General features: G+C 36.9%; 1 protein-coding gene across 3 annotated transcripts; it reads right to left on the bottom strand.

Annotated features, from left to right (window-relative positions):
- Positions 1-14,734: 14,734 nt before the first annotated feature.
- SLC36A4 (solute carrier family 36 member 4) lies at positions 14,735-60,656 on the bottom strand. Of its 3 annotated transcripts, XM_029208439.1 has the most exons (11): positions 60,482-60,656; positions 49,667-49,790; positions 48,343-48,433; positions 46,800-46,888; positions 45,681-45,776; positions 43,541-43,625; positions 38,467-38,694; positions 36,428-36,526; positions 33,241-33,410; positions 24,785-24,954; positions 17,764-18,888 (listed from the first exon to the last, which is right to left on the bottom strand). In XM_029208439.1, the coding sequence occupies exons 1-11, from the start codon at positions 60,531-60,533 to the stop codon at positions 18,581-18,583; spliced, it is 1,512 nt and encodes a 503-aa protein (XP_029064272.1). In that variant the 5' UTR covers positions 60,534-60,656; the 3' UTR covers positions 17,764-18,580. The 3 variants fall into 3 exon arrangements, with proteins under 3 accessions (XP_029064273.1, XP_029064274.1, XP_029064272.1); XM_029208440.1 differs by lacking the exon at positions 60,482-60,656 and having other exon boundaries at positions 14,735-18,888; positions 46,829-46,888; XM_029208441.1 differs by lacking the exons at positions 46,800-46,888; positions 49,667-49,790; positions 60,482-60,656 and having other exon boundaries at positions 14,735-18,888; positions 48,343-48,408.
- Positions 60,657-72,089: the final 11,433 nt, after the last annotated feature.

Raw genomic sequence — 72,089 nt, 5'->3', positions numbered from 1 at the left:
ACCAGGGAAGCTCCAAAATTTTTAAATACAATAAAAAATAAAAGAGGAATCTCTTGCTCAAAAAGGTCTAAATTATTATTATCTCCTTCAAATACTCTTGAGTCCCACTCTTCCTCTGCTCCTTCTGGGTCTCTGATTATACAAATGTTAGATCTATTGTTATAGTTTCACAGGTCCCTGGGATTCTGTTCATTTATTTTCTACCCATTTTCTCTCTGTTGTTCAGATTGGGTCATTTCTGTTTTCATATCTTTATGTTTACTGATTCTTTCCTCTGTCACATTCTTTCTGTTATTGAGTCCATCCAGTGAGGACTCATTTTTTATGTCAGTTTATGGAGGACTTTTTAAAATGTCTAATATTGTATTTTTTCCATTCTAAAACTTCTACTTTGTTCTCCTCATATATATCATTTATTTGCTGAGACTTTCTATTTTATCTTTTATTTCAAACATGGTCTTAATTGCTCATTTTATGCTGCTCTAAAATCCTCGCTAGCTAATGCCAACATCTCTGTCATTGCAGCGTCCATGGATTGTGTTTTCTCATTCATGTTGAGATGATTCTTGTTATAAGTGATTTTTTTGGTTGTACCCCACAGTTTGGGTATTATGTTGTGAGATCCTGAGGCAGGAGATAGATGGGCCCCAGGCTGAGCAGCTGGAGTTTGTCCCCTGTGCACAGATTCTCCAAGATGAAGATATTAGCAGGAGCAAGGAGCTGTGCCCTGCCTAGATAAGAGATATTCCTCATTCTCGAAGTCAAGGAGGGCTTTCCGACTACACATGTGCAGAAAGGCCCCTCGGAGGTCAAAAGGGAGGGGGCACCACCCCACAGTTAGTCATGTCAACCTACCCATAGACCTCCTTGCTAGAATCCTTCTTGGCTAAGAGATGCGCATGCACACATGGGAGGACCCTGAGCTAAACCAAATACGGACTCAGAACCAGGCAAAGCAAGATGATTGGCCAAAGGAAACCTGGAAGAAATGTCCCACAGAAGTGATTCAAACTACCACAACGGCATGACTCTCTCTGAGCCCACCCATGTGTCTATCCACACGTAGCATTTTTCCTCCTAATAAGCACTTTACTTGTTTCACTACTTTCACTTTGTCTCTTTGTGGGAATTCATTTCTACAAAGCCAACAGACCTGGGCCTTGTCACTGGCCACTGGTCTAGTGGCTAGGATTCAGCACTCTTATTGCCTTGGCCTGATTTCAATCTCTGGTTGCAGAACTGAAATCTTGCTTCAAGCTGCTGCAGGCCAAGGCCACCCAAGATCAGTCCTGGATCCTATTTCTCTTCATTTTTGCAGGCAGTCACTCAATTTAGGTGTAGGGTACTGGTCTAGGTGAGAGTGGAAGTTCAGCTCCCAGTTTGACCCCATTGATACATCCTGGTGAAACGGGAGCATTTACTCACAGTCTCATTGCCCTGGAGTGAGGGTATAAGTTCTGCTCCGTCTGGGCTTCCTTGATGGGGGCAAGGAACGAGGGATCAAGAGTGCCAACTAGCACCACATCACCCGCCTTGTTCATTTCCCCCCTACACCCCGTAGGCCTACAAGGCCTGTCCTTGCGCAGCTTCAAGACCGAAGAAAGAGCCCAGAGTCAGCCACAGAGACTTCAATGGTTTAATGCAGCGGTCCCCAACCTTTTTGGCACCAGGGACTTGTTTCGTGGAAGACAATTTTTCCACGGACGGGGTTGGGGGGGGATGGTTCAGTCAATAATGCCAGTGACGGGAAGCTTCGCTCACTTGCCCGCCGCTCACCTCTTGCTGTGCGGCCCAGTTCCTAACAGGTCCTCCGCCTGGGGATTGGGGACCCCTGGTTTAATGGATGGAGGAGCTTACATGTCTGAATCAAGGTCCTGGAGTTCAAGTCTCCTTCATTTGTTGACAACTCTCCTGCGATTCTCTTTGCTATAATGCCTTTATTCCCTTTGTATCTCTTCGCTATTATTTCAGAGGGGTCTGATGACAGAGGACAGCCCAACATGTGCTGAGTCCGCCATCATGAGATGAAAATCTTGTACTCAACATAGAGACCAATACTTAGAAGATGCTCCCTCAATGTTCATGAAACTGAATTCAGTTAAATCCATAGTGCTGGGATTTCAGCAGTTATAATGTGTTGTTTATAGCACAGCTTTCAATTTTTTTTTTAAAATTTACAACATTTGGGTGTCAGATGTTTTGCTTTTATATCTCTAAACATGTAACTGAAATAAAAAATATATTTTTTAGAAGTTTTCATTTGATTATATAAATACTTTAGAAGAATTTTAATGACATAGGAGTATACACACATTTATCTACAACACACTTATGTATGGTATATGAGTGTGTGTGTCCAAAATATTTCAGCCATGTTGAAGGTAACATTGCAATTCTCATTGCAAAGCCAACTTTTCTTTGGAGGTCTTAATCGGTAATAAAATCTTAATTGTAACATTAATCCAAATTAATTTACTAAATTCATACCAAAATCTTAATTGTCTGAATAATCCTCAAATTCAGAGAGATTTGAGATTGTTTGGTCTTGCCTTATTATAACCAAAGAGGTTTTAGACATGTTTTCAAGGATCTGAATTTTGGTTCAGAATTTCCTTAATAATGAAAAGACTTTAAAGACTGTAAAGACTTTCTGAATTAATTTAATCAATTCCTCTTGCTCCAAGCTGAAATCTTTAAACCTTTTGCAGACATCTCAAGATAACATACTCCATCTTTCAGTAAAACATTTCCATGCTTATCACACTTTTGGGAACTTCTTTTTCACATCTGACCTGCTCTAATTTGACTTTGTCTCCTTTTTTTATTCTCCTTACATTTTTAAGGAGAGTAAAACTACCTGGCAGCATTCGTATAATCACATAAAGAAGTTACTACTTCATTGTCTGACTTTTGAAAAATGCCAAGAGCCATTAACATTAAAGCTGAATAATGTCAGAGGATGATAATTAATTTGATCCCTTAACTGTTCAGTGTCATTGTCCTCCACAAAGAAGTGATAAAATATAATACATAGAGTTGTCCCTCCTTATCCATGGGGGATTTGTTCCAGGTCTCCCCCAACCCCAATACCAAAATCTGGGGATGCTCAAGTCTCTTACATAAATGGTCTAAGTGCCATTTATGAAGTCAAGTGCCCCTAAGCCTTGCTGAGCCCTATTGTGAAAAATCTTTAGATGAAGTGCTTGGGTGGCAACTCTCAGCTACCACTGGCAAAGCGACTATCAGAAATAGCTGAAATAATTCCTAGGTTATTTTATTCTCTGCATTGGACTTCCATTAACGGAGTCTAATAGAGACACAAAGCAGCAGGTTAGAAGTAAGGAGCAAGATGCCAAACCAAGGGGTTAGACAGCACTATACTCAGGATGCCAAGTGAGGCAGATTCTTGGGGGTGAGAAGCTGGTGGAAAGGGAGCATGAGGACCTCCATCTCTTTCTGATGGGAGCCATTCTGTGCTCCCACATAGATGGACAACTACCAGGCTTGAAGACCTCAGGCTGAAGCTGGAATCCTCCAGAAAGAAGAGAACACAATTGATGTGAACATAAAATGATTACACAATGACTTCTCACATTTGTTGTTTTTAAAGTTGTAAGCAAATAACTATGCTAAAAAAAAAACCTACTAAAAGGTTTTTAGTGGATACAGGCAAGATTATCCTAAAATTTATGTGGAAAAGCAAAAGAACTAGAAGAGCTAAAACAATTTTGAAAATGAAGAATAAAGTCTACCAAACATCAAGACTTATTCTATAGCTACAATAATCAGGACAGTGTGATGTTGGTGGAGGAATAAATTCATAGATTAGTGGAACAGAATAAAAAACCCAGAAATAGACCCACAACCAACCCCAAATGATTTTTAACAAAGGTGTAAAAACAATTCAATGGAGGAACAATAGCCTTTTTATTACATGGTGCTGGAGCAATTGGACATCGACAGGGGAAAATGAATCTTGACCTAAGCGTCATACCTTAAACAAAAATTCACTCAAAATGGATCATGGACTTAAATGTAAAAGGTAAAAATGTAAAACTTGTTTTGAAAGTAAGAGAAAATCCTTAGGATCTAGGTCTAGGCGAAGAGTTCTTAGACTTGAAACCAAAAGCATGAGCTAAAAAATGAAAACTTTATAAATTGGGCTTTATCAAAATTAAAATCTTTGCTTTGCAAAATACCCTGTGAAAAGGATGAAAAGGCAACCTACACTCTGGGAGAAAATATTTGCAAACCACATAGGGTTAATCTGTGATTTGGTAGGGTCTGCACTCATTGTAAAGGTTTGGTTACTTTCATGTTTACCTGTTATCTCCAGATGTATTTATTCTAACTGTATTAAATTATGCTTTTTAAGTAACAACATGAAACTTACAGTAACTACTTGAAGTCATGTAATGATTACATGTTTAATGCTATTGAAATTCCAGGCAATTAATTCTCAAAACAGCAAGTTTAATGATTGACTTTACCTTTTTAATGAAAAATGACCGGGTGCTATACTCAGGAGCTGTCAGTACTGCAATCCAATTCTTTACCTCTGTTCCTTAATTCATCAAATGTTTATTGACACCTTGCAGTGTTCAGAAGGGACTTTTAAATTTGGTTCAGTGGCTGCATTCCTTGTTTGATTCTTGTGCAGTTCTAGCCATTACTTTGAAGAGAAAAATTACATACAAATTTCAGGAGGGAAGCACGTGTGAAACATCATTCCATATTCCTCTCCACTGTGAAGTTTCTCCTCTCCTTTTTTTAAATTGTTAAAAGTCTGAACAGACTGGATTCCTCCACCCCTTTTATAACAGCAATTAATCTTCAATCACCTCCTCCTTTTAGGTTCCCATGTTGAGGTCTCTTTGTTCAGATCACAGTGTTAATAAGATCAGCACCTCAGCTGTTTCCATCTTTCACGAGTCGGTTTTGTCCATTAATGGAATCATGGGAGGGAATGTGTGAGAGGAAGCTTTGTGCTAAGTGTACAGATCATGTACCTGATCCTGACTCTCTGATGTTGATTGATCACCAAGATGAAGATGAAAACATGTGGCTTGCTAAGTCTGAGGACATTGCTAGCAACTTCTCAAACTTCATTACTGAGATATCTCTTCAAACATCAGTGTGCGAATGTGTTTTCTCAGGGGTCCATAGTTTAACTCCATCGAAACCCTTAAGCTCAAAATTTCTTTAAATTATTGTGCTTTATTTTAAAAATTTACGTGATTTTTGGATCTTAATAGTATAATTGTTTTTTGGTGTAAAATAGTATTTTTATTACCATCTCTAGCTGAGACTTACTACATGATTGCCAACCCCATTCCCTCTTCCTGGGCAGACAGAAAGACTCTCTTAGTCCCTCTTTGAATTAGTAACACAGGCCATGTGATGAGGTTCTAGGCAATAGGACGTGGGTAGAAGCGATGTACCCCTCTTCTAGGTCTGGCCACAAAGCTCCACTAAAGGTTGTCCATGCTTTCTCTTTCTCTTCCTTGGTGACCTTGGAGGCCATGAGTTTAATGTGGCAGTGACACAAGATGCAAAGAACTTATTATCACTGTATCCCCACATGGGAGAGGCGGGTCCAACGTACAGCACATTGTGATATGAGCAAGAAGTAAAATTTTATAATGAGTAAGAAGTAGTAATTTTATAATGTTTACAGCTCCTAGGAGCACATTTTCCCTCTGCCTAAGACTACAGGGGTGATTTGTTAGAGCGGCTATATTACTTGTCCTGACTAACATACCATTAGAACAATTTTTTCCTACCAGCTATACCCATCATGATGCAGTTTCATTGAGTTAATCAATTTTGAAAATGAGGTTGAATTGAAGGGTGATAATATTATGAGATTTAGTATCTAGGGAGTTTCTCTCTTTCTTGCTGTGACAATATCTCTAGACCTAAGACTAACAAAATATGTGGATACCAAAAATATTTGTTCTTTCACCTGTTTCTTTTTTCCCAAAGCCCAATGAGCTTTTTCACGGTAATCGTTGAGAGAAGATGCCCCGAATACCGTACAAAAAGCAATATTGCATTTTGAAATTTTGGCAAGTGAATCTTCTTGTCAGAGGAAAAATTGTTTGCATCGTTTGGCAGATTTAAAGGGTTTCTGATCTATTGTCATTCCGTCAGCGTCTCAATTTTTATTGAAAAATGGTGACTAATGATGCAATTTATTTTACAAAAATGTGATCATTTCCATCACTTATATTTTAAGTCTCAAAAGATTCAGTCATCCCCATATTCATTGTCGTCACCAACGGCAAATGCCGACATTTGCACCCGTTTTCAGCACTGATTCCCAATTTCCCATGTCCACAACCAGGAAACACCACCTGGGGGCGCTCTTTCATTACTGTCAGGTCTTCTGTAGCCTAGCCAATTCCCTTAGCCATTCCTTCCACCAACAATTTCTCACCAGCATTTCTCAAATTTTTGTTATCCCCAAACCACCGAATGGTTTACTCAGTGTGCTCGTGGACCATTAATTTTAATTGACTAGAAAGAGACATGATAAATATTTAAATTATAAAAATGGAACATAATACTAATGGTAAGATTAATTATTTCATGTCAGTGGAAGAGGGATGATCTCATTGCTAACCTTTTTCACTTTGAGCTCAATAATTCAAGCATTAGGTTCTACTCTACGTGCATTATGTTTCTTTCCTGCCTCTTTTACTGCTGGTAAATTAGAGGATTAAAATGACAATTATAGGTGATTGGGGATGTAAATGTTTGATGGCGCCATCTGATAAATCTGGATATTCAAGTCAAACATGGACCCAGAATTAATGGAGAGATTTAATGAGTAGTGCCTTGAAAACTCTAAGTCCACAATCAAATCGAAAGCTGACAGTTTATTTGGGGTAGCGACAAACAAATTCTTAATCTACTCTGGTTGCATTGTCTCTGTCAAGCACTTGTTTATATTGTATTGCTGCATCTTGATGTGGCTTTTAAACATACCCACGGTTTCATTGTTTTGTTTTCTCTAATGGGAAAGAAAATCACCAAATATTGGGAATGAGTCAAATTCCTAGTGACTGAGGCATTTGTACCCTAGCTTGTTTTGTCTTGTTTTTTTTCGATGAACTGAAATATTTATTGAAGAAACAAGTCACAGGTAGATAGAAGATTAATTTTTAAATACTAAATTGTTGCCCAAAACTCTTTGCCGCAAATGCGGGCACTCCAATCTAGGAGAGAACATCCCAGGCTGTGATGCTGAGGAAAACTTTCATTAAAGAAGTGGGGTTTGAACTGTCTTCTTTGAAGAAATTACTGACCTATGTGTTCTCACTGCTTCCATTTAATTATACATTTGGGGTTAATCAGAAATCAGCCCAGAATAGTAAGTCCTTCTGTTGCTTCCTATGTCTCTCAGATCACAAAATTAAGCAGAAACATAGAAGATAATCCAGAAGTAGATTTACAGGACAGCTAGAATTTAGAAAGATAACTTGATGGGGGAAGGACAGAATTGTTTATTGACAACCCGTATCTTCATGTCTTGTTTTGTTTTAATCCTGACACATCCTCACCATGAAAAATTGGCAATAGTTCATCTTTGCAGTGATGAGTTCAGGATTGTCAAGATAATTGAAGACATCACTGAGATGCACCGTGCATTTGAAATGATAGAAATGGTCTTTATTGACATTATTAATGTCATGAAGGAATGTCCCCATCCCTGATCTCACAGCTCCTAGAAGCACATTTCTCTCTGCCAACCAGCATTCCTCAGTCAGGAAAAGCACTGTTTTATAGTCACTGACCATTTCTTGGCAGAAAGTCCTGAAAAGGTGTACACGCAATAGCTGCAAGTTGATGGCAGTTATAATTTTCACTATTACTTCATTAAACATAAAGTTGCAATCAGGAGGCACTATTACCAGAGACTGCTAATTAATCTCTGTAAAACCAAGCAGTACATGGATTTGCATTTAGGGGCTACTTTTCTAATCTTGTAAGAATCTGGGCCTTTGTCAGAATTGAGCACAACACATCACCAGTCTGTATAATAGCTCCAAAATAAACTTTTAATTAAAACATCTCTTCTCCTGCGGTATGGGTTTTCTGTTTTACAATAACCCTAAGTCATCAAACACTTCCTTCATATACATACTATACTGCAGTGGTTGAAAAGTGAACCATTGAAGGCATGCTCATTTAATGAGCATCTTCTGCCACTGATATTATGCAATTGCGGCAGTGGTCTTTTAAATTTTTTTTATTGACATATAGTTGACGTGCAATATTATATGTTACACGTGTACAATACAGTGATTCACAATTTTTAAAGGTTATACTCTATTTATAGTTATTATAAAATATTGGCTACATTCCCCATGTTGTACAACATATTGTTGTAGCTTTTTTTTTTTTTTTTTTTTTTTTAGTACGCGGGTCTCTCACTGTTGTGGCCTCTCCCGTTGCGGAGCACAGGCTCCGGACGCGCAGGCTCAGCAGCCATGGCTCATGGGCTCAGCCTCTCCGCGGCATGTGGGATCTTCCCGGACCGGGGCACGAACCCGTGTCCCCTGCATTGGCAGGCGGACTCTCAACCACTGCGTCACCAGGGAAGCTCCACATGTGTCTTTTTGAATTCTGGTTTTCTCTGGGTATATGCCCAGTAGTGAGATTGCTGGATCATATGGTAGTTCTATTTTTAGTCCTTTAAGGAACCTCCATACTGTTCACCATAGTGGCTGTATCAATTTACATTCCCACCAACAGTGCAAGAGGGTTCCCTTTTCTCCACACCCTCTCCAGCATTGATTATTTGTAGATTTTTTGATGATGGCCATTCTGACAGGTGCAAGGTGATACCTCATGGTAGTTTTGATTTGCGTTTCTCTAATGATTAGTGATGTTGAACATCCTTTCATGTGTTTGTTGGCAATCTGTATACCTTCTTTAGAGAAATGTCTATTTAGGTCTTCTGCCCATTTTTAAATTGGGTGGCTTGTTTTTTAAATACTGGGCTGCATGAGTTTATATATTTTGGAGATTAATCCTTTGTCCGATGATTCATTTGCAAATATTTTCTCCCATTCTGAGGGTTGTATTTTCGTCTTGTTTATCATTTCCTTTGCTATGCAAAAGCTTTCAAGTTTTATTAGGTCCCATTTGTTTGTTGGTTGGAAGATTTTTAAACACAGTTTCAATTTCATTACTTGTGATTGGTCTGTTCATATTTTCTGTTTCTTCCTGGTTCAATCTTGGAAGGTTATACCTTTCTAAGAATTTGTCCATTTCTTACAGGTTGTCCATTTTAGTGGCATAGAGTTGCTTGTAGTAGTCTCTTAGGATGCTTTGTATTTCTGTGGTGTCTGTTGTCACTACTCCTTTTTCATTTCTAAGTTTATTGATTTGAGTCCTCTCCCTCTTTTTCTTGATGAGCCTGGCTAAAGGTTTATTAATTTTGTTTATCTTCTCAAAGAACCAGTTTTAGTTTTATTGATCTTTGCTATTGTTTTCTTTGTTTCTATTTCATTTATTTCTGCTCTGATCTTCATGATTTCTTTCCTTCTACTAGCACTGGGTTTTGTTTGTTCTTCTTTCTCTAGTCCTTTAAGTCTAAGGTTAGATTGTTTATTTGATATTTTTCTTGTTTCTTGAGTTAGGCTTATATTGCTATAAACTTCCCTCTTAGAACTGCTTTTGCTGCATCCCATAGGTTTTGGATCATCGTGTTTTCATTGTCATTTGTCTCTAGGTACTTTTTGATTTCCTGTTTGAGTTCTTCAGTGATCTCTAGGTTATTTAGTAACGTATTGTTTAGCCATCATGTGTTTGTGTTTTTTACATTTTTTTTCCCTGTAATTCATTTCTAATCTCATAGTGTTGTGGTCGGAAAAGATGCTTGGTGTGATTTCAATTTTCTTAACTTTACAGAGGCTTGATTTGTGACACAAGATGTGAACTATCCTGGAGAATGTTCTGTGTTCATTTGAGAAGAAAGTGTAACCTGCTGTTTTTGGATGGAATGTCCTATAAATATCAGTTAAATCTATCTGGTCTATTGTGGCATTTAAGCCTTGTGTTTCCTTATTAATTTTCTGTCTGGATGACCTGTCCATTAGTGTAAGTGAGTTGTTAAAATTCTCCACTATTATTGTGTTACTGTCGATTTCCTCTTTTATAGCTCTTAGTAGTTGCCTTATGTATTGAGGTGCTCCTATGTTGGGTGCATATATATTTATAATTGTTTTATCTTCTTCTTGGATTGATCCCTTGATCATTATGTAGTGTCCTTCCTTGTCTCTTATAACAGTCTTTATTTTAAAGTCTATTTTATCTGATATGAGTATTGCTACTCCAGCTTTCTTTTGATTTCCATTTGCATGGAATATCTTTTTCCATCACCTCACTTTCAGTCTGTATGTGCCCCTAGGTCTAAAGTGGGTCTCTTGTAGACAACATATATATGGATCTTGCTTTTGTATCCATTCAGTGAGTTTGTGTCTTTTGGTGGGTGCATTTAATCCATTCACGTTTAAGGTAATTATTGATATGTATGTTCCTATGACCATTTTCTTAATTGTTTTGTGTTTGTTTTTGTAGGTCCTTTTCTTCTCTTGTGTTTCCCACTTAGAGAAGTTTCTTTAGCATTTGTTGTAGAGCTGGTTTGGTGGTGCTGAATTCTCTTAGCTTTTGCTTGTCTGTAAAGCTTTTGATTTCTCTGTTGAATCTGAATTAGATCCTTGCCTGGTAGAGTAACCTTGGTTGTACGTTCTTCCCTTTCATCACTTCAAATATGTCATGCCACTCCCTTCTGGCTTGTAGAGTTTCTGCTGAGGAATCAGCTGTTAACGTTATGGGAATTCCTTGCATGTTATTTGTCATTTTTCCCTTGTTGTTTCAAAAATTTTTCTTTGTCTTTAAGTTTTGCAAATTTGATTGCTATGTGTCTTGGCATGTTTCTCCTTGGGTTTATCCTGCCTGGGACTCTCTGCACTTCCTGAACGTTGGTGGCTATTTCCTTTCCCATGTTAGGGAAATTTTTGACTATAATCTCTTCAAATATTTTCTCAGGTCCTTTCTCTCTCTCTTCTCCTTCTGGGACCCCTATAATGCGAATGTTGGTACGTTTAATCTTGTCCCAGAATTCCCTTAAGCTGTCTTCATTTCTTTTTCTTTATTCTGTTCCATGGCAGTGAATTCCACCATTCTGCCTTCCAGGTCACTTATCTGTTCTTCTGCCTCAGTTATTCTGCTATTGATTCCTTCTAGTGTATTTTCCATTTCAGTTATTGTATTGTTCATCTCTGCTTGTTTGTTCTTTAATTCTTCTAGGTGTTTTTTCTTTAATTCTTCCAGGTCTTTGTTAAACATTTCTTGCATCTTCTCTACCTTTGCCTCCATTCTTTTTCTGAGGTCCTGGATCATCTTCACTATCATTATTCTGAATTCTTTTTCTGGAAGGTTGCCTATCTGCACTTCATTTAGTTGCTTTACTGGGTTTTATCTTGTTCCTTCATCTGGTACATAGTCCTCTGCCTTTTCATTTTGTGTATCTTTCTGTGAATGTGGTTTTCCTTCCACAGCCTGAAGAATTGTAGTTCTTCTTCCTTCTGCTGTCTGCCCTCTCTGATATTCTTCTTAATTTCACTTTCCATTTTTAGGTATTTCTACAAAATGATCACCTTGGCAATCACTTTTCCCAACAGTGATAGCTTCTCATTCTTGATTTGCACTGGGGTCCCTCTCTGGCATATACTGTGATGCACTTTGACAAGAGGTAGCTTCTCGGAACAGCCAGAGAATACTCTCCTGCGTGAGAAGATTCCAAGAAACTGAATGTATGAGTCTTAGCATCAAGGATCCATTAGGCATCAAAAATTCAGGAAAATACCCTCAGATATCAGTACTAGATATTATATTTTAGACAGATACTTTTTTAGGCAGAAATTGTCCACTTGCATTCTAAGTCAGATGTAATCTTTTGTACAATAGGCAGAAAGTGTAACCTCATTTTTTTTCCTACAGAACGATCTGCTTGTATAAAACATGAAGACATAAAGGCTTGCGAAGAAGGATTTTCAATCTTTTCCTACTTATAGACTTCACATCCAGTCCCAGAATTTCCTGAATATGTTTTTAAGGCTTGACTATTTCATAGGATTTTCTATAAGAGACTCAGACTTGAGTGCTTTATAGTTCTGTAGCTGGCTAAGCTCACATACAAAGTGGGAAAAGAGTGTCATCGGCCACAGTCATTCAATAAATAGACACGGGGTTGGAGAGGCCAGTACAAAAAGCTTGACTTGGCCCCTGCACCTGAAGATTTTATTAAGTGCCAGAACTCTAATATGGGTTTTTCCTTGTTATTTTTGTCATTTCATTCATTCATCCCACAAATATTTTTTGAGCTTCTCCAATGTGACTGACACTCTTCTAGGCACTGGATATTCAGTAGGGAACACAAATGACAAAATTGCCTCCTTCAAGGAACTTATATTCTCTAGGGGAGGACAGACAGAGAGGGAACCAAAAAATGAATATATGTATCTATACACACACACACACACACACACACATACACCCACACACACACACAGTATGCTTGTAGAACTCCCAATTTAATAGAGATGGACACAGAAAATGAATTATCACAGTGTAGAAAGTGGGTTAATGAACCCAAGGTCATTTGCTAGTGTGACGGAAGGAGTACACAACTCGTTCTGGGTGGGGGAGAGGATAGATGGGAAGGCTTCCTGGTAGAAGACATGCCTAAACTGAATCTTAACAATAACCAAGGATTAGCCAGGAAACAATGGGGAAGGGAGTAGAAGGAAGTAGTTTCAGCACGAAGACCTGATGAAGTCATGCAGATGAAAACCAGATGGTGTGTGGTGTGTTTGTGGTGCAACCGGCAATTTGGTGTAATTTGGAGGCTGAGGCAGGGAGTGAGTGAGGCCCTTGATATTTGCACAGCTGAGGTTGGGGAAGGAGAGAAGATTTACGGCAGGGGAGTCTGTAGCACCTAGTCTGTGCCCTCGTGGAGTATTGTTAGGTACTGGAGCTACAAAAGTATGTAAGGCACTGTAGGTCCATGATCTGAAGGCGCTTGCTTCTGCACTGCCCATCTTTTGTTCACTTTCTTGTTCTACTGAAGACCTGCTCAGCCTTGACCCACACCCAGCATACCTTTCCTCTCCACTCAGTGCAGGCTGGGTGGTCAGTGTCCAGCCCTCGTCCTGTAGCCCAGATCTAGATCCAGGATGGAGGATGGGGAAGTTATTCCCTAATTCCTTGGCAAGATGAATGTATTAACTTTCATTTGAGAAGCATTCTATTATCTCGTACAGGTGGTCCTGTGCTTCATGGCACCAGGTTGACAATGATGATCAAAGACCTTCATACCATTTAAGCCTTCAAACAAATCCGTCTCCATAGGGAAACTCTGAACCAAACCTGTTCTTCAAAAACTGATGTACATTTTCTAAGAATTCTTTCCCCTGGGGTCTGTGGACCCCTTGAAATATGAACCCCATAAACCTATATGCAAAATTTTGAGAGAATGTGCATATCTGTTAAGAACAAACACTAAACTTTTTACATTAAAAAAAAACAACTAATTTTATAAGGTGGCCATATTTTTCTCCTCCAGCAAGTATTCCACAGGGTATTTCATTGCATTTATACCTGTATGTTATGTACCCAGCCCTATCCCCACTCTGTATTTTTTTGTTTGGCTGTTTTTTGTTGGTTTTTTTTTTTTTTTGGTCTTTATGTTCCTTCCGTTGCTTGACAAGAACATGTACTACTACTACTAAAGCTTTATAAACTCCTTGTTTCTCTCTCAAAATCTTATTTTTCTCTCACAGCCTTCCTTTAACTACTCACTTAAAAACAGTAAAACCCATCTCTTTCTCCTAGCATTATGGTTCCACTTTCTGCCGATCCTCCTTTCTTGGTCCAAAAGCATATTTTTACACAGCTGCAGTTAAAGATTAATTGTATTTATTCTTTACCAAATTACTAATCTTCAATATAACATTAGTATAATTAATATGATCCCCATTGTATGCTAGGCTAAGATATCAGAATTTATGATTTCCTTATTGTTGAACATTTAGGTTGTTTTCAGTTTTTCACTATTAAACATAATGTTGCCAATGCACCTTTAGGTATAGGGTCTTTCTCTTCTGATGAACTATAGTATGTCTTTTTATTAAGTTCAAAGAGCAGAATTATTTATGTAAAAGTATAAATACCTTTATGGTCTCTGATTTGGGGTTGGCATAATGCAAGCAAAATGTATTAGTGGGACTGGTACATATTCTTGACCTTAAGAGAGTGGTAAACGACCTCATGGGTGAGGCATCTGCAGACTGCCCTCCCTGCATTCACTCTGAAGGAAGTCCTGGTCATGGTTTTGAGTACGACATTTCATTTTTAGTCAACTTCTGCTCTTAAATCCCAGAGGTGCATAATATCAGCTTCCAAGATTGAGGGTCACATGACAAGGAATTAACCGCAAAGACTTATTAAAATGTTATTATGAGAATATACTAGTGCCCTTTCCAGCTTATGACCTTTTTCAATGTCATTTAACCTTATAAAAGAAAAATTTATTTTAAAAGGTATTTGCAAGCAAAATAATATTTTATTGAAAATTCAGAAGTTACAGTACTTTAAGACATTTTTTCATATTATAAAGAAAAATAAGTTAAAAGAGAAAGAATTAACTCAAGTGCACTGATATTTAGTTTTCATTCAAACAAACATCATTTTGAAAAACCAAAATCCATAGCTTCATTTATTCACGGTATAAGCACATATTTTCCTATTTCTCATCAAGAAAACTAATGGAATAATCTTCAGAGTAATCTTTCAACACATCACCTTCCTGGATCCAATTTAAATGGAAAATTAGCATCTAACTCCACAGACTACTGGAGTGTGCGTATGTGTATACATAAGAACTAGGTAACCTTGATATAAAATTTTAAGAATGAGAGTGATTTGTCACTTCATTTTATCATAGGGCAATAAACAGCATTTCTAAAGCATGTTTTCTTATCCCCTAGGTCAAAACCAACCACTTTCAGAAACGTGTTTAGCCTAGTGAGCACTAGTGGCATAAATAAGATTAATTATGGTTAATCATACTGCCAAAGTGTTAACTATTACAGTCAGCCATTTAGTATTAAGAAGTATCTTGTTATGACTTTTAGATCAAAGTCTCTCAAATTTTCTTACGAAGGGGAGCTAGTTGAGCCAAAAAGATTAAAAGACTCATTTTTAAAAAACTCATTTTATAGTATCAATGGTCTATATTTTTACCAAATTATTTTCTCAACAGAACATATTCATTGAGCCACTGGTATCACTTACATAATTTTATTTGTTATTTCCATTAGCTCTATTATGTATCCTCTCCCTTTCAAATGAAGAAAGGAGTGGGTACATACTTTCAGTAAACAAATGCAGTACTAAGCTGCTGTACTGCCATCTCTGGCATGTCAGTCCCAGAAGATGCCACGGGGAAGCTACAGTAAGAATGTCCACAGCTGGACATGGCACTAATGTAGGACGTCAATTAATATTTGTACAGTACTTTACAGTTAGAGAGCTTTTCTGTAACTACTATGAAAACAGTGAATGAAATCACCCCACGTTAGGACATTTACAACATGCACGTTGCATAAAATGCTTACAAAAATGTTAATTGCATTACATAGGCAAAAGGCAGAAATTGTTTTAATAGAGGAGAATCCAGAGAGGACAGAATTAAAACATAATGTAGCACTTGCTAACACAGTGCTTTTTTTCGTTTGGTAACACCACACAAATTTGTCTTTAACTAAGAAAAAACTAGGTCTTACTTCAGTTGTGGGGAAATCTGGCCACGGCGGGACAAGAAAATACTCTGATAAAAAATAAAAAAGGTCTGAAAGCCACTGTTTTGACAAGTTGACTCTGAAACTGGTGAAAGCCTTTTGGCTGTAAGGGAACAGTGATGACTGACTTAGCTCAGAGGTCATCAGAGGTGAATAAAGCTTTCCTTTCCCCCCGCCACTCCACTAGCAGCAAAGGCTCGTAGGCACCTGATTAGCTTTCAGAGAAGAGGGTGCTTTACTGTGGTGGCAGATGAAATGCTGAAGTCATTTAAGCAATAATGTAATGGACCAAAGATACTGGATACAAAATTTGACAGGTGCAATCACTCTCATTTTTCCAGGTCCCAAAGTAAAATCAACAGCTGGTTTAATCAAAATATCTTCTCCAATCATCTTAGAAAATGTTATGACTCATTAAAACTAAATTTTCAGAGGAAAAATACTGCTTGATTTTTTGCAAATAAAACACATCATTAAAAATCCTTAAGTAAGAGTGCGTTTATACATCTAAATAGTATTTCTTGTTAAGAATTAAAACTGCTCTCTCCCTTCTTAGCCCCTCTTCCTTTCTGCATTTCAACTTTTCTCTTGTGTTTAAAGTACTGATAATTTAGTGAATTGAGTACTGTATGTCGAGTCAGCACTCATTGCTTAAGGAAGCCTGGTTGATAATGTACTCAACATTTGTTCATTGAATTAAAAATTTATATATTACTATTATCAGCTACTTGAAATTTCATTAAATGTGATAAATTCCATAAGGAAAATAAACAAAGGCGAAAGTATAAAAATAAAATATCACACATAGACTAGAAATACTATCTGAAGACAGCTGACAAAAACCTAATAGTGCTTTCTATTAAATAATAGTTTTCAAGTCATATTATACCAAGTTATACGTTAAAAAACACCTAATTTACTCTTAGATTCAAGATTATATAACATTAGTTTCAATGACAATTACTTTGCCTATAACTCCTTCCGCATTCTCCCGTGACTAAAGGTTCAACATAACAGATTTGACATAAAAGTGTCACAATTATTGGTGATTCTCAATGCAAATGTTTTTTAAAAAGTTTTGATTCTTAAGAATTTGTACCAAAATAAAGCTTCTGATATATCTTTGGATTATACTTGATGACTCAATGATGTAAGCAAAAAAATACTTGAGCTAACATTTACATATAAAAATATAGAATATATACACTACTGTGATCTTGGTGATATCTTACAGTATTACAAATTAGAGTATCACCAACCTGACTAAAAAGTTCGATGAGTTTTAAAGTATGAATTAAAAAAAAAAAATCAAGATTCTTAGTTTTAAACTTAACCATTTTCATATTCCATGCCCACTGAGATTCTTTGTTTTGGTTAATAACTGGGCTTGAAGAATATGGAGGAATAAAAGGTATTTCTCTGGAAGAAGCCTGGAGTGTCTCAGTATCTAGCAGAGAGTTTATTATTGTCTTGATTTTTTCCTAGGCCTGAATCTTTCTCTTATTCTGCCCATTCAGATCAATGGAAGGCTATGATAAGGAAAGCCATGAGGCCGAAAAGAGTACACAAGTCCTGTATTGTGTCAGATCTCTATTTTTTGCCATTAGGAAAGATAGTGCCTACAAACCTAGAAAGAAAGAAACAATAAGGAGAGCTGAATCCACACACAGGACAGCTGGGCACCTTCTACCATCCAGCAGTTAAACCAGCAAGGCATTTCTATTCTGTTTAAAAAGCATTGCTTCTTTCCCATGTTGAGGCTTACATGGCCATAGTGCAGGCTTTTTAGAGTTCCCTGACTTTCTGCTCAGGTCACATATACTTGTCAAAGATCATGACTTACAAAATACTGAAATATAATTAAACAGACTTAATACTAAAGTTAAACAACATAATTGATTCTTTTTCTAGGATGTGAAGTGAAAGATAAAAAATCCTGGACTGGGAATCAAAAGATCAGGTTCTCTTCATCTCAAGGCTGAGTGGTCTTGATCAAGTTACTTAACCATCCTGGCTATTCATTTCCTCAGGTAAAAAAAACAAGGGAATATGTATTGGATAACTTTTAAAGTCTCTCAAATTTGGTTGAAACACTAAGTCAGAATCTTGCACAGTGCCTTTAGGTTTTCAATATGAAGATCAGCTACCATTAAAGAATAGTGTAAAAATAATTCTGGTTTGGGGGATTTTCTGATTCTTACATTATGGCTAATGAGAGTTTTCTAACTTCCACGGGGAAACATAAGTATTTGGCTCTCTAATAAAAACATAATCGAGATATTTCTACATTATATACAAAGTATACTTTAAAATTCATTGGGATGGTCAGATTTTAGTCACCTATACTTCTTTTATTCTCTTATTGTTGAAACCCTGTTCTCTCCTCAACTGGGTGGCAATAGAGTAGCATGGAGGTAAAAGAGAGAATCCTGGTTAAAGTATTTGATTGAGAGAAGAATAACAGAAGCATTTTCATTCTTTAATTTTTTTAACATTTTAATTTTCAGAACTAAAATTTTTGAAATTGCTGCTAATACGTAAAACCACAAATCTGTCATAGTTTATCAGTATTGGTAAAGAATTATAATTTATTGCCAAAATATCAATGTTGTGCCGAAAGAAAATGGTTTTTAAGTGTATGGCAATGTGTTGCAATGTTCTTATTTTCATCATTTTCAGACTTGAGACTCATAATTCTGCTTCTACTATTTCAAACCAGATGTAATGCATGTCGAATTCAAATTTAAAGAGGAACTTTGTGGAGTGCCAGCGAAAACTTTGACAGTAGGATAAATAATTTCTTCAACAGTCACATATGCACCTAACAAGAAACCAACAACTCCAGTGAACGCGATAGAAATATTTTTCAGGATCATCCATATACTGTAGTGCTCCTTAGAAAATGTAAGAATTTCAACCAGAGGCGGTAGGATCAAGGCCAATGTGCTGCTGCTCACAGCTCCGACGAAGGAAATCACAATGTCTAAACGAGGAATCAGAATCGCTCCAGCACCTAGAAAATTGAAAATACAAATTTTTCTTATGTAAATTTTTAATACTTATATGAATACTAACTGTAGATACATTCACTACATTAAAATTAATTGATGCAAGTAGGCACTACTAAACTATTGCTTGTGGGAGAATCTGTCACATTCTGTTCTGAGCTAAAAAAAGAAAACAAAGAAAGAAACCAAAACAGTGAGTGATATTTCTCGGACTTTGACTTATCAACAGAGTTTCTTACATAAACGACTTTTAATTTTTGCTATAAAGTTCTGGGTGAAGAATGTATTTTCATTACTCTGCCATATAGCTCATTCTATAAAGCACAAAACCTGGGGTGGTGTGATATAAATAAATCATTAAATAAATGAGAGAGAAGAGATAGCTATTCCTTACATTAGAATTCCAATTAACCAAAATAGAAGAAACAATGGAAATAGAAAATCATTATTAAGCAAACACCACGGTAATAACCGTTGCAGGAAAAGTCGCTGAAGGATGCTAAAATTAGTGGGCAAAAACTGTATGAGAACAGGATATCTCTCTACAAGATATTTATCAATTATAAAGGGAAAAAGAGTACCTTTACAGTGGAGGCATCTGACAGACACCACCTTAACCAAGTGATCAACGTTAACATCACCAGTAATAAGAAATATTGATGCCACGATGTGATGTACTGAGAAGTGCAAAGCATCACCTGTGGCACTCTTGTTAAAAATGCTTAACTTCAACCTAATCATAAGAAAGCATCACACAAATCTACACTGAAGGAAATTCTGCAAAATTACTGACACTTCAAAGACATCAAGGTAAATAAAGAAAGATAAAAAAAGATAACTGTCAAGACTGGAGGAGACTAAGTAGACATGACAACTAAATTCACGTGGGACCTTGGATTGGCTCCTTGATCAGAAAAAGGGTATCAGTGGGAAAACTAGCAAAATCAAAATAAGGTCGATTAGTTAACAGCAGTGTATTAATGTTAATTTCCTTAACTATACTGTGGTATGTAAGCTGATAACATTAGAGGAAATTGAGTAAAGGGCTTATGGTAATTCTACTTTCTTTTACAACTTTTCTAAGTGATTTCAAAATGAAAAGTTAAAAAAAAATAATGTACCATTATTGGCAACAGGATTTTAGTCCAAGTTACCATCAAGTCTTCTGCAAGTTTTGATCTGGAACTTTCTTGATCTTTATCTTTATCTTACCAAATACCGACAGAAGGTTTGCAAAAATCAAGACTTATATTCGGGACTTCCCTGGTGGCTCAGTGGTTAAGAATCCGCTTGCCAATGCAGGGGACATGGGGTCCAGCCCTGGTCCGGGAAGATCCCACATGCCGCGGAGCAACTAAGCCCGTGCGCCACAACTACTGACCCTGTGCTCTAGAGCCCGCGTGCCACAACTACTGAAGCCCGCGTGCCACAACTTCTGAAGCCCACGTGCCTAGAGCCTGTGCTCCACAACAAGAGAAACCACCACAATGAGAAGCCCGCGCACTGCAACGAAGAGTAGCCCCTGCTCGCCGCAACTAGAGAAAGCCCGCGCACAGCAACGAAGACCCAACGCAGCCAAAAATAAATAAATAAATTAAATAAGTTGTTTTAAAAAGACTCATATTCTTTCTCCAAATTGTCTTTAGATGGTTCATTGAATGATCTGTTGAGGGTTGGAGCTGCCATCAGAAATAACAGCTGAGTTTGCTCACACGAAAGCTGTGACAACTATATCACCACTGCCACCAAAGGTGACCATGTAACCACAGTTCCAGCTGTGAGGACTCTAATTATGTATGTGTTGGCTTTCTTTACTTGTCTTCAAAAGGTATCAGTTTTCTCTCCAATCTTTGTTATCCCTCTTTTATTTCTAAGTTTACCTCCTTTTGCTTTTCTTTTTTCTCTGTCTTTGTCTCTTACTGAACTTTCTGTGGTATATATACAATTTAATTCATGCTCTTTGTAATTAAGTCTTGAGTTTGCAGTCTACTGGCTTCTTTGCTTCTTAATTTTCAGTTTACGGTTTTCTCCCCTCCCTTATTCTCTTTGTGGCCCTCGATGTTTTTCAGGAGGATGTGGGATTAATTTGGAAACACCACATTTCTTAGAACCACAATTATTTACCACTTTTTATTTAAATTATTACGAAAGCTAAAACCCTAAAAATTATTTTGAAATCATAAATCTAGCTGCACGCCTAAAAGGCTGAAGTACAAGAAACCTTCCTAAGTAAAACAACTGAATTTGAAGAAGTTGGAACTCTAAACTAGAAATACTTTAAAAAGTGGACCCCTGTTTAATGGATGCATGCTACATCCTTTTAACATTTCTCTCAAGGGAACTATAAAGTATAACTCTCAAACACAATTAGAACCTTTTAAAATTCATTGACTATATCCATTTTGTGGAAACATGCTTCACCTACTTATAGTAGGTGGCAGTATTTAAAAGGACAACCATACAAACATGACTACAACCTTGCCATCTGAAGAATGGAATCTATTTTTCATCATTAGTGTTTTCCGATAATCCAATATGTTACTAGTAAATCGAGTGAAATGTTGGAAAACCATTCGGAGGAACACTATAGTATTTTAGAATTTACGCATTCAGACTAAAATTCCACTTATCAAACACTTTTAATTTTTTTTTTTTTTTTTGCGGTACACGGGCCTCTCACTGTTGTGGCCTCTCCCGTTGCGGAGCACAGGCTCCGGACGCGCAGGCTCAGTGGCCATGGCTCACGGGCCCAGCTGCTCCGCGGCATGTGGGATCTTCCCAGACCGGAGCACGAACCCGTGTCCCCTGCATCGGCAGGCGGACTCTCAACCACTGCGCCACCAGGGAAGCCCTATCAAACACTTTTAAATCATGAAATTTATTGATTAAAGTCATTCTTTAAATGTTATATAACCAATAGATATTTGCAAGTAAAAAATGGCTTGAAACGTTATTTGATAATGTTATTAGTCAGACAAGGAAGAGGAATATATACACTTTAGGCAAATCCAACATAGAAGAACTCAAAAATCACAAAAACAGTAAGTCAAAGGAAAGCCTGGGATGCGGATAGTTTATTCATTACAAATATTTGCTATAGGATTACTATAAATAGGTTGCCCCATGTCATTTACAGACAGTTGTTATGAATATATCTATTAAGTACTAATTAAGCTTATCCAGTATTTCCCAAAACTATATTATAGAGAAAAAGAATGTATCCTTAAGGTACAAAGTTTCCTCTAACATGAAAAAAAAGCCTATTTAGGTCCATTTTTTTGCATCTAAATGGTGAAAGCAGATATATCGGAAAATAAAATAAAATGCTTGATATGGTAACATCAACAACAAAACTGTGAGAAACACTCTAGCACATAAATTTTAATTACACAAAGAGTGAATGGTCCTCTCCATATACCTACTGACTCTTAAGATAGAATATTAGGGTACAGAATGGTACTTTTTCTCATCTGCAGTGACAACTAACTTAAATGAAGGATTTTAGTATGTCTTCTTAGTATTCTACAAACTACCAAAGATTTATGCTTTATGTCGTCATCGTTTACTAAAAGTAGAAAGCATACTCTCAAATCCAAGGGCTTTTCAAATTAGAAATAGTAGAAGGATCAATGAATTGGACAATAACAGAAATAAGCAGTATTTAACATATTTTGCAGGTTCAATTCAAACAAGGAATCAAAATACTCGTGTCAAATCAAAATTTAACAGCTTTTTCTACAGGTCTGCTTTTAAAATAAAAGGCATTTATTGTAGTCCAAGGTGGCCTCTGGCCAGTTTCTATCCACTCTTCTCCCTCACCTGTGCAATGCCTATCTAGCAGGTAAGTGCCTACAGGGAACATGCAGGAAGAGTCTGACACATCCTTTCAAGCTTCTGAGTTCCACCAAGAAGATGCTGTGAAACAGTGATTCAAATACTAAATGGAGACTTGGACATAACCAGTATAACCCAAGGTGATGAGCCCACTACTTTGAAGACCCATCCTGTAAACGTGGATTCAGTACTTGGAAGGGATTATGGAATGCTGAAACATGCAAACCCACCTGAGCCTCCACTCTCATTGCTAGTGCTGCACTGCCTGCTCTACAGATATGACAAGGTCCCATCAGCTCTCCACGCATTCATCAATAAAGAGCCTGACCCAGCATCTTATCAAGTGCTTTGGAGAACAGATTCAAAACAGTCGCGTCATGAATATCACTGGGCTTTTACTTTAATTTGGAAGGATGGGCCAAAGACGTAAATGAAGCTCAGTGTCCAACGATGTGTTTCAGTGAAGTAGGACAGAATATGGCACGCTTTGTGTTCTCTCTGTTCAAAGTATGCTGTAAATATAACCCTCATATATGGTTAAGTAGGTTTACCTACTTTTAACTAAAAGAAAGCAGCAGCAAAGAAAAAGCTGCAATCCTCTGTGACATGAACTCAGCTCCTGGGGAAACGCCCTGGCTTCTGGGAATAAACCCTGGTAACAGATGTGCAGTATGGTCTGTACCTCAGCAGACAGGCAGCTCAACATAACGACAGCAGCCCATGTGCAGAAACGGATGAAGTTATTAAAATTCAGTAACTAACTCTAAAAGGAGACATACTATCAGAATAGAACTGTCTTACATCTACTGATAAAAGGACTTTGACTGAAATAAGTCTTTGTATTTGGTAGTTGTCAAAATGTCAATAAAAGCAATGTATAAAAAACATTCCAAAATGTTTTAAAATAACTTTTTCCTCCTGAATGTTTCATTAGTCGTCAAAGTATGGGCTTATTGACATCATTCCTCAATGTGATTTCCCTTCTTAGTTTACTTATTTCATTTAAGTGATTACTTTGAAAAATAAGTTTTATCTAATTTTCCCAGTTTTGCTTTTTCTTTGAACACAATGTAATACACCCAATTCTTTAAATCTAGGCATAAGCTCCACCCCAAGCTGCTCAATGTAATTGACAGAGTTGCCCAGAATTTCTAGTTCTAACATTCTCTAACCTTAAGTGCGCCAAGATGGTTATTCACATCTTCTATAGAATTTCCAAAGCTGCTTGTTCCCCAAGATCCCCAGTAATCTGGTCCCTGGTATCATTCTAAGCAATCCCGTTAGTTCAGTGTTGCAGTCATCTTTCTATGTGAGATTATCGTAAAAGTGGCGACGATAAAACAATAATTTCTAACTACTTTGTTAATATTTTTAAATGTCTTATCTTCATTTCACAGTTGAGGAAAGCAGGACTCAAAGGTGGTTTGTAACTTACCTAAAGACACCAGCAAGTAAGTGGGAGGCCTGAGTTTGAACCGTCAGTCCAGTGTGACTGTAAAACTCATGCTCTTTCCACTATCCCAAACTCAAGCTCCCTCTCCACGAGCCTCCATCCTTAATCCTACCTTGTGGAGGCATTCTACAATGTGAAACTTTAGTAAGAGATTATACACACTCCTTCAAATAATAAGTAAAATAAGCCACTGAAATTATTAAAGACCAAAACAGAAAAAAACCCATTCGTATAGGTAGACATGGAGAGTTAAAATGTTAAATATACAAAAGTTAACAGATACAAAAAAGTTGAGGAAAACTAGAAAACCAAAGTAAAATGTGTATCAACAATATAAGGGGTCGTTTATGCATCTGATTTAAATATACTTATATTTCAATCATGAGTGAGGTCATTTCCAAAATAATAATTTGATTAGTTGTTTTAAGTGTGATAGGAGCTAGTTTGTGTTTTTCTTCTATAGATATAGAATAACAGAATTTTAAACCAAAATGTATCCCAGCTAGGTGAACAAAATTGTTTTAAAAATATAAAAAAATATACTTTTAAGTAGCTTCATTATAAGAAATTCAACAATAAAAATCATTATGCTATAAATATGCAGTGATACTTACAAGTAATAGTAACCAAGAAGGACCTTACTGCAAATTCACAGATTTGCTTCCATTTAGCATGAAATTTGGATGTGATCACAGGGATAATTATCTCTGCTGGGACATAGAACTGAATTGAATATGTCACAAAGATGCCGAAGGAATAGAGAATTTTCACTGATTGATATAACCTGTTAAAGAATTTCAAAATCTAGTCATTCTTTTATTTCCAACTTTATTGAGGTATGACTGACCAATAAAATTATAATACATTTAAAGTCCACAACGTGATGATTTGATATATGTATACATTGTGAAAGAATTCCCACAACTGAGTTAATTAGCAAACATATCCATCACCTCACATATTTGCCTTTTTTTTTCCGTTTTGGCAATAACACTTTGATTCTGCTCTCTTGGCAATTTCAATTACATAACACATATCAACCACAGTCACCATGTTATACATTAGATCCTCAGACCTTATTCATCTTTTAACCGAAAATTTGTACCCTTTTACTAAACTCTCCTCTTCTTCCCCATCCACCAGCCCCTGGCAACCACCAATCTATTCTCTGTTTATTTGAGTCATTAAAAAGAAAGTTAGATTAAGACAACAACATGCATGAACCTGGCAGGCATTATGCTAAGTGAAATAAGCCAGAGAAAGACAAATCCTGCATGGTATCACTTAGATGTCAAGATTATAAACAGTTTCCTAAACTGTCGTCAAGCAAGAAGGAATTCGGTAAGTCTCCTTCTATAATGTATTCATCATACAAGTGAAGGAGGAAGGAAGAAAGCTGAGTAGAAATAGATTTGAGGGAGGGGATATGGGGATATATGTATATGTATAACTGATTCACTTTGTTATACAGCAGAAACTAACACAACGTTGTAAAGCAATTATACTCCAATAAAGATGTTAAAAAAAAATGAAGTCCCCAAAATACAAAGTGAAAAAATTGTAAAAAAAAAAAAAGAGAGAGAAATAGATTTGAAAATACTACAAACAGCGTAATTAAGGCAAGAAGGAATGCCTTAGGGCCAGCAACAATACTATCTTAATTTTAAAATGATTCAAGATATATTTCTCAGCTTGATGCTTAAACATAAATGGTCAAGCCATTGAAGTGTACAAAATAACCAAAAGATTGCTTCATATACTCTGATATGTAATTGTGGTGAATTAAATGAATATCCTTATCAGTTTATTATTACAACATTCCTTTTTCTCTAATTATATTTTAACTTACATGTTTTAAAAATATGATTACCAATATATCTAAAAATATATCATTATATTTATAAGTATAATTACTTTTCTATTTATATAAAACAAATTGTATGGGTTAACAATCTGGTTATTATTAATACCATTCAGTAATATTAACTATATGTAATTACTATCACTTCGTGTTACACAGAGTAGAAATGGGAAATAAAATGGTTTGGGTCTTTTAGAAGCTGGTATATTTGCTAATCATCCACCAAAGAGTAATATAGAAATGAGTGTTTAAGAGAAGCGCTACAGTCTTTTAAAATCAACTCTTCCACTTTTACTTATTTTTTGTTTTAAGAACCCACTAATTTCTATGTTTGATATCTACATGTTCACGTACTATTTTTCTCTACTCAACTTTTCTATATCTTATCAACCTTTGTTCTCATTTTGGTTTTAAGCATGTATCTGTGGTAATTGTCCATAGGTACTAAGTTTTAGAAATGAAGAGTTGAAAGAAGAATCTACCCAGTAAACTGTCTCTCAAAAGGATAAAAAAACTTGCTTAAAGCGATAGGAATTTGTTTTGATGATATATAAGAACATAAAACAACTTTTAAATAACATATGGTACACGTTAAAGGGTATTTTAAAACTCAGTGCCAGGGACTTCCCTGGCGGTCCAGTGGTTAACACTGCCTTCCAATGCAGCGGGTGTAGGTTTGATCCCTGGTTGGAGAACTAAGATCGCACATGCTGTGGAGTGAAGAGAGAAAGAGAGAGAGAGAGAGAGAAAGAAAGAAAGAAAGAAAGGAAGGAAGGAAGGAAGGAAGGAAGGAAGGAAGAAAGAAAGGAAGAAAGAAAGGAAGAGAGAGAGAGAGGGAGGGAGGGAGGGAGGGAGGAAAGAAAAAAAGAAAAAGAAAGAAAGAAAGCAAGAAAGAAAACAAGTCTTAAAAACAAAACAAAACAAAACTCAGTGCCAAAGTTCTTGAAAGTTAGAGGCTATGTTTTATTCTTCTCTGTATAACCCCCCCATACACTTGGCAGGGGATAGATACTTATTAAATGTTAATTAAATTAATATTAATGATCAAAAATGGGTATGGATAGGTGATTCTTAGAAACTACGTCTAATCGTTATCACAAATAAAAATACTTCAAAAATAAAATGACTCTTGCTTGAAAACAAAGTCTGTTATACTGGTAGCAAAGAAATGTAGTATCTTAGTAAAGAGCAGAAATATATTTTTTAAATAATTATTTTGCAGTCAATATATAGAATCAGATTATGGGGGAGAAAACAACTCAATAATCCAGTGAAAACGTAAGTTTTGAAAACAGAGGATTTCAAAAATTGCAATGTTTCTATTCTTTTCCCCACATTGGCTAAGAAATCAATACCTAAACAAAATTCATAGATAAGAATATCTTAATTTTTTTAAAGCTAACCTGGGAAATAGGTGGCTGACTGATTCTCTTTCTCTCAAGGTTGAATACAGAAGCGACTCTTGGAAAGAATCTAATAAGTCACTTTCCCTCTTGGACCTTTCATGACTGTCAAGAATCTCGAGGGTTAAGATCTGTCAAGAAGTCTTTGTGTGAACTAGCTACAATCCTGTAGCATGTTCACTAGAATGTAAGCACTACGAGGGAGAGATTTTTTTATCTGTTCACTGCTGTTATCACTAGTGCCTGGGAACACTTCCTAGTACAAAAAACACATACAATAAATATGTTAGATGAAAAATGAATTTGACAGACGCCCTACATTTTAAATGTAATAATATTCACTGTGAGGAAGAAAATGACAGACAGGGGAAAGGAGAGGCAGAAGCTGTTTGGGCCAGGATTCCTAGATATAGGCAACTTTAATATTGGAAGATCATGAAGAATTACTGAGGGAGAGGACAGAGGGAATAGTCCAGAATATACAAACCTTCTCTTTCCAGTTTCCATAAGTTTACTGCTCTACTTCTTTGTTTACTGTGCCTCTTGGTGAGTCCATTCTTGCCTAAATATTTTCATCTCAGGGGACAAACTCCTCAGAGTTCAGCTCCCTGATTGTGTGGTGGGGTCAGTTAAGGTGTAGTGTAGCTTGATTACCTGCCACTATTTGTGAGTTTTATTTCCCAGAATACTCAGCGTCCTAGCTCCTATATGCTGCAAGCATGAGCTCAGACTGAAGGTTTGTTCTGTTTTGGGGGGAAAATGAAGTCCCAGTTCAAAATACTAAATACATTAAAATACCTACCCCATACCTTCCCTGTTCTTATATGCTTCTTTCCTATTTTTGGTTGAATCTCCCCTATCCATTGTGTGCTTCACGAAGAATGCCACGTGTGAGGCAGCAGAAGTCACCTAACTGCTTCTCAGTGTTTGTCTATATGAAAACCTAATATCCTTGATATCTGTTAGTGGAAGTGTGTCTGCTATTTGGGTTACTTTAGTGGAAATCTTGGAAAACCTCTGCTAAAACATCATTCAACTAAGACTAGTAGTAACAAGAGAAATGCTTTTATGCCTAGAATACTATTTAACAAACGTTTACTAAGTGCCTCTTAAATGCTGAGTAATGCGCTAGATTGTGGAGATGCATCACAAACCCAGAAGATGCAGGGCTCCTGCCCTCAAGGTGCTAATGTTCTAGCTCAGAATTGTGAATTTACTTCATTATCATCTTTAGAATACACCCTTTACTCCAAAAGCTAAATGCAATATATTGAACAATATTATTTGTAACTAGTTTTAAAAAATGATGCCTCACTAAGATTGAGGGTAATAAATAATAATAACTTGGAGCCTCTCTAATCCATACTTGCTTTATTCTGGGGCTGCTTTCTAATTCAATCTTTTCTTGTAGAAATACCCCGTATGAACTCTGAGACTTTAAGTCAATGTGGCATCAAAAGCCCTTTACAGCTTCCCATAGCTAGCAGCTATGAGTTCCCTAGGCTCTTGTGACAGTCATTGGATTTCATGCCCAGCCAACAAAGAGTACACTGTATATTCTCTAAATTGCTAGGCCTATTGCCTGAAGCACGGGTGGGTTGCGGGGAGAAGAGACTCATACATAGCATTTCAAGAAAGGAACATTAGATATAACCCCATGACTGTTCTAGTCCAAACTTCTCATTTTGGAAGATTATCACTATAACAGACAAGCATCTCCTCTCCAGTATCCCTCAGCCATGGCTAGTATTTTATTTAACTGTCCCAGCTGAAGACCATAAAGAAATAAGACTATAGGCCACAGAAGGCATATATACACAATGAGAAGGTGTTACAAGTTCTCTAAAGGAGAGTATCTTGACTTGCTATCCTGTTTTTTCCAGATTTTTGTTTCTTAGGATACAAGGCTCTCCTCTTCTAAATAAAAAAGCAGGTGTCTAGCTAGGCTTTCTTGAATAGAAACTATGGTCTGATAGTCCCTTTTTAATCAAGGCTTGCGACTAGTTCCGTTCTAACTGGGGAGCCACAGCAATTAGGGATAAGGCAAGAGGTGAGAAGGGGATGCAGAAAAAGGGAAGGATTAATTAAAGCTACCGCAGGGACAGTATCACTCGCTCAGGATTTAGTTGTGAATACCAAAAGCACTCCCTCCACAGCCTTGCCCACTGCTCCTTCACCGTGTTCTTAATTCCCTGCGGACAGGAACATCTCAACTTGACATGCATGCACTCTCACCTTCGCTCTTAAGACTTTCTTTAAATACTTTCGTGAGTAAGAGTAGGGACGAATTCTGAGATTGTTTCCCCACCTACATGTTATAGTTGACATTAAAAGTACTTGTCAAATTTATTTATAAATTTGTTTTCAGGATTTAGTCTAAATATTATTCCAAGTGGAGAAAAATACCATCCTATTTTCTAGACATTATATTGTCTTTGAAAGAGGAACTAAGCTACCATAATTTTTAGCCTTGATTCTCTTATATTAAGCTGTTTAAGTTTCTACTCCACATTAAACTGTTACCAAAAAAAGAAGCACATTTGAAGGAAACAAAATTACATAATCAACTATAAAATAGGTTAATGAAATAAATGCTGAACAACCGTATATCTTGTCTGTAGTCATGTCTCCAGCTTGAAACAAATGTATGACATCAAAACATGTTCCATCTTGAAATACCTTTGTAAATATGTCATAGCTAAAGTAAAACTACAATTAAAAATAAATAAATAAACACACTGCATGTATGCCTCTTGTGCAACCTGGAAACTATTCTAGGTACTTTCTCTCTGTCATAAATAGTTCCCTACATACCTTTGTTCTAACAACATTCTGGACTCCAGTGAAGGCCCAGGATTCAAATGATTACTGAATAGCAGTCAAACTCTCATTAGGAAGCCAGCCAAAATATATACTATTTATTTTATTTTATTTTTTTAATGGGAAACAATGCTTTATTTTTTCTTAACATCTTTATTGGAGTATAATTGCTTTACAATGGTGTGTTAGTTTCTGCTTTATAACAAAGTGAATCAGCTATACATATACATATATCCCCATGTACGTATACCCCCTTGCATCTCCCTCCCACCCTCCCTATCCCACCCCTCTAGGCGGTCACAAAGCACTGTGCTGATCTCCCTGTGCTATGCGGCTGCTTCCCACTAGCTATCTATTTTACAAAAATATATACTATTTAAACTTAAGGTTTCACAGACTTCTACCCAAGCAGCTAAAGGAGTGGTGTGATTTTAATTAAATCAGCATTTATTCTTTGCATTTATCAAAACTAAGGAGTTACCTTCCATTTCATAAATAAGGTAGCAAGTCTGCATTGTAATGACTGCCAATATCTTTTTTAAATCTCCAAAGACCAATCTCTGGAAGAAGAAAAAACCCTGTATATTGCTTCATTTAGCAGAATATGGTTCTAATATTAAAGAAAATATTAAGATGTATATAATATTAATATGAATATTAATACTATTTACTTACAGTTGACCCTTGACCAACATAGAGGTGAGGGGTGCCAACCCGCACAGTTGAAAATTCGCATATAACTTTTGATTCCCCCCAAAATTAACTACTAATAGCCTACTGTTGACTGGAAGCCTTACTGATAACATAAACAGTCAATTAACGCATATTTTGTGTGTTATATGTATAGCTACATATATTTTATAGATTTAAGACATACCTAACTTTTTAATTTTTTTGATATTTCTAGGCTATGTAGTTTCTGAGTTTTTTCAAATTGTCGCAAATCTCAACAATTTTTTCAAGGAGGTGGGTCAAAAACATCTTGCTGCAATTTATGTCAAAGAGTGTTCTACCTGTGTTTTCCTCTAAGAGTTTTATAGTGTCTGGCCTTACATTAATGTCTTTAATCCATTCTGAGTTTATTTTTGTGTATGGTGTTAGGGAGTGTTCTAATTTCGTTCTTTTACATGTAGCTGTCCAGTTTTCCCACCTCCTAGAGTAATGAAAATAAAAACAAAAAGAAAACCATAAAGAAGACGAAAAGACAACCCTCAGAATGGGAGAAAATATTTGCAAATGAAGCAACTGACAAAGGATTAATCTCCAAAATATACAATCTGCTCATGTAGCTCAATACCAAAAAAAGAGACAACCAAATCAAAAAATAGCAGAAGACCTAAATAGACATTTCTCCACAGAAGATATACAGATGGCCAACAAACACATGAAAAGATGCTCCACATCACTAATTATCAGAGAAATGCAAATCAAAACTACAATGAGGTATCACTTCACACTGGTCAGAATGGCCATCATCAAAAAATCTACAAACAATGAATGCTGGAGAGGGTGTGGCGTAGGGAACCCTCTTGCACTGTTGGTGGGAATATAAATTGATACAGCCACTATGGAGAACAGTATGGAGGTTCCTTAAAAAACTAAAAATAGAACTATCATATGATCCAGCAATCTCACTACTGGGCATATACTCAGAGAAAACCATAATTCAAAAAGACACATGCACCCCAATGGTCATTGCAGCACTATTTACAATAGCCAGGACATGGCAGCAACCTAAATGTCCATCAACAGAGGAATGGATAAAGAAGATGTGATACATCTATACAATGGAATATTACTCAGCCATAAAAAGGAATGAAATTGGGTCACTTGTAGAGACATGGATGGACCTAGAAAGTGTCATACAGAGTGAAGTAAGTCAGAAAGAGAAAAACAAATATCGTATATTAACGCATATACGTGGAATCTAGAAAAATGGTACAGATGATCTTATTTGCAAAGTAGAAATAGAGACACAGACATAGAGGACAAATGTATGGATACCAAGGGGGAAGGAGGGATGGGAGGAATTGGGAGATTGGGATTGACACATACACACTATTGATACTATGCATAAAATAGAGAACTAATGAGAACATACTGTATAGCACAGAGAACTCTACGTAGTGCACTGTGGTGACCTAAATGGGAAGGAAATCCAAAACAGAGGGGATATCTGTATATGTACAGCTGATTCATTTTGCCGTACAGTAGAAACTAACATAACATTGTAAAGCAACTATATTCCAATAAAAAATAGTTAAAAATTTTTTTCTAATATGTTAATTGAAAAAAATCCACGTATAAGTGGACCCACGCAGTTCAAACCCATGTTGTTTGAGGGTCAACTGTACAATGTGGCCTAACTGTGTTCAGAAAGGACTTGGGGCACATACAGTATTAAAGGTGACCAGTAAAACAGTGAGGGCCATGAGTGATGGGTTGTATTATTTAATCAGGAACCCAGAGTGTTGTATTTTTGACAGCAAGGATAAGTATTAAATTTTTTTAATAAGGTGAGTCTATATTAAAAGATTCATGTTTTGTATGGACACCAAGGGGGAAAAGCAGCGGGGGGTGGTGGTGGTGGTGTGATGAATTGGGAGATTGGGATTGACATGTATACACTGATATGTATAAAATGGATAACTAATAAGAACCTGCTATATAAAAAAATAAATAAAATTCGAAAAATCCAAAAAATAAAAATAAATAAATAGAAGTCATGTTTTACTCTTATATGTTACTCAAATTTGGAATACCCTATAATTCTGAATCTTTTAAAAAATCCCACAAGAATATGTAAAATCACAGGTGATCTCTTCTGAAGATTATGAAAAAAATTTAGATTACACAAATAAAGAAATCACAGTAAAGATTTTAAATGTTTAAATCATAAAACCAAGAATACACCTTTATCATGAAACATTGGTAAATTATATCTACAAAATACACAAACTAGGTTAACAAACTCTTGTCTACCTACCACACATCTTGGGGAAGATTTAAAGTTATGCTGCCTTTGATTTCATCATGGAAACACATATATCCTAAGGTAGCTAATGTTACATACAGAGTTGTAACAATTCCCATGCCAATATTCAATGCTTGGGTGAAGCGTTTTGATTCTTTCATTTGGTTTTCCAGTGGAAGGACCTAAGAAGAGAATGCAAATAATTTAAAACAATCTAATATCCCGTCTTATATGTACACAAATTAATCTTTCTATAGCTTATATGCAAACATAACTGTTGATGTATTTTTCTACGTGTTATATATTTTTTCACACTACAGATTTTTTTATTCTTAAAATAAAAAGATTTGAAATCAGCTCTTAGTAGGCAAAACTATCTGTCAGGTTTTTTAAAATAAACTTCTTACTCTGGAATAATGTTAGATTTACAGAAAAGATGCAGAGATAAACAGGAGACTCCCATATATTCCTGACCAGTTTCCGCTATTGTTAACATTTCACACTACCTAAGTACCTGTGTTACAACTAAGAACCAATATTGGTACATTACTATTAAACTCCAAACTTTATTTGCATTTCACTAGTTTTCCCACTAACATCCTTTTTCTGCTCCAGGGTCCCATCCAGGACAGCACGTTGCATTTTGCTGTCCTGTCTCCTTAATCTCCTCTGGTCTGTGGCAGTTTCTCAGTCCTTCCTTATTATACATTACCTTGACAGCTCTGAGGAGCATTGGTTAGGTATTTGGTACACTGTCGCTCTATTTGGGTTTGTCTGATGGTTTCTTCATGACTAGACTGGGAAAATAGGTTTCAGAAAAGGATACCACAGAGGTGCAGTGCCCTTCTCATCACCCATGCTATCAACGTGATTTATCACTGGTGAAGTTAATTTTGATCACTTGGGCAAGACAGTGTTTGCCAGGTTTCTCTGCCTGTAGAGATTTTTCCTCCTGCCTCATCATACTCTGTTCATTGGAAGTAAGTCACTACAGATAGAGGGGATTAAATTAGAGCTCCTGGAGGGGGGGTATCTACATAAGTTATTTGAAAATCTGCCCTATGTATTTATTTATTTAATCATTTATTTGTATAAGTATGGATTCATGTATATTTGTTTTATACTTTGAGTATGAATCCCAAACACTATTATTTATTTTGTTGCTCATATCGTTCCATCTTTGGTCATCGTGAATTCTATCAGGTTGGGTCCTGTGTCCCTTTGACATGATTCCATTCTTTTGTTTTTTGAGCACTTCCATACTTTCTGGCACTACAAGATGCTCCAGACCCACACTGAATTTCCTTGCTTCAGCCCTATGATCAGCTATTTCTCCAAAGAACTTTGGTTCCTTTGTTGGAGAACTGTATTTAGAACTCAAGATCTGGGCGCTGAGTGTGCTCATTGCTACTGGGTGCCACTGCTTCCAGTTCTCTCAGCAGACAGAGTTAGGAAATATATGTATGTATACTAACCCATGTATATACATGTCTATAACTGTTCCTATATCTATCCATCTGTATCTAATGTCCGTCAATTTAATAAGATGAATATTTTCATTACGGGGAAAAAAAAACCTTTAAAGGAAAAAAGGCTAACTGAAAGGTTAATTTTTTAGGCAAATATTTGGAGATTTTGGCCATACAATTTGACCATGCAGTAAAAGACACTAAGTAATAATAATAACAAGTATTTACTGAGTGCTTACAATGTGCTAGGTATTTTTCAAAAGCTTTGCATGTAATACATCACATCGTGTTTACAATAACCTCATGAGATAATAACTAATTTCATCTCCACTTTTCAGGTGCGTTAGTCAGGTCTACGTGGAAATTTTAAGTGATTAACAGAAAACAGAAGAGTGAACAATTTGTATGTTCCGGAGATAATCCAGACCTGAAATAAGAAGCTAAAGTCAAGAACGGTGTCAATGCAGCTAGAAAAGGAGGAAGAGAAGGAAATGAACATTTACAGAGGCTCCCTCAAGCAGCATTAAGTGTTTTACACATAATCTCCTTTATGGAGTAGATTTGGGGAAATATGAAAAGAAGACTCAACATGTCTTAATTACTGACTGGAATGGGGAAACCAGGGACACAGTGAAAAGAAATACTCCAACATTTCAAGCTTGAGTGACTGGAAGTAAAACTAAAATAAATAGAGAAATGAGAAAGTGAAACTGGTTTTAGATTAAAAAAAAAAAAAGGTTATCTGTCAGACTTCGGAGTTGTTGAATTTGAGATGTCAGAGGAACAACACTTAACTGGAAATGTCCAACAGTTAACTAGAGCTTACTAGTTAAAGCAGAAATGAAAATCTACACTTATGTCTGTAACACAGATAAGTGGAGCTGTAAGAATTAGTGAGAATTCTATAAAGGAGAATTCAGAGAGAGCAGAAACCCAAGTAAAATGGCATAAAATTGTCTTTTAGTTCTGTTTTGTCTGCGGTTCATATAAATAGATGTTTATGAGTGGTTTTGCTCCCATACCAAACCATCAGGCTATGGAACATAAGCTGTGGAGTAAACAGCAATATTCAACTTTCCCCAGATCTCCATATTCTAGGCTTGAAATGAACTGGAAGCATCTTTAATGGAAATATTTAGGATCTCAGAATTCTCAGGATGTTTGTATCTCTTGGTATTAGCTTTATGATAACATCATTTCTCAAAACAAGTATGATACGTATAAATCTAAGAAGAGAATTTATATTTGACTCTTCTTATGCAATAGTAACTTTGTAACAATTTCAATTCATTTAAAATCATCTAGTCTATAAAATATGATGCTTGGGATTTGTCTGAATATAACCCAGACTTGCTAGAGTAGGCAGAATACAGATCAAACAAAATTAGCCATAAGTTAATGGTGTTTGAAGCTGGGTGATGCTTACATAGGCGTTCATCACACTATTCTCTAAGTTTTGTATAGGTTTGAAACTTTCCACGATAAAATGTTAAAAAATCATCTATTCGAATGTTCTCATTTTACAGATTAAGAAAAAGTGATACATCTAAGATAAAAGTCTTGGTAAGTAGAAGAAGTAAACTATAATTCAAGTCTATCATACCAAAATGCAAATTGTTTTCTAGGAATAAAATAATAGAAACAAAAGAAAAACAGGCATTTTTAAATGTAAATAAATCCTTGTGTTAACTTAAGATTTAAAAAAATAGTAATAAAGACTAAATCCTTACCACTCCTATGCCTTCAAAAGCAAATACAGCAGTACCAAAAAAGAGAGGGTATTTTTTCCAGCCAGCCACTACTGGAAGGTTGTGGGGATCTGGCATATTCTGGAGAAAGAAAAAATAAGATGTCAATAAGTTACATCTTTACTTACTTGAAAGAATTAAAAATGGAAGAGCGAAATCATATACTTCTGAGCTTCACAGCAGCAAACGTGTATTATAAATGTGAATAATTCTTTCAATAAAAACTTTAAGCATCCTATGTTAAACGTAGCCAAGCCGTTAGGATTTCACTGCCAAAAGCCATTGTTTCCCTCAAGCCCATACATTCCATCTGAGCTAAATGCTCCTGATTACCTGTTTCCACCTGTAAGTCCCAGGCTGTTCTCCCTGGGTATGGCTCCTGCCACAACAGGAAATACATAAGCATATTCAACGTCTGAGCTGAGAGCCATGTAGTCAGTTATCAACCACTTCTGACGGTGTCCAATGAAATTTATTCCCCACTCTACTTTCATTGCTCTTTTGGTCTCTAAGATTTCCTGGCTTTGGCTTTCTATCTCAATAACGCTGTGCTGTTCTCTAGAACAGGTCTCCTCGTGGTTTCAGCATCTTACTCTTTGACCTGACAGTTGCCATTACCCTTATTACTTGTGCCTATGCCTTGACTCTGGCTTTGATTTCTTGGTCCTGACTCATATAGCCTTCTTCTAACTCTCGTTATCTGGAAGCTCACAGACTGCGCATCTTGTTCAAGATCCCTGGGTCCACACTGGCCACTTCTTCCAGCTAGCCCAAGTCTCCTCACCAGCCTGTGTCCTCTGCCTTTACCTGACTACAAGTGGAATTCAAGGCCAATGAAAGAGGATGAACAAAGAAACTGAAGTGTGACAGCACAGGGAAAATTTGGGGAATAGATTTAGAAGATCTGAAGCATAGGTAGAACTGTGTGATATAATGGTGAAACATAAGCTAGGGTCAAAATGAAAAGATTATTAAAATGTTTGGATTATTGGATAACGCTAAACTGTACTTCAAGGCTCACATGGTTTCCTCTACCTAAGGAGCCTCCTTTTCTGCTCCACTAACTCCTACATGTCCAGCCAAGGGGTCAGGAACTCCAGAAAGCCTTGTGAGATCTTCCTGCCTGTCCCCTTTCACTCTCACATGCTATAACAAAGAGTCTACAGGCTTTGGAATTAAGATGGGGCAAAAAGGAAACATAGATCCATCATAAGAGAATTTGTAATGAATTGCTAATGGAGATTTTAGGACAACTGCTTTGGCAGCAATGTATAAAATGGACTGTATCAGGAGAAAATAGGATTCTCCACCTTTTTTGAGTCATTGGCTCCTATGAGAGATGAAAGTTATACAGTTGCTCAGTAGAAAAATGCATATATGCATACAGAAACCCTAAATCTTATAAATGATTTTAAGGGATTTGCAGATCCCCTGAATCCCATCAACAGAATATTTTAAGGAAACTGGGCTAAGAATCTCCAGACTGCCGACAATGAAATGAGTTGAGGTTATTGCATACATCAGATGAAGAGGTCACAGCCTAGTGTAGTGGCAGTGAGCTGAAGTGGTGGCAGCAAATAAAGGTTCAGAAGTGAAAGAAAATTATAAAATCACGTCTATACTCCCGTCTCTTGTGATTGGTTTAAATCTTAAAGGAATAAACAAAACGCTAATGAGTTCTTTGTTTCATGTTAGGCAGTGCACTAAGGCACGATCCTAAATCTCACAACTCTAGTAAGTCAGGTATTGCTACCTTCTGAAGCAACATCATACAGCCCAGAAACATACTTACCAGGATTCAAAACCAGATCTGACTACAAAGCCTATGCTTTCAACCTCTATGTCATATATTGCTTTTTCAACTAAGCAGTATCCCCGAGAAGGAAACCAGAGTTCCCTGATTATCTCCTGTGTGACACATATGAAGTAGAGTCTTTACTTATCATTACTTTTACCTCCAAAGTGAAAAATATTTACTTGTTAAGAAACATATGACACGGTTAAAAACATGTTATACTTACCCTAACAATGTACTGATAAATTATCACAAGACTCACAGCCATGGAAACGTTGGCAAGGAATGAAAGCACAAATAGATTCTTGAGCTCACGAATGAAGACCAAAAGAATCAGAAATGGAAGAAAGCAAAGCATATATATCCTTAGGTCAATAGTTCTTCTCTCACATGGATCTGATGAATTGGTACTATTCAAAACAAACACTTTACTCTCCAGGAACCCTTCATGAACCTATACAGGATTACCAGGAGAATAAGGAAGAGGGGGGAAAAAAACTTCCATCAACTTATAATAATAAAGAAGAAATATGAAGAAAATTATGATCTATATACACTCTATGATAAATTCATTTACAATAAACAAAATACACAGTTTTAAGGTACTCTAGCGTCTTAGAAATATATATATCAAATTTAAGGATAATTAAAATCGGATAATCTTCTTTGCAAAATAACTTTATCATACTGTGAAAAGAAAGTTCACTAGAAAATTATGAGGATGGATTTACTAATTTATTGTGAAGCTTTGTGACTGTGATGCTCATGATGCCTAGAAAGGCTCAACCTGCTTCTGAGATAATCAAAAGTGGAAGGCATGCTTGTCCAGAATGGCCACTGGGTATTCTACTAACATACTTTTTTCAAAGTAAGAAACAATGTCTCAGTACCTCTTAGAGATGTACAGTACTCAAAATTAAACTTAGAGCCTAACTTTAAAGGTATCTTACAAAGCAACTGCTGATGAATTATCGTCACTGTCAATAAATATTTGTTAAAAATCAACTGTCTTCATGCATGCCAGACGCTAAATAAATTTTTATTAGAGCAAAAAACTTCTACAAGATAAAGCAACTTTGCCTCAGAACTTATTCAGCCACGTCTATAAAACTATATTCAACTTTCAAAAGAGATTCAATGATTATAGGCTCCATTTATTAAAAATTGTCCTTGATTCAATTAATCACATAATCCAACTTACAAAAATAGAAATGAAATTATAGAGGACTTTAAAAATAATCTTAAAAACTCACAGCACAGGCAGATCAAACTATAATATAAATTCCAGTGAAAATCTATTTGCCCCAAATACTGTACCCTCCTTTGAACACAATGGAACGCAAAGACTTATCAAGTCTCTGGATACATAAATTCTTAAGAACCAGACCCTATAGTAATAACAGCAAGTATTTTCTGAGTACTTTCTATGTGTCAGGTACTGAACTAAATGTTATACAACATCTCATTTAATCCTCAAAACAACACTCTGAGGTGGGTGGTAGTATTAATATCAATTTATAGCTGAGGAAACTGAGGTTTAGGGAGGGTAAAAAAAAAAAAAACACCCTATATAATATCAAGCCAGTAAGTCCTGGTTCTAGGATTCAAACCCAGGCCTGAGATCCCAGAATCTAGCTTGTGACAGGTACATGTTTACCTGACCAAAATGCTGCAATCCTTAAAGAGGGGCCCTGCCCAAGTAGCCACCTGGCCTCCACCTTGACATCTCTCTCTCTCTCCCCTTAAATACAGTAACAAAAGGCCAAAAAGTCAGAAGTACAGAACAAAATCCTGATATGAATAATAATTTAAGTGTTTAATTTTACACTTATCCACAATAAGCAAGGTTTAGTGTCACTACAAATGTACGTATCATCTTAAACTGCAGGGAATATATCTACTAGTTTTAAGTTATATTGGCAATTTATAACTCACACAGGACTAACAAACTCTCAGGTTACACCATGTACCATTTAAGAAATGCATAGCTCTCATTTATATTGTAATTGTCCATTAAAACTTTTAATTTTATTTTCTATAATTTGAAATAGAAGCAAATTTGATAATTCACATTACTTGGCTTTTAAGAATGTATTTTATTTGTTGACCCAATTTCCTCTGTAATCAAATTATTTACAGCCAAATACTTCTGTATCAAAGAAGTACGTCCAATAATCAGATTAGATAATGATCAAAGTTAAGCTCTAACAAGGATACCAAGTAAGAGAAAAGCAGTTATATAACCAATTTTAGAAAGGACTGTTTGAGTCATTAGGTGCTTGGGAATTTGAAATCAATTCTACCACAAATCTCTCATAATAATTAGTATTCTTTGGCAGAAAGATGATTATAAAAATTCTCAAGATTAAAAAATAAAGTAAAATAAAAATGTAGATACATACCCAGAGCAAGATTCAGGTAAACATTTGAATCCTTTGGTGCCCTCTAGAGACAGAGACTGGCTATCTAATAGGACTTCCTATGATCTCACATGTTTACCAAAATGCAAAACACTGAAATAAATATTATAAAATAAAATTACTAAATTCAGTTGTTTCCATTGAGATCTCAAATTTACTAAATTCTACTATTTATTAACTTTTCAATTCAGTAATCTAATGGTTAAAATTCCAAAGGCAGATTATGTTCTTCAGCAAAGCTAAAATGTAGAATTAAAGACACAATACGCTACATTTGCATACTGCATATAAAATGCATAATGCATTTTACAGAGGCTTTTGCAAACCTTTCGTCAGCTGAGCCTCACAATAAATTTATGAGGAACATGGGGAGATTCTGCTACTGTTCCCATTTTACAGATAAGGAAACCGAGGCTTGACGAGGGACAAGAGGGTCTTACCCAATGTGTGAGTTACAACTGAGAGCACGGATTTGAATTCAAACCTTCTGACTCTAAAGTCCATGGTCTTTGGTATCACAGCATTTCTCTTCCTCTGAATGTAAAATCCCTTCCCAACTCTTCATGCCCACATACACTATTTTGTCGACCTGACATTTTCTTGAGTATCTTAGAGTGAGAACAGAGAGGAGCTACTATAACCATCACGGACTAGAATCACTGGAAGCACCACAGTTCTCTTCCCCCTGTCGATTGTCCACAGTGGCTTAATGGGATCAAGGACAGCCATGTGACAGTTACAAAGCAGGAGGTGTACACGTTTGTACGTGAACTAAACGCTTAATTCTTTGGTTCGATGAAATACTGAACCTTTAATTTTATGTAGATTAAGGAGGTAAAAATCTTACACATTTTAACGGTAAAAGTAGTAGCAATTAGTAAGGTTTAATCAAACCGTGTGTCTTTTATTGGAGATTGCTATCAAGTGTGAGAACACCTCTGCAGAGACGGAAAATCTCTGATGATGCTGTTTCAATGACCATCTGTCTGCTCTGCAGAGGTGAGGTGCTCAGCGTTGCGAAATCAGCTTTTCAAGTCTCAAGTCTGACTGAATGTCTTTTTCCACGTTGCTCTTCATGCCTCAGAAGATCTTTCATCTATCTACAGCAAGCTTCTCCTTACCTTCCAGAGAGTCACTTTTTCTACCTGGTCTTCTTAGGATGTGTGCAAATGAGTTAAATTCTTCCATTCAACTTTGGAAGCATCTGATATCAGGAGAAAGTCACCAATCCTAAGCTTATATTTATTTTATGTACTTAACACAGTCCATGTCACACACGTACACATACACACAACTAAAATCAGACAATGTCCTGCCCAGTGATGAACAATTAATATGCTGTGTGGCAGCTATGTCAGGCACCTAAGTTTCTGCCCAGTTCACATGACCTAGGGGACACTGCTCATGCTCTGTGAGACTAGGTTTCCTCATTCATAAAATGAGCATAGAACTTATATTACAGAGTAGTTGTAAAAAATTAAAGGATATATAACATAGCTTATAAATATAAGATTATAAGGCATTATTAGCATTGTTTATAACTTTAAATCAAGCTTGTTGGTAGCTCTCTTAGGAGATGATAGAAAAGATATAGTACTACCATGCTGCACCATCCTAGAAAGGCACCATTTCCACTCTATTCTATGTAAATGACTGCTAAGATGGTACGTCTATCTTGCCAATAAACAGCCTCTTAACTGAGTTAGCAGCCCTAAAAATATGGGACTTGTGGAACTAAATACTTGTAAAGTCAAAGGCACATCATCTATAATGAGTCGTGCTGATAAAACCATCAACTCTCTTATTTATAAGAGAAAGACTCAGTGACCCTTTCCAACATTAAAAAGCTAACCTGGTGGCTTTATTAAACTTTGGCCTGCAGACCAAACCCATTCTACCACCTATTTTTGCAAATAAAATTTTATTGGAATACAGCCATATCTAATGTATTGTTGTCTATGGCTGAGTTGAGACAGAGATCATATGGCCTGCAAAACAGAAAATACTTATTATGGCCCTTTATAAAAAATGTTGCCAAATCTTGATCTAAATATAAAATGAAGCAGTTTATAACTTAGAAAAATGAGTCAAATATATACTTAGATATATACATATAGATTCTTTAGAACACATATTCTGCATTAAAATACTTATGAGAAGTTCTACATATTACTATATATAATGCCTACTACTGCACCATGCACTTGTGTATACTAATAAATGTTATTGATTAAAATAAAGAAGAGCAGAGGGTGAAGTAGGAATAATAGGCCAACTACCAGTTAAAGCACATAAAGAAATGTGCTTTGGCATTATTCTGATAGGGGAGCTTTTTTATTTCAGTGCTTTGCATGTTTGTTCAAATTGACAGTCTCTACCAAGACTGCAAACCACTCTTAAAACAAACCTTATAATATGGAGAGAACTACAGAACACTGTACATTTCTGGACACAGTATCTTTTTAGACAATGGCAATAATTATGAGATTTTAATAATGCCCACTTTTTAACTTCACTTTTTAGTCTGCTGGCTAATGCCTTATATACTTTTTTATAAAATATCAATGTAAAAAATATGTTACCAAAACATCTGTGTATCTGCTTTTGAGATCTAAATTCCAAATAGCCAAGAATCAGTAAATTATGCCTGTTTTGATCTGAAAGAACAAGCATTATTGATATAATAGCAAGAAACGTAAAATTCAATTATAGCAGAATCCAACTTGCAAAAAAAAACGACTAAAGGAAAATCTAGAAAGATACATGATTTATGAAAGAAACACATTTTCATATTCAACCACAGCTTACTCAGAGGAAATATGATGCCATAACCATGGCATCAGAAGAAAATGATTTCAAAAACTGGAGAAAAATACTTACTTGTTTCACATTTTCAGCTAAGAAGACAATATAAACACTACAGAATCCCAGCTGTGTTATCACCAGAAAAAAATCAACCACACTCCTGAAAAGAGATACCCACAAATAAGTATTAATAAGAGCTGCTAAGATGTCGATGTATTTTTTCTCTTTTTAACTATTTTAAAACATTTCATAATAGTATTTATTCTTTTTACTTCATTACAATAAGAAATAGGCTTAAAGCATTTATTTTCTACAAAGAGCACGTATTTACGATCTGTATATCACTAGAATTATTATTAAGCAAAAATATGTTACATAAGTTAAAAGCCCACATTTTCCCATCATTTCCTTCTGAAATTCAACAGTTTAAGAGTATCTGTCTGGGGCTTCCCTGGTGGCGCAGTGGTTGAGAGTCCGCCTGCCGATGCAGGGGACGCAGGTTCGTGCCCCGGTCCGGGAAGATCCCACATGCCGCCGAGCGGCTGGGCCCATGAGCCATGGCCACTGAGCCTGCACGTTCGGAGCCTGTGCTCCGCAGGGAGAGAGGCCACAGCAGGGAGAGGCCCACGTACCGCAAAAAAGAAAAAAAAAAAAAAGAGTATCTGTCTATAAAATGATTTCATGAAAACATTTCATCAGTTACTTTAAGCCCATCTCTCCTACTTCTCAAGATCTTTTTCAGATCAACCCAGTGTATTTCCCAGCAAACAGGATGAACATATTCCCTACTATCCAAATCACTAATAAGAACAGGAATGGGAGAGGACTGGGGGCATGGCCCTAAGTCATTCCACCAGAGACCTCTCCAGGAGCTTAGCTCTGTCCATATTTTTTTAGATACTCTAAAAAATTCCAGCTACATAAAATAGCATATGGGAGTAGGAAAGGGGAATCACTGGTCAAATGAGCTTTATTTGGGTATTATTATAATCAAAAGTCGGCCTACATGTTATTAGTATACAGCCCATACCTTTCCCTATTGTTCTGGGAACAATTAGCGACACAAGAGCTTGCACTTACTAATTCCTTATAGTCTCTTGTTTGACCATTAATGTCAAGCTGTCAAGCAACCTAGTCTAAAAAATCTACAGACCCTCCTCCTCCCATTTGAAACTTGAAGCGCCCGTGCCCATCTTCATTCTTGCCATAACTCTCTAGTTCTCTATGGTTCTTCAGGGATCTCATTTAGTTAGTAATCTTGGTACCTTGAAATGAATTCAAGTTTCCTCTCACTGATGAATTACATACAAGGTATTCCCTTAAGATCTCTTCATCCACCTTTGATTTTAGTATCCTTACCAACAATCATTCCAGCCACTTCTATCTGAAAGCCATTCTTTTTGACAGAAAAAAATAGACAAAGTTGCCTATAGACTGGGGGCGAAGAAGGAAGAAGACAGTGTTCTGGGGGCAAATCCCTAGGGCATTAGGCTCTGTTTTCTTCCTTCTCCTACACAGCATATCAGGCTGTGAACTCTGAGCAGCTCATAAACACATCTAACGTCCTGAAAATCCCCAGAAAGGCCATATTGAACCATAAACTACTCTACTAACACTGCTCTTTTCCTTCTTTTAATTTCCACCGCATGTATCATTTGTACCATAGTCAGCATGTTGTGAATTGCCTGTGCTTATTTTCCAGTCCTGTATTTACCTGATTTTGATTAGCCATGTCCACCAATAATAAAGTTACATTTAAACAATACAAAAATAAAAACAAGATTATGCTAAAATACATACTTCGGATGTCTTAAGAACATGTAGCTAAACACCACAATTTTACTTGAAATAGAGATAGCAACATTTCTCTTGCTCTTTTTCCTTTACTTAATTATTGATCATGATTATACCAGAGGTTAGCTAGGTGCTTTATAAATATCATTTTATTTAGACTACCATAATAATACTTCACAGGATTACTCATTTGATAGTGAAAAACTAAAACAAAATAAAAATACTTTGACTCAGGTCATAAATTTGTAAGACGGTAGAGTTGAGATTTGAATCCAAGTCTGTCTAACTCTAAATATTGTTTCCTCCCAACTTTATCACACTTTTGTTAATGTATCTTGCCAGGTTAAAATACTTAAAATTAATGTAAGTTTAAATATTATTAATACTTAAAATAATTACTAATAACATAGCAAGTACTTACCGTCCCCATGCTGCTTGCTTCTGCAGACAACTCCAAGGACTTACTTCCATAGCAAAACTCACAGTGTCACTATACCCTAATGTTGACCTTTTAAACCTGAAATTTAATGACATACATGCATATGAAAAAGAAAAATTTGTAATTGGTCCATAAATCCATTTCTTGAAAAGAACATCAGATAAATCGGCTATACACTGACAGAGGAGTTTTCGAAATTTTGAGATCTGCATACTTCTAAAGTTATCTCATGAAATTAAAAATTTTTATATACCCTTCTTACCGGTATATTAGTTTTTATCCACTGTTAAAGTTTATGTATTTGTTGAATTCATATAACGTAGTATTTGTGTTTCACTGATTTAAATGTTTCAATTATCTAAAAATATCAACTACACTGTTCATGCTTAAATTATTCCATTCTTAGAACGGCATTATTTAATACAACTGTACAGGGCTTTATAATATACTGTTACACAAACTACCCTATTTAATCATCAAAATAGCCATGTTGTCTCTCCTATTTTTTTTAAGTATATATTGTTATTTAAAGATCATAAATGACGTGCCCGAAGTTTTAAGAACATTTAGCAACAACAAAAAAGAGTTAAGATTAGAATGTTAGTTTATCAGAATAGACAATATTCGTTTTTTTAAAAAGTTGGTTCACTATCCAATAGAATCATTTTATGAGGCAAAAATAAAGAAAACAAAATATTGTTTCATTGACTATCTACCAACCCACATATCAGCAAAGAGCAGCAAAGGCATTACACCCAAAATGAAATTACTAACAAATTAAAGACCATTATTCTTTAACTAAAAGTAGCCCTGCTGCCTCCACTTTCCTCATATAACTTCCCTGATTTTTTTCACTTACACTAAATAAAAGAAACCATTCTATTTCACTTCTTTTAAAAGAAGTATATATATTCTGACTAGATTGCAATCATGACATCCTACGTTTTCCCATATTCATTATCCTAGACTTGTCTATGTAACAGATTATAGGAAATACAACTTCTAGTTGCAAAGCACAGTAGAAATATAAGACTATCTGATACTTTAAATAAATATATAGATTTAAAATAAATTAAATAGACTTGACAAATCCACATTTACCTCTGACATAGAAAGTGACTGCAACGTACCAAAATGTGCATACAGTGAACAGAAATAATTCCTATAAACACAAGGCTGATTGGTCCAAGCTGTGAGGGAAACATTTTATAATATTTAAATATTTCAGTTTAATAAAAATCAAGTTACCTTATAAACAATGAGACAACAGACTACTAATTTGCAGTGAGTAAATATTCGTTAGGCAAAATGATTAAAGAGTCATTTGCGTAAGGGAAATTAGTGAACCTGCTACAGAAAGAATTTAGTAATATTTAAGACAACCACATATGATTCCATCTTATCGACTTGGCTGTCCAAAGCTATGAATGTAGAGTATAGGTATGCAACAAAGTAGAATAGAATACAACATCATACTTAACATCGGATGGCAAATCTGTGACTATCAGTGTCTCACCATTATAAGTATACGCAACTATGAATCATTATCTAAATGACTAAAAAGCACTGCATCATCTGGCATTGTGGGCAATCTACTTCTTCCATAGATTGCTTGTTGAGAATTACGTGTGAGAAACTGTGCCTAGAAAATAATTATTTGAAAAAGTGGTACATAAAACTTTTCAAGTATTTATTTACTAAAATTAAAATGATGCCTGATTATTGAGAGACAGACAAAATGTTGCCAAAGTTTATTTTTATAATCAGAAATTTTAAAGTTTCTCTAAATTAGGGTGGACAAAGTCCAATGCAGAGAAAGATGATAGTTACAACTGTTGTTAAGAAAACTGGTCAGTTAAAAAAAGTTAAATATAATTTCACTACCACATAAGTGAATTCTCCCCTATCAGGATTCTCTATAATTACAATAATTGGTTCTAACAAAACTTTGAATATTTGTTTTCAAAAGATATTGTTATTCCTAGGGGCTTCCCTGGTGGCGCAGTGGTTGAGAGTCCACCTGCCAATGCAGGGGACTTGGGTTCGTGCCCCGGTCCGAGAAGATCTCACATGCCGCAGAGCGGCTGGGCCCATAAGCCATGGCCGCTGAGCCTGCACGTCCGGAGCCTGTGCTCCACAACGGGAGAGGCCACAGCAGTGAGAGGCCCACGTACCGCAAAAAAACAAACACAAACAACAAAAAAAGATATTGTTATTCCTTTTCTTAACTATTATTCTTTAAGTCTGAAAACTACATATTTTATTTGGAATCTAAAAAACTATAAAATTTCACCAATACAAATACTCTATAAATGTTTGTTGATATGAACATATTACTTAAATTCCTGAAAATCCAAAAGAATAATAAGATATAACCATACCTGGAAAAATCAAATAGTGATTTAGGATCTTTCTGTCAAATATTATAAATAAGTAATTAAGTAGAAATGAAAAGAGTAATTAACTCTCATTTTTAGATAGTATTATCACAGTTCACATAATTTTATCAGCAACAGCTAAATGATTATCTAGTTGTCGCCTGACCAGGTTATATTTGACTAGGTCAGATGTTAACTTGTAATTTTTGCTGTAAATTAAGACTGATAACTGTATTTTAACTAGAGATTACAAAGATGAGTCTTACCACTATGCCTGCATTTTTTATTGCCAGTGGAAGTCCTAAAAGACCAGTTCCAATATTTCCCTTAAGAAGATGCATAAGAGTTTGTACAAATCTGAAAAGTAAAAGTTGTAAGATTTAAACATTTTAGAACAAAAGCTATTAAAATCACATGACCATGGTTTTAGCATTAGAAGGGAACTAAAAATTAATCTAGGCAAGGAATCAAATTAACATTTCCATTCAACCAGAAGTTGAATGAGCCAAAAGTTATATTTGGTTCAAGTCCTATCTTTGCTACTTAAAAGTGGAATACAGAGGGTTACTATGGAGATTAAATGAGTTATTTAAGTGAAAGTATTTTTGTACTTATTAAAGTAATAAAGAAAAGGTAATTTTCTCATAAGATTCTTTGCTGCTATGATATTCAGAACAATGTTGAAGACTATATACAGCTAAGCTGGTAAAACAGCAATTTGTTGCACTATCTATGTAATCATGATATTAAACATAGCTGATCTATGATTATCAACCTCAGAGGAAGTTAATTAAAAGAAAAAACCATACAATTTCTAAAACTATGTGTATCATCAGGTAAGATGATGTATCATCAGGTAAGATGTGTATCATCTTACCTGATCATCAGGTAAGATGTGTATCATCAGGTAAGAGCTAATTAACTTTCAGACAACATGAACTCCCAAGGGATTTCACCTAAGAAAAGTTTCCAAGAGGCATTTGAAGGAGGTCTCTTGACCAAGAAAAAACAAATTAAACTAGGAAGGATAGCACAAATTTTTAACTTATGAAACAAAAATGCTTGCCTAAACTTTTTTTTACTTTATTCTTTTTTGATCAATTAAAATGTTACTTTGCTTAACTGTTAAATCACTATTAGAATAACACCTTATTTAAATCTATTAATGATGACAAAATAACAAAAAAAGTTTAAAAAATGTTCCACTGCTTCCCTGGGACCGTGACTTTGTTTCATACCATTCACTCAACATAAAGAAGTGTTTACTACCTACTTCCCACGGTCTAACTCCTAACCATTTCAGAAGCCCCTTCTCTTAAAATTTCTCTTCCTCTCAATCTGATCTCCCTTCTTTCAAGATCCATAGCATTTGATACATATCATCATTTTAGTAATTCCTACACACGGCTCTGTAATTTAGATGTATTTCTTCTTTCCCAAATAGACTATAAACGCCTTGAGGGTGAGAACCGTATCTTATTCATCTTTGTGTCTTCTGTAGTATCTACTTAAGTGCCTGGTCCATAGAAGATGATTACAAAAATATACACTGAGTGAAAAGAGAAAATGACATTTAACCTTAACACTTACGAAATACCCTCTTGACCATCAAGCTGGTAACGCTTCTGAACAGGCAGGAGCTCTTGCTCATGTTCTTCATCTGATGTCCCATCAAAGTTTTGCTCATTTATTAAGGGTCTCATTATATCCATATCTTTAAAAAGAAAAAGTGCTTCACTACCATTTTAAAACTTGGCTTAAAGCTGGTATAAATAACAGTTTTAATAGTAGGACATGCCATTTGTACGCATCTTTACTATTTCCACCCTAAGTTAATTCACATTAATACTTTTGAGTTCTACCGTATTTAGAAAGAAACAACTAGACTCATTTGCTGGATATTTGGTTTGGACTAAGCAGTGAAAAGCATAAGTATTCAATGCAAAATGTTTTCTGTTTTGTCTACCTGAGGTTTATAGTAAATGATGATAGAATTATGGGGTGAAAAATGTGAAGAAATAATAAAATGAACTTCCATCTCTTGTTAGCTTCAAATCATACTGAGTACATAAATGGTAATCATATTTTTATTTATTTTTATTCTTAAAAATTAAAAAAACTTTTTAACTTAAGTAGAGTTGTATAATATTATATGTTACAGGTGTATGTGTAGTGGTTCACAATTTTTAAAGGTTATACTCCATTTATAGTTATAAAATATTGGCTATATTCCCCATGTTGTACAATATATCCTTGTAGCTTATTTTATATCTAATAATTTGTACCTCATAATCCCTTAGCCCTATATTGCCCCTCCCCCTTCCCTCTCCCCACTGGCATCCACTAGTTTGTTCTCCATATCCGTGAGTCTGCTTTTTTGTTATACTCACTAGTTTGTTGTATTTTTTAGATTCCACATAAGTGATATCATACAGTATCTGTCTGTCTGACATAATACCTTCCAAGTCCATACATGTTGTTGCATATGGCAAAATTTCATTCCTTTTTTATGGCTGAGTAGTATTCCATTGTGCATACATACCACATCTTCTTTATCCACCCATCTGTTCATAAACACTTAGGTTGCTTCCATATCTTGGCTATTGTAAATAATGCTGTTGTGCACATCGGGGTGCATGTAGCTTTTCAGATTAGTGTTTTGGGTTTTTTTGTACATATACCCAGGAGTGGAATTGCTGGCAAGCATAATTTTAAATGCTTTAAGAAAATTATAAAGCCATTCTAATCTTTAAATTTTTAGTACCACAATCTATTCTTATATCTAGCAATTTTTAGCATGATTTTGCTCCTTCTGAGGAGAAAGATAACACTAGTCATCACTGTCTGTCTTGTTCTCGTAAAATTCACTAAATTCAAATTTATTGAGATGACTGATATACATTAGTAAGGTCTGAAGTATAGGATATTTTAAAGAAGTGAAAGTTTGTTCCATTCAAATACATACAATAAACCTACGTAACAGGGAATTGGGGTAACCTAAATGATTTAGTTGGAAATGACTGACTGACATAACTTTTTAAAACTTCTTATTTTGTAATAATTTCAAACTTACATTAAATTTGCATGAATAGTACAAAAAGCCCTCCCATGTGCCCTTTACAGGCTCAACAAATTTTAACATTTTGCCATGTTTTCTTTTTCTCTCTCAAATGTTTATCGCTTGTTATTAACTATTTGAGAGTAGGTTACATATGTCATGCCATTTTACCCTATCACTAGCATGTATTCCCTATGAACAAGAATATTTTCCTGAATATTCACAGTACAGTTATTAAGTTCAAGTAGTTTAATATTGATCAATACTTTTACTTAATCTACATTCTATTTTCCAGTTTCATCAACTGTACTAATAAGGTTCTCTTAGTAATTTTTTTTTGGATCATGTATTGCATTTAGTTGAGCTATTCTACTAGTTACCTTTGCCGTTTTATCTTTTATGGTGCCCTAAATCCTCTTTTTTTCTTATTCTTTTTTTTTTTTTTTTTTTTTTTGTGGTACGCAGGCCTCTCACTGTTGTGGCCTCTCCCGTTGCAGAGCACAGGCTCCAGACGCGCAGGCTCAGTGGCCATGGCTCACGGGCCCAGCCGCTCCGTGGCATGTGGGATCTTCCCGGACCGGGGCACGAACCCGTGTCCCCTGCATAGGCAGGCGGACTCTCAACCACTGCGCCACCAGGGAAGCCCATTCTTATTCTTTTACTATCTTGTTTATCAGTTTTAAATGGTGTCCTCTGACTTCCACCTATACAACAATTAATGGTCTAATTCTACTTTTGCCTTTCTGTGTCTCTTATTCTCTCATCTTTCAGTTGTATTCTTTCTATCTACTTTGGCAATTTACAAATTGCTTTACATACTGTTGTTCAATCATGTCGCCACTCATGTCTTAGACTTAAATCTACAATCAATGTGTTAAATGCTTGTGATCAGTCCTCTGCCAAAGTTTCCTCAATCATCCCTTTGCTGGAAGAAGTTCATTCTCCTGTAGAATGTGCATCAGAACCACCTGCAGGGCTTGCTTAAACACAAACTGATATACTCCATGCCAAAGCTTCTGATTTTAGCAGGTCTGAGGTGGACCTGAGAATATACATTTTTAACAAGGTCCCAGGGGACTCTGATGTTGCTGGTCTGGGGACTACACTCTGAGAACCACTGCTCTAGTAGATTGCTCAGGAAGGACGCATGGGCTCAGTATTCCCTGAATTTTTGTATGTTTTAAACTATATTCTATAGCCTTGATATGAAGGACAGCTAGACAGAACATCCTTGGCTCATACTTTCTACCCTTGAGTTTCTTGGAAAATGCTGCTCTACTCTTACTTTACCTTGTATGCTATTCTTGAGAAGTCTTATGTCAGACTAATTTTCTCAGCCATTACATAATTTGTTCTTTTCGCTTGAGGTCCTGAGGAATCTTCCCTTGTTTTAAAAGTCTAATGGTTTTATTTTATGTCTTAGGGTTGAGCAGTCTGAGTCAAAAGGGTACAAAGTAGGTCTGTTTGATATACAGATTTAGGTTTTCTTTATTTCTGGAAAATTTTCTTGGATTATATCTTTAAGCATTTGTTTGGTTTAAATATTTTTTCTTTTTTAGAGATTCCAATTACATGCTGGATCTTTGTTGTCTGTCTTCCATTTCAACTACTTTCTCTAGAACCCTTTTACTGTCTTTCTTTACCTCATTTAAATTCTTTTTTGAAATTCAATGACTTAAATTTTCATTTCAATATTTCCCTTAGACACCTTGTAATTTATTCTTTATTTATGATTTCTCCTATTGCTAGGCATTTCATGGACAGGGATCCTAGTTCGACAGTATTTCCTTCTGTTAGCACAGTGAAGTTCAGTTTATTTAATGGATGATGTTGTGTTATCAGGGGTCGTAGGGAGTAACTGGCATGTCTTCTGGTTCTTTTCCATTTCTGCAGAATCTTCAATTTCTCCCCTGTTACTTTCCTTCTTCTCTTTACTTCCAGGGATCTGAGGGGCATTTCCACTGCTTTTTTATCTCCTTCTCCTCCAGAGGCAATGTTTTGCTAAGGCTGCCTCCTCTATTCCTGCTAATGTTCAAATTCCTTCCCTGTATTCCTGGAACACAGGAATACCCTGTATTCCTTCCCTGTGAATTACCAACTCCCTGACCTGACCTCTGTTTAGACTTTTAACACTTTAGTTTAGATTTTCTCTTTCTAAGGGAGATTTTCACTGTGCTTCTTCCAAGCCTCCTGCTCCCCTCTCCTCTTTTCCACAGAGATTCTAAAGACTCCTCCTCCATTCTCCATATTTGCAGCAGTGACAGGAGCTCTGTTTGAAATTTTGTTTATTTTTCTATTTACAGATTATTTGAAGTTTGTGGTATCCTTGGTCTCCTATTAATGCTATAAGAATAATTTCATGAATGTGTTTACTTGTGCTCCTTGTTGAATTAACAGGTTTTGGGGGAGGATATGTGGAGAGATTAGGATTTAGGCAGCTGCCATTATCCCAGTGTTATTTGGAACTCAGCACAACAGTTTTTCACAAGAGTAAAGTTATGCTTTAAGATACTGAAAGATTCTTTAGCTTTGTAATATATTTTGAAATCAGGAAGTGTGATCAGCTTTGTTCTTTTTCAAAATTGTTTGGGATATTTAAGGTCTTCTGTAATTAAAGCATTATGATATTGGCATAATGACAGACATACAGACCAACAGAACAGAATAGAGAGCCCAGAAATCAGTCTATGCAACTGATCTTCAACAAGGGTGCCAAGAATACACAATGTGGAAAAGACAGTGTTTTCAACAAATGGTGCTCAGAATACTGGGTATCCACATACAAAAGAATGAAATTGGATTTTTATCTTATACCATACACAAAAATCAACTCAAAATGGATTAAAAACTTACATGTAAACTTGAAACTGTAAAACTTCTACAAGAAAACATAGGAGGAAAGGTTTAGATATTGGTTTTGGCAATGATTTCACGAATATGTCACCAAAAGTACAGTTAACTAAAGCAAAAATAGGTAAGTGGGACTACATCAAACTAAAAAGCTTCTGCACAGCAAAGGAAACAATCAACAGAGTGAAAAGTCAATCTAAGGAATGGGAGAATGTATTTGCAAACCATATATCTGATAAGGGGTTAATTTCCAAAGTACATAAGGAACTCCTTCAACTAAAGAGCAAGAAAAACAAAAACAAATAAAAAGAGAACCTAATAACCTGATTAATAAATTGGCTAAAGATTTGAACAGACATTTCTCCAAAGAAGACATACAAATGGCCAACAGAAAAGATGCTCAATATCACTAATCATCATGAAATGCAAATCAAAATCACAATGAAATGTCACTTCATACATGGTAGGGTGGCCATTATCAAAAAGCAAAAGGCAAAAAAGCAACAAGTAACATTAATAACATTTTATTTAACCCAATATATCCAAAAATATTATCATTTCAATGATAATGTAATCAACATAAAAATTATTAACAAGATATTTTACATTCTATTTTTCATACTAAGTCTTAGAAATCCAGAGTGTATTTTACAATTACAGCATATTTTAATTCAGACAAACCATATTTCAGATCAGATACACATATGGCTAAAGGCTACCATGCTGGACAAAAGTAAAGTTTTGTGCAGAGGCGTGACATGATCTGATTTATATTTTAACCAGGATTCCTCTGGGCCTATCTTTTCATGTAGAAAATGAGAGTAGTAATTTCTACCTCACAGGGATTTTGTGATAGTGAAATGGGATAATATATATGAAGCATAGAGCCTCGTCCTTGGCACATAATAAGTAATCAATAAATATTAGTTTTCTTCCCCTTCCTACATAATGAAATATTAGAAAAAAATTTTGCTTTACAGGATTTTAAAATATAAACCTGACATGAAATTAATTCATTTACTACTAATAATTAATAATTCTGAGCACTTATGCGCTACAAACTGTGCTATAATACTGAGTATGCATACAGACAAAATATGTTATGCCAGACAGAAGGAAATTGAGACTAGCGAAGGAGACAAATACTTAAAAACCTAACATTGGATAAGCTTTAATATAGGTGAGAACATATGAAATACAACAGGAATACTCATGCAAAGTAATTAAAAATTACAAAATCCAACTTACATTACACATAAAGTCTATTACTTGCCAATGTCTTGCCTTTGGCCAATTATTGAATTGGACAGCTCTGAAAAATGCTTGTGATTACTATAGCTAAGAATTAACAATGCTTTATACGGTGTTAGAGGATGTTCTGATTTCATTCTTTTACACGCAGCTATCCAGTTTTCCCAGCACCACTTATTGAAGAGACTATCATTTCTCCATTGTATATTCTTGCCTCCTTTGTCACAGATTAATTGTCCATAAGTGTGTGGATTTATTTCTGGGCTCTCTTTCTGTTCCATTGATCTGTGTCTGTTTTAGTGCCAGTACCATACCGTTTTAATTACTGTAGCTTTGTGGTATAATCTGAAGTTGGGAACTGTGATTCCTCCAGCTCTGTTCTTTTTTATCCAAACTGTTTTGGCTATTTGGGGTCTTTGTGTTTCCATACAAATTTTAAATGTAATTGTTCTAGTTCTGTGAAAAACGTCATTGGTATTTTGAAAGTGATTGCACTGAATTTGTAGATTGCACAATGGAATACTGCTCAGCCATAAACAAGAATTAAATTTTGCTATTTGCAACAACATGGATGGACTTGGATGTCATTATGCTAAATGAAATAAGTCAGACAGAGAAATGCAAATACTGTATGATATCACTTATATGTGGAATCTAAAAAATACAACAAACTGGTGAATATAACAAAAAAGAAGCAGACCCACGGATATGGAGGGCAAACTAGTGGCTACCAGTGGGGAGATGGAAGGGAGGAGGCGCAATAAAGAAGTAGGGAGTTAAGAGGTACAAACTATTAGGTATAAAATAAGGTACAAGGATATATTGTACAATGTGGGGAATATAGCCAATATATTATAGTAAGTATAAGTGGAATATAATCTTTAAAAATTGTGAATCACTATATTGTACACCTGTAACTTATATAATACTGTACAGCAACTATATTTCAGTTAAAAAAAAAGAATTAACAATGCCTTATAAAATAAATTATTAATCAATGGATATCAAACTACCTAGACAAAATTATTTCTATTTACAAATAGAAAAATATAAATGAATAAGAAATACTAGCTTCATTCAATATTATAAACCATACATTATACACCACATGTATACATTAATGGTGCATACAATTGGAACATTCTTAGGCAGTGCTTTTTATGCTCTCTTATATTGCCCAGGCAATTGTTTCAACCCGAATTTTCTAACCTAAAATCAACCTAAATTTCCACCTGTTGTCAGAATAGAGAAAAATCACATTCATTTAGCAATATGTATTGAAACCTTTAAAATGTTTATCCTTTTCACCGAGTAATTCCACTTCTGCAAATCCAGTATATGGAGAAAAGGATTTCTGCACAAAGATCTTAATCAAAACACTATACTGGGGCTTCCCTGGTGGCGCAGTGGTTGAGAGTCCGCCTGCCGATGCAGGAGACATGGGTTCGTGCCCCAGTCCAGGAAGATCCCACATGCCGCAGAGCGGCTGGGCCCGTGAGCCATGGCCGCTGGGCCTGCGCGTCCGGAGCCTGTGCTCCGCAACGGGAGAGGCCACAACAGTGAGAGGCCCGCATACTGCAAAAAAAAACAAAAAAAAAAACCCCACTATACTGAAAATTTGGAAACAACCTAAATGTGCAACAATCAGGAAACTGCTAAATTCACTACAGCAGTGGTCCCTAACCGTTCTGGCACCAGGGACCGGTTTCATGGAAGACAATTTTTCCACGGACTGGGACGGGGAGGGTGCAATGGTTCAGGCGGTAATTCAAGCGACGGGGAGCGGCAGATGAAGCTTCACTCGCTCACCTTCCAGAGGTCCCCATCCTCTTTGAAATAAAGTGCAGACCTTAAGGAAACCTGTATTTTAACAACTCTACCAGTGCTTTTCACACAGACACCCAATATTTTAAATTCTTTTTTAAATTAAATAATATTTGGTCATTGTAGAAAATCAGAAAAGATAAGCAACATTTTTGAAAATAAAATGACCCCATCACCTAGAAACTACTGCTGGCAACATGTTAAGAGTATACACAAACACATACACTCACTCCAGTATATTTTCATTCGATCCCATGGCTTTAAATATTATCTTCATGATGATGACTTCCGAATTCATATCTCCAGCCGAGACATCTCCCTAACTCTAGACATAAATCCACCTGCCTACTTGACATCTACACTTTCATATCTAATAGACATTTCAAACTCAGCATGCCCCAAACTGAACTCCTCATCTTCACCACCAAACCTGCTCTTCCTGGCTTAACCCATCTCAACTGGCTATGGATTACTGTATAACAACTTATCGCTGCCATCAGGACGCCTCAGTTCTATGCAATGTGGGCCCTTCCTTACAACTGCTTGAGTATCCTTGCAACATGGCAGCTGCCTCTCTCCAAGTAACTAATCCAAAAAGAGAGCCTGGCACAATGCCTTTTAGGACCTAGCTTTGAAGTCAAACATCATCACCTCCACCATAATCTATTCAATAGAAGCAAGTTACTAAATACAGCCCACACTCAAAAGGAAGGAAATTAAGTTCCTCCTCTTGACGAGAGAAACATCAGAGAATTTGTAGACATATTATACAACAACCACAACATCTCATTTGATGGCAATTTCATTCTTCTAGATACTCAGGTCCCTGGAGTTATCCTTGTCTCTGTCTCACTCTCACCCCTCATCTAATCTGTTAGGAAATCATTCTCATTCTACTTTAAATATATATCCAGAGTCTAACCATTTCTCTCCACTCCCACTGCTGCTACCACTACTGCTGTGAAGGACATGTACACCTGTCTCCTGAATTGCTGAAATACCCTGCTTCTACTTTAGCCCTGTACAGTGCACTCTTCACACAGTGTGATCCTTTTAGAATTTAAGTCAGATCATGTCTCTCCTCTGCTGAAACCCTGCACTGGCTCCCCATTCTCTCAGAGCAAAAGCCAAAGGCTTCACATGGAACTGCAAGACCCTACATCAGAGGCCTCCAACCCCCAGGCTGTGGACCGGTACCGGTCCACGGCCTGTTAGGAACCAGGCCGCACAGCAGGAGTTGAGCGGCAGGTGAGCAAGCAAAGCTTCATATGCCGCTCCCCATCGCTCCCATTACTGCCTGAACCATCCCCCCCACCCCACCCCCCGCACTCACCGGGTGGAAAAACTGTCTTCCACGAAACCAGTCCCTGGTGCCAAAAAGGTTGGGGACCGCTGTCCTACATAATCTGGCCTCATCACCACCTTGATCATTCTGCTTCAGCCTCCTTGCCCTCCTCACTACTTCTGTCTTTACTCCAGCTGTTCTTTCTGCCTAGAAGAGTCTTTCCTCAGATATCCACTTGACTAATTCCCTCACCTCTTCCAAGCCTTTGCTCAAGTCCCACCTATTCAATAAGGTCCATTCTGACTACTTTATAAAATGCTATAAACTGCCTAACTCCCACGCCTTCTCCGGATTTCCCTTACTCTGCTCTTTTTTCCATAGCACTTTTAGCCTAATGTACTTTAAATTAACTGATAATTGTCTTTACTGTTCATTGTCTGCTTCCTCTTACTAGAATATAAGTTCCATGAGAGCAGGAATCTTGATCTGTGTTGTTCACAAATGTAGCACAGTTGTATCCCAAATGCCTAAAGCAGTGCCTAGCACATAGGAGAAGCTCAACAAATATGTGTTGAATTAATGAAGAGACATAACTTTAAAAAATTAAAATAATTTAGAAAACTTTTTCAGTTAGTAAAAATACATATGGCGAACATCTTCCCACATGACTTTAAAGGGCTATTCAGTATATGACTACACGGCTATATCACAATTTACCTAAACAATTTCCTTTAATTGGACATTTAGATAGTCACCAGCTTTTCTCATTTATAAATAACGTAATGAACATCTATTGATATGTTACATGACTTATTTCCTTGGGAAATATTTCTAGAAGTAGAAATGCTGAGTCAAACGATGTGTGCATTTTTAAGGATAAGTATATTATACTGCTTTTACCAGCAATGCATGAGAATGCACATTTTCCCACCTCCTAAGATGGGTTATTAACGAATTTAAAACAGATAAACCTGGATTCCTATCTGGGTACTGCCATTAATGAGCTTAAAATTATTCTATCTATAAAACAGGGATAATAATTGCACCTACCTCCCCATTGTTGTGAGGATTAAAGGAAACAAAACATATGTAAAGCACTTACACTGCTCGACACAGTAAACATTCAATAACATGTTACGTTTATTTCTACCATTACTGTGACTTGAAAGAAATCAACTGCAAAGTGCCCTGCACATTATTACAGGACGGCAATCTGTTACTATAATAAAGTATTTCTTTAAAGCTCAACTTCTTTTTTAATCATTTAGCAGCGAATTACAAATATTCCTAATACAACGCATCTAACTGGGAGGAACAATATTATTACTACCTCGATCTCTATTTTTGTTTTCCTTTTGACAGCGGGAAACCATAAACAAAGTTTCGCATTCCCTGTCGCCAAGGAGACAAGACACCAGAGGAAAGCAGGAAAACAAACTCTGCCAAGTGAGCCAACTACACGTCGTATCTCAGTCTGGTCAGCACGTCCCACTCGCCACTCCTGGGGTGGCAGACGGTAAATTAAGGATTCACCAGGGACTCCGAACAGGTCTGCCGTGTCTGAAAGGCCAAACCATGGCAACTTCCTTAAAGCATCGTTGGAAAAAAACAGTGAGAGTCTGCGAAGGCTCTGCATTGCCTTTGAAATGTACACCAGCGCACGACAACCGTCAGCGCGCGCTCGGGCTCGCGCGCACACAGACACACACGTACATTTTGACGCCCTCTGTAGGGCCTAGCTTTTCGCCTGACCCAGCTCTCATATCGGACAACTCGTTCCTGTGCAGGTGCTGACTCGGAGGTCAGTCACCTCCTAAGCCTCGGCTCAACCCAAATGTCCCAGGGAGGTCCGCTTTGATGGTTTTACATTCAAACCTACGCCAGACCCACAACCCCAAGAACCCTGACCCCCAAGAAACCCCAACAACGACCGGAAAGCCACTCCGCGTTTCTCCCTGTTTAGGGACAGGAAACGCGAACCCTGACGCGTGGGACAGGGTGGGCGGCCGCCCAGGCGCCCGCACCGCCCCCAGAACCCCGGCCGAGGCCGAGCGCGGGCTCGGGGCCTCGGCGCTTCCCGCGGACGCGCATCCCTGCGCCACGTCGGCCAGCGCCCCCGCCCGCGCCCAGCACCCACCGAGCTCTTCGTGCCCAGCCGCCTTGGCCGCCGCCGGCGCCGCAGCTTCCATCTCTCGGGGGTCTCCAGGACGCCGCCGCCCCGGGACGCGCGCTCCTGCCGCTGCGTGGCCAAAGCCTTCCCGGCTGAACGGGAACCGCGCCCGGTCCGCCGCACCGCACCCGCGCGGCGGGGAGCATGCGCAGTGGGGCGGCCCGGCCCGGCCGAGGAGCCGGGGCTTGAGGAGCCTTCCTGGGGCGTTGGGTTGCGGCCAGTGAGCAGCGCTCGGGGTAGAAGACCCGAGTGAGAGGAGGTCTGGCTGCAGAAGGGCGGGGTAACGGGAGAGGAGGGACGTTTTGGAGATAACGGGGTAGTAACTTAGAGCTGGCGGAGACCCAGGCCTACAGCTCCCTGGTGGGGATGGGGGTGGGGAGGGTGTCTTTACAGATGACCACGAGCTTAAATTCCAGGACGCCATCTACTTGCAAGGCTTTAGCATTCTGCAAGGCACCTTGAAGAATGCAAAGTAGGAGGGAATTTGCCCCATCCATGTTGGAGTTCTGACTACTTGTTTTTCCGTCTCTATGTCTCTATTTAGAGATAGAGGGTGCCCTCAAGTAGCGTTTCATTTAGTCAAATAGTTTCACTTTAAGGATTTTTCAGTGCCCTTCAGATACTTGACGTTAGCTGCAGTGTTGAAAGGAAATTAAGGTTAAGAGTAATTATACTGATGCAGTGTCAAATATTCTTAAGCACTGTACATGCATTGTCTTATTTAATTCAGATGACAAGCCTGTGCGATAATTCTAATGTGTATATCCATTTTACAGATGTGGGAACTAAACACACAGAGCTAAGTAACCTGTCCAAGGATAATAAAGTAGTAAATGGCAAAGATGGAATTCTATCTGCAGCCAGAGCTGGGGCTTACAATATGCAGCTGGCCCCTCAGGTGGGTACATCTGAAGCAGGCTTTTGGATAGAGTGAAAGTGCTTTAATTTTGAAATTGCTCTTTTTTTTTTTTTTCATTTCATAGTTCTTTAAAGCCAGGACATAAGACTTTTTCTTTTTGTCCGTTCTATTTCAGTAGGGTCTTCTGAGGAAAGTTGGTTTGTTGTTGTTGTTTTGATGGGGGGGGGTGTGTCTGATTTCTAGGATCACTGATATAACTGCATGGTGATAGTGATAAATATTTAAAATGCTAAGATTTAAAAAGTACGCAGTTACATAATATCTGTATCTTTCCTCCTGTTGCATCTTTTGTGAGTTTTACTAGTGGTTTGCCAAAACCCTTTGTTTTCCTTAAATCAACCCCAGTCATTCACAAACATACGCTTGCAAACCCCAAAGAAAGGTTTTCTGTAAAATGTTCCTGACACATAACAAAGATGTAGGGGAGATAGAGAACTCTGTCGTGGTGGATCATAACTAGAGGAATAGTCCCTAAGCCGTATTGGGGTGGGGTCCCTAGTTACAGATCAGTGGGAGAGAAGACAGGCATCGGATAGGTAACTGTCCAAGAAACCACCCATTGTAGTGAGGACACTTGGGACAGTGTCTTGAAAGAGCAACATTATCCTTTGAGTGTTAAAAGGGATCAAAAGCCATTGTCCTCTAATCTCAGCATCAGGAAAAGCAGATCTGGCAGTGTGGAAGGGAAAAAGGTCTGACCTGTAATGGAGGCCTGGGCTGAGGCAGGCAGCCAGGCTCAGTGTTTTTACAGACTGATATGGAGATAAGCCAAGTGATAGGGATGATCGTAAAATTCAAGACAATTATATGGTTTCATATTGCACTACTTGAGAAGATATTTACTGTGACTTCTGCTCCAGATCTTGTAAATTGGAAGAGGGTATAGGGAAAAGCTATATTAGAATAAAGACATTATAAAGAATCTGACTATTTGAACCCTGGCGATTCCTTTCTTTCTTTTCCTCACTTTAACTTCCTGGATCATATGTCAATTACTTCCTCCTTTGTAACTACCATACTTTGTTCATATCTCTGTTGTAACATCTCTCCCTGTGCATTATAATTATTTCCCTGTCCGAGTCTTCTGCTATACTGTGAATGCCTGCAGGAGAGAAGCTGTATCTTTGTCTGTGTCTTTGTCTCAAAAGGCCTAGCAGAGTGCCCTGCATGTATCAGTGGTTCAGTAAATAGGTGTTGAAAGTTGTTGAATATAGCCTCATGGATACACGAAGGGAAATATTTAGAAAGCTTTAATTTATCCAAACACATTTATGGAGCACCTCCCCTGTGCCAGGGACTATGCTAGATGCAGGGTCTGTAATGGCAAAGAATATTGGTATGAACTGGAGTTCATAGTCTAGTATAGGAGGATGCAAAAGAAAAGAACTAAACAAAATATTAACTATGTAATTACAGTGTTGGTGAAGAAAATAGTAATAGGGTGCTACTGGAGAAACTACTTCGGATTGAGTAGGCAGGACAGTCTTCTCGGAGAACATTTAAGCTGACACCTCAATATTAGAAGGAGTTAGATGTATGTAGGGAGACAAGCAGTTCAGGCTGTGAGAATAGCCTTCACCATTTCACAGATGGAGAAACGGCTGTGTTTCAGACATGTTGATTTGAGACACCTGTGGAACATCTAGATAGCATCTTTTATACAGTAGTTAGATCTCAAAAGTTTCTTCATGTGTAAAATAATATTTCCAACCTCACAGTTTGTTGTGAAGATTTAATGAGATAAAGTATTTAGAACATTAGTCCATTGCCTAGTTCACAGAAAGCATCAAGTAAACTGAACATATTAATTAGGAGTTTTTTATTGTACTAGAGAGAGGGACCAGCTTAAACTAACTTAAGACAAAGGGGGACTTTTACTGAGATCCCCAGGACAGAGATTTGACTGGGTTCAGGAACAGCTGATTTTGATGCCTCTGAGACTCTGTCTCCTTCTCCTGCCATTGCTTTTCTCTGTGCACCTGCTTGTATATCTGTGCAGGTTTTTGCTGCAGAGGTCCTCTGCTTCTCAGGTTTACCTGGCAGGAAACATGGTTCTTAAACCCTCGCAATTTCTGTATTTTACGGTTCAGGTGTCCAGAAAGACACTAGTTTCTTTTTTTTCAGTTTCAGTTTTTAAATTTCTCAGGAAAGAATTGTGATTAGATCAACTTAGATCAGGTTCTCACCCCAGACTGGTAAAGTGAGGGGTGAACAAAGTCATATATGTGGTAGGTACTGATGAAATTATTGCAGATGACGGTGTGAAGAAGGTAACAGTTTCCAAAAAAGAAAAGCTGAGCGGACCAAATCCTCAGCATTTACTCTATTTTGATTCCCTCTGGGTAAAATATTATTTATTATGTATCTTAAATATGTTTTACCCTCTTATGTTTTCAATGTATATAGAGATAATTTCTCACCATCTTCTAATTAATATCCACTTTAATGACTTCTGTCTTCTGTTGAAGAATTTAGGAAACATGCTGACCAGCACTGGTCCTCTTAAGAGTTTCTTTGTTGGAGTAATTGTTGCTGATAACCATACTTTTATTACCAATAAGTTTGTTTTATTTAACTCTTTATGACTGAGTTAGTAGATTAAAATTAACTGAAAACTGTGCCTTGGGGAAAGAGAATGCAAGTAGTACAAGATAACTAAAAAAACCTGATATTCTCAAACAAAAATTTTTTAAAAGATAGTGCATCCATAAAACAAGAATAGAATGCCACGGAAAAAAGGAATGTTCATGGAACAAAAAGTAGAACAAAAAGACAAAAAGAAAGGAAAATAGAAAATATAATAAAATTAAGGATTCATCTAGCGGGTCCAAGGAGAAGGAAAAAATCAAAGTAATAATACAACAGAATTTCTCAGAATTGAAGGGTATTTGTTTCCAAATTAGAAGAATTGCCCAGTACAACACTGAATACCCAGTACAGCAGATGAAAACAGACTTAAGCCAAGACATATCTAAATTGTAAAATTTTAGAACACTGAAAGTAATAGGGAGATCCTAACAGCTTTTTGAGATAAAAAAAAATGAAAAAATAAAAGGTAAGGAAGGGATCACATTCAATTGCAGTTGCATCTAACTGCCCAGTAGCAACAACAAAAGCTGGAGGACAGTGCAGCACTGCATTACAACTTCCGAAGTAAAACACATCCAACTTAGAATCTGATACCTAGCCAAACTATCAATCAGATGAAAGCATAAAATAAACACATTTTAAGATATATAAGAGCTCAAAAAATATACTTCCTATGTTCCTTCTCTTAGAAAGCATGGGAGGAATGCTCCATCAAAATTAAGGAGTAAACCTAGGAAGAAGTAGACGTGGGATCCAGGAAAGCAGGGATCCAACGCAGGGGAGGTGAATCCCAAGAAAATGCCAAATGCCAGGGTCCCAGTTGTGCAGCAGTCCTAGAGAGTAAGCAGTCCAAATTGGGGCAGGAGAACAGAAGGTACCAAGAAGGGATACCTTCAAACACAAAACATTGATAAAAGAAATACAAGTACAGTGCGCCATTTTCCTTGGCGGTGAATAATATGTGTCAAGTCATAATAATAAAAACACAAAACATAACTTTAACAGAGAATGTATTACAACTCTGTTCGAAGATGTGGGTGTGGTGGGGAGAAATATTCTCTATGAAGGCTGTGTAAAAGAGCTAAATTCTCACTTTTCAGAGTTGTGAGAAAATAGATAATATCTAAAGCTGAAACATCAATACTACTGTAAGAGTGTTATTTACAGATACGGAGGTAAATACCAAATGAAACTACAGAGGAGTTCGAAGTGGTTGCCTCTTGAGAAAGGGAATTGTAGGGAGAACTGGTTTTTCATTATGTCTTGTTTGATTCTTTGAGTACATGATAAAAACAAACACTAAATTTACAAAAAGGGAAAGTCATGGTCCCTGCCAAACACTAATTTTTGTCAAGGCAGGTATTCAAGAAAGTCATCTATATGTGAAGTTTATTATTTTTTAAAATTTACGTTTTCCTATTCTTAGTTGATTTCAAATACTTCATTTTTAATGTCAGTTATCTCTGTGACTGGGGAGACAGCAGTTTCAGGATTTACATTCGAATGACTGGGAACAACTGAAGAGAGGAGATTTTCTCAAAAGTCTTTTGAAATTTTATAGTCAAAATGAGAGGGACCCGTCTTGAGAAAGACTGCTGGCCTACAAGAAATAGAGTTTTTAAATATCAATTTACCCAACTACTGCTACATCCTGCTTTTAGATTATTTATATGCAAAATTGTATCACCATCATAAATAATGTCTTTTTGTCATTTGGATTGGGAAAAGGTAAATTCTTCACACAACGTGGCATTTATTGAAGACTCTGAATTGAATACTTGTTTCATTAATGGACCCAAGAAGGACTCCCTAGAAAAGCTTGACACTTCAGGACGAAGGGAACCCAAATGAACTGGGTGTCAGTGGAATTACCATTAAATCCCAGATCGACCACACTTAGGGTCTTTTCCCAGAAAGCTGAAGCAATACAGTTAAGATTGTGCTTGAAACATGTACCACTGAGCATACGAGACAATATTATCGGAAAAAGCCCCTTGACAGTAAGCAGACAACTGAAGTACATCTCTGAAAATGTTCAGAAAGTCTACATTTATAAAGCTTTGAACATTTCTGAAAAATTCTTGGATTATTTGCCACTCACGCCCGCAAAGGTAGAGCTAGAATTTGAAACCTGGTCTGTGTATTCTTTTCTTTGCTGTAATAATTATAATTACATACAACCTAGGCACCAGGCAAAATACTATGTGCCTGAAAGCGTTCTCCACTTGTCTTCCATTTCCCCCTCAGATCCTCTTTCCCACTTTTTCCATCCTGTTCTGGGTCCCAGAAGGCTGTCCTGTATAGAATGCTTCAATGGGCCTCCAATTGGTTTTGAGGTTTGGAGATAGTGGAAGGAGGTCGATCCTAGGACAGAGGTGAAGGAGGTCAGGAATTCATTTTTCTGGTACCCTCCTTACTAAGTACCCTACAGGTTGGCTGCATCCCTCTAAGAAAGTCACAGCTTCTATCAGGCAGCCCTTTCCAGGGTCCCGGTAAACACTCCTTCTTATTGCCTTTCCAGGCATAGAGGCAGGAATGTTCCTCCTCCCCACTGCCTGCCCTCGGATACTACATCATCCCCTGTTGATGTTCTTGAAAAACTGCCCATATCATTGTAAAGAGTTCCTCTCCTTGACTCTCCTCAATTAGCACTTTGTATGAGTATGTATGCATATGCCAGCTGTTTCCTGGTGAGACCTTTATAACTGCACATACATAATCTCATTTATTTCCCTAAGAAGACTTCATGTATTATCTCCAGTTTACAAATGAAGAAACTGAGAGTAAGAGAAGTTAAACGATTTGCTCAAAATCCAATAGTAGTGTCAAGTTTCAACTACACTGTCTCCAGAAACATTTATTCAGACAATGGGAAATCACATCCGTATCCCAGAAAGTTCTTAAAATTTGGAATCCTGTATGGCTTTCATTACCACCTCAGTAACTTTCTTGAGGGTGGTTATTGATTCAGGCCAATAATCGTCAGGTAGGAGGGCGGCAGTTAGTGAAGCAGCTGTTGCCTTGATTTTGGCGAAACACTCAGGCTTCTGACCAAAAAACGAAAGCATGCTGGGTAGAGCAGTACCTGGGTACCAAGTGAGGGCCCCTATCATATGTCACTCTCTCTGCCTATCCATGTATCATCTCCAGGCTCTTCCCCTTTCTTCAGGGCTATTAAGTTGGGAATAGAATTTTCTGCAGTCCCCTCCTCTCATCTTCCCTCCCCCATGTCCAGTTCCTGGAGGGCCCTACTGAGGATATACTGTCCTAGGGCTGTATATGAAATTGTAAATTATCCTAGAAAAATTGTCCATGGAGGCTCCACTTTTCTGCCATTTGGCAGTGGGGCAAAGATGGGGTTAAAAAGAGGGGGTAAAATGATAAGAGCTAGGTTAGGTTAGTTCAGTTTGGTCCCTTTAACTAGATTCTTGCTCTTAACCTTTTCTTCTAAGTCATATTTTAAAAAGGTAAGAAAATGAGTTCTCACATCACAATGGTCTAGTTAATTTTGCTGAAAGTAGTCATAGTAATAAATGTAACAACAAGGGAATCTAACTTTCATGGAGGCAAGCCCCACGCTAAGTGAGTTTCACTCATAAATTACCCCATTTACCCTGCACAGCAACCCTACGAGGCAGGTGTTGTATTACCCCATTTTTTAGCTGAAAAAAACTGAGGCTTAGACAGATGAAGCAACTTGCCCAAAGTCCCACAGCTGAAAACCAAGTTCAGTTGCAACGCTGGGATGCATGTTGCAAACCGCTGAGCCTCATGAGGGCCTGACTCCTGAGCTGGCAGGTTGTGGGTGCCTGTCCACGCTGCAGGCCACTGGTTGGTGGGTGATTGAGTCATTAGTGCATTGTACGTATTGTCTGTCCGTTCTCATAGAGCCAATGAAAGGTAAGGAAGATCCTCGGGAAATCAGGTAATTGAGCTTCACTGTTGGGGCTTAACTCTGACATAAATGTCACTACTCACACATTCAACATTGTCCTCTGAAAATATTACCCTGTGAAGGGCAATAGAAAAAGTGACTTACGGCAGGTGCTAGGAAGCACACACTTATTTTCCCACATGTTATTTATTCCTTTTGGTAGTTAATATAAATGGTAAGAAGACTTAAAACTTGTACTTAAATAAATCCCAGGTTTCCTTCCAAAAGGCTTAAAAGAAGAAGAGTGCTTTCAAAAATGTGCTTCTTTCCATTTTAAGCATTATGTATTCGTTAAATATTAACCTACAAGGAAGTTATTTAACCTGCATTGCCTTCTAATGAAACTATTGTCATGCCAAGTACAGAAGTCTGGGTTTTCTCTGGTCACTAAGAATTCATTATCCTCACGTGTAAAATTTAACTTGATAAGCCCCCTCTGTTTCAGGATTTTAACATCAGGGTCTGGTTTGGGATTTGATTTGATAGGCCATACCCGTCAGTTTTTGTGTAGCCTACTTTTTATCACAGTTCAAAGGGAGTATGTGAAAGACTTACTTATGGTAAGTAGGTCACCAGAGACACATGTCAGGCCTGAGGAATCCTAGAATTTCCACTACTTAGAACACTCTCCACGGTGATCTGAGGAGCTTGCTCACAACTTAATAACGTTGAGTGATGCCAGCTGCATTGGGAAGGAGTAGAACCATACCTCACTAGGGAAATCTGCCTAGGAGATGCCGATCCCCAGTGGACCTCATTAGAGAAAATAAGTACACATAATCTGCTTTTTTGTAATGAAAAAGAGTGGCGTGGAAGTTAGAAAGTTTCCACTCAGGAGACAGGAGATGTTCCAGCTAGAGGATTGCATTCCAGCTCATGTCCTCAGAAGTTTATAAGACAAGACGTCCTTAGAAAAAGGTACCCTTTTAAAAAGAAAATGTCACCACCCTGTTTCCTTTAAGGCCAAGCTGGTAGCCAACCACATTAGGCTCCATTTATATGGTTCTGTTCCTGTCAATTTTGTTTCTCAGTCATAATAGCCCATAATTGTTCATTGTTTGATTTTTCCCTCATAAAATGGCTAAGCACTTTGACCTGATTTTCTCAATAGACTGCATCCATTTTATAATAAATTAGATCAGTGATTGACTTCTTAAAGATGGGCTATTGTATTAAGTCAGAGAAGTGAGAAATTGACCAAGGAACAGTTCATTTTGCATAATATAAATGTTTCCTAATTCATCCTCTAATCAGCTCTTTGGATCTACATTAATTGTGTCAAGAAATTCTTTATCATCTAACAAGTTTGACTTTATTGGCGATCATTCAAATGTGGCTCTTTCAGGAAATAAAAAACAAAGCTATTTATATCACAACACTTAGGTTTTTAAAAATAAGACTCTTAATATCTTCATTTACATGTCAATTACCACAACTTGATTTTGACATAGAAAACAAACTTACGGTTACCAAAGGGGAATGGGGGGGAGGGATAAATTAAGAGTTCGGGATTAGCAGATACACACTATATATATATAAAATAGGTAAACAACAAGGACCTACTGTATAGCACAGGGAACTATATTCAGTATCTTGGAATAGCCTATAATAGAAAAGAATCTGAAAAAGAATATGTGTTTATATATAAATATAAATAGAAAAGAATCTGAAAAAGAATATGTGTTTATATATAAATATATAAACTGAATCACTATGCTGTACACCTGAAACATTATATATCAATTATATTTCAATTAAAAATGTAAAAACAAAAAAACTTGATTCTGGAATATAGCTCTCCGTGCATAAAATTTGCCTGGCCTCATACCTTCTGGACTTGGACTAGTACAGTAGGAATGGGGACAGAGTAGACTTTCCATTCATGGCGGATAGGTTTTACATGCATAAGAGGGTACCTCCTGGAGCTGACCATAAATTACATCCTCGTGCTGTACAAAATAGTGCCTTACAATTGCTATGCATGTTCCACAGCTTGATTTCTTTAAGCATGTCCTGAAAACATGAAGCCACTAGCCCAAATTGGGCTGAATTCCAGGTTGTTACAACTGAATGGTCAAAGAATTTCCCCCAGAAAAGTTGCTCTCCTGTATACTATCCAAACCAATGGAAGAACATGTCGGTAACGGCTGCTATTCACAGGAATTGGTTCCTTGCAGGACTCCTGAAACCCATTTAACGGGTTTATAAAGATTTGCTGCTGAACCATCTACTGTCTTTGTAATTATCTTCTTTTACTGTTGAGAAAGAAAGATAAACCAGGAAACATTTAAAAAGTGTATTTTACAACAGTACTTTCCACCAGGTCTAGAGTAACACACAAGCATATCTTAATACCTTAAGTGAATGTCCCTCAAGCAAATTGCTATCCCCATGCCCCCATTTTCCCTCCCCTTCCACAATTTATTAGTATCATTGCTATAACAGAGATTATTCATTGTCCCTTCTTTTTCTTTCATTGAAATACAACTTTTAACTCTGCACATGGGAACCTAGCCATGTGTGCTGTATGACTAGACTCTGGCCAATAAGATCTGAGCAGAAAGAATAAGTGCAGCATATGAGTCTTGCCCTTGAACCATGCAAATAAGGGTAACACTCTAGGGATGACAAGCCACCAAAACAGAATGAGCCTGGGCCCTTGATGATTTCCTAGAGTAGAACTAGTAACATCATCTTGGACTTCGTTATGAGAGAGAAATCTTATTTGAATCATTGTTACGTTGGGTCTCTGTCACCCACAGCTAATGAATACAAGCTTTCATTCAGATGACTATAAGGTTTACGGTAAATCATACGAAGAAAAGATTACAGACCCTTACTCAAGTCTATGTTAGCCTGATAATGTCAGCAGAAAACTTGCTCCACACAAATCCTCTGTGAAATTTTGTGTTTGTCCAGATAGACAAAGGAAATCAGTTTACTTTTCTGGTTAACTTGGAATTTACAGAAATACTTACCAGAAGTTTTGATAGGAGGATGTCTTATTACTTGGAGAGCAAAAGAGCTTGGGCAGTATCACGTTCTATTGGTTCACTTCTCAAAGTTGGGTCCATGGACCAACAGCATCCTTGTCTTTCAATGAAGAATCTCAGACCACACCCCAGATCTGATCAGAATCTCTATTTGTAAAACAATACAATGTGATTGGTGGCACATTCAAGTTTGAGAAGCATTGTTCTAGGAAATAACATGAGAGAGCCTGGTGGAATTTCTATATTCTAAAACACTAGTTCTCAAAGTGTAGTCCCTAGACCAGTAACATCAGCATCACCTAGAAACTTGCTAGAAATATAAATTCTTGGCCCCCACCCCAGACCTACTGACTCAGAAATGCTGAGGGTGTGTCCCAGCTATTTGTATTTTAACAAGCCCACCAGGGTGATTCTGATGCATGCTAAAGTTTGAGAGCCACCATTTTAAAGCAGTATTTCCTGAAATTTGTTTTTGGAATAGTAAAGTCAGTGTAAACAAATGTCATGTGGAAAGTGTTCCATGGTCAAATAAGTTTAACAAAACGAAACAGTTTTATTTAATGCAGAGTTTTCATAGTCTCTAATATGTTAATGTGCATGGCCATATCCAAGAGGGTGATACAGAATGCAGTATTTAACAAGCACACTTGACATCACAACCATTTTTCATGAATTAACTCTTACGACTGGTGTTCCATGGACCAAACTTTGGGAAATGCTTTTCTGTAGTTTCTCAAATTTGCTGAAATATTTTCAGGCTGAGGATACAGTTTACAATTGATTAACTTTTAAAGTGAAAGGTTCCAGAGAAGTCAATCCAAACTCCAGGATTATTGTTTCTTTACCACACTCCTTTCCAGGCATCTGGCATCAGGTGTAATCACTGAGATTTCTTTATTCCTCTTTTTCTTACAACCACTCTCATCTTCTGTCCTAGGCTTACAGGATTTGGCATCCCCTAAAACAACATAGGGAACCCATTCAGCTTGAGGATTATCTAACATTTACTGAGCACTTACTCTGTTCTAGGCCTCATGCTAAGTGCTTTCTTATATGTTATCTCATTTAATCCTCGCAACAGCCCTGCAAAACAGATGTTATTATCAATATTTTAGAAATAGCTGATGCTCAGAAAGGAAG

This window comes from Monodon monoceros, unplaced genomic scaffold (genome assembly GCF_005190385.1).
Source record: "Monodon monoceros isolate NGI ecotype Baffin Bay Population unplaced genomic scaffold, NGI_Narwhal_1 Super_Scaffold_7, whole genome shotgun sequence".
Taxonomy (NCBI): Eukaryota; Metazoa; Chordata; class Mammalia; order Artiodactyla; family Monodontidae; genus Monodon; species Monodon monoceros.
Note: the sequence above shows the minus strand (reverse complement) of the source record. Positions and strands in the feature narration are given on the sequence as shown.

Coding starts and splice junctions, on each gene's coding strand:
- SLC36A4 (XM_029208439.1), bottom strand. CDS start 60,533: ATGGAAGCTGCGGCGCCGGCGGCGGCCAAGGCGGCTGGGCACGAAGAG. Junction 48,434..49,666: donor GATGGTCAAGAGGGTATTTC/GTAAGTGTTAAG, acceptor TTTACTTTTCAG/ATTTGTACAAACTCTTATGC. Junction 18,889..24,784: donor CTTCTTGGTTACTATTACTT/GTAAGTATCACT, acceptor TCAATTTTCTAG/GTGCTGGAGCGATTCTGATT.